The sequence below is a fragment of the Brassica rapa genome, chromosome A10 (genome assembly GCF_000309985.2).
Source record: "Brassica rapa cultivar Chiifu-401-42 chromosome A10, CAAS_Brap_v3.01, whole genome shotgun sequence".
Lineage (NCBI taxonomy): Eukaryota > Viridiplantae > Streptophyta > Magnoliopsida > Brassicales > Brassicaceae > Brassica > Brassica rapa.
This window is the reverse complement of record NC_024804.2, coordinates 5,076,153-5,148,241: the sequence shown is the minus strand read 5'-3', so window position 1 is coordinate 5,148,241 and position 72,089 is coordinate 5,076,153. Positions and strand designations below refer to the sequence as shown.

The following is a 72,089-nucleotide window of genomic DNA, read 5'->3' as shown; positions in this document are numbered from 1 at the left end:
GCAGCTCTTGGTGAGTGTTTGCTAATTTTGTTGTGGATTGCTCCAGGGCAAGATGCTTGGTTATGAAAGCGCGTTTGTTCTCTTTCATCTTGATGAAGTTCTTTGATCGATGCAGAGCATCTTGAAGGGAGATCGTCAGGTTGCATAGAATTACTCTCGAAATTTGGAGTTGATCCACAGTGAGTTTATCAAAGAATGCCTCAAGATGAAGTTCTTTGATCGATGCAGAGCTTCTTGAAGGGAGATCGTCGGGTGTGCATAGAGGTACTCTCAGAATTTGGTGTTGATCCACAGTGAGTTTATCAAAGCGTCGACAGCCATGTGATCCGAGACATGAACCTTGCACACTACTTGCTTGAACTTCTCCATGACGTCTTGGAGGCTCTTGGTGGACGGTTGGGACAACCTCCATAGGTCGGTTGACGACGCTCCTTGACGAGTGAACATGATGTAATGTTTGAGGAAATGTGCGGATAAGTCGTGAAAATTGTCGATAGAATTCTATGGAAGCCGAGGGAACCATGTCAAGGCTGGCCCAGAGAGACTTTCGAGGAAGAGGTGGCAAAAGCCTGCATCTTTTTCCTCTTCGGAGAAGTGGTTTTGACCCATAGCTATGTTAAAAGCGGTCAAGCGATCGATAGGGTCTGCATCACTAAAGTAAGGTGGGATACGGAGTTTGTTGGTCGATCGGACCATGGCATCGGTTATCCTCTTGGTGAAGAGGTTTCTCTGTGTGGCGGCAAGGACGCATTCGATATCTGGTGCTTACATCATGACTTGATGGATCTTGGCATGGATATCCTGCAAGGAGAGACGTAGATCGGCAATCTGGCGGCTGGTGAGAAAGTCTGAGCTGTTGGTTGTTTGCACGGTGTCAGTGTTCGTAGGGTTTGCTTCATTTGTTGGTTGTCCGACCCCATGATTAGGGTTTGTGGTGGCGAACAGCCTTCCCCTTGCTGTTTCTGTTTCGTTACCCTCGCCGTCTAGGGTTCCAAGGGCGGCAGCGAGTGTGGCCAAGCGGTCTTTCGTCGCGTTGTTGGCTTTGTCCTGCTAGACGAAACGCGCCATGACTGCTTATAGCATCTTGGTCACGTTCTGTGTAATGGAGATCGGTGTAGAGGCGACCGAAGGTTGTCCACCGTCGGTCGGTGTAATACCCAGTTTTAAAAAAAAATCCTAATTTGGGTTTTATGGAATTTCTCAGGGAAGCTGAAGACTTGGGAAATTTTTATCCTCAGGGTTAAGGTTAGTCTGGAGTCTATTAAAAATATTCAGCTCATCAGATCGGGAGCAAAAAAATATTCAGGATTGATCGTCGGACGAAAATTCACCAGAAGAGCCGAAAAATTGTGCAAATCAACCGAGAAGCTTGAGGTGGCTTGATCTAAGGGATCAGGACATGGTGTCAACCATTTAACCTGCTTAGTGTAAACACAAGAAGGAGATGTAGACGTGCATGAAGCATTTCCATACAGATCGACACACAGAAGCACGAGGTGTCACACTACCTGCGATCTGCGCATGCGAAACGACATGCAGAGGCCCGTGTGTCGCGATGCATGAACACCAGACATGCTGAAGGGCAAGTGGACGTGGAGGTATCTTCTGGCATGGCTAGAGAGCATGCAGCAGGTCATGTGGACTCCCATGTGTCGCCATGCATGCGACCGGACGCATGTAGGACGACACATAGGCGATCGGGTGGCTCATTCTTATTGGCCGACAACTTCTATATGTATCCAGCTACCCTGGTTCACTTTTACTCATTCAGACACACCAAGTACAAAGGAAAACGTGGCTAGAGAGAGAGAGAAAAAAGAAGCGAGGTGCTTTAGAAGTATAGACATTTCCGAAAACCGATAAACTGCCGGAAAGTTTCGAAGGACGTCCAGAAGTGAAAGAATGTTCTTTCCGAGTTCTGATCAGTCCAGACCAGTTCATTCAAGACATTGAGGTTGAGTTTTGGGATTTAACATCACGGTACCAAGACGAAGATTTGGAGGGGATAAAAGGGTTTGGTCAACATCCGGAATCAAAAGAGTCGAGCCACATCGCTTAATCACTGTGAATCACAGTTAATTGTTTGTTAACGAGTTTTTAATGCAGGTTCCTGACATCGAAGACGGTTTCCGAACTAGGATAGCCGGACCGGTCTAGGTGTCAGTTTGTGGATCCGTGGCTTGAGACGATGTCTGGGCTAAGTGGATAGCAAGACTAGTCTAAGCAACCAGATTATTGTGATTGTGTGATTATTATATGTTGTTATAGTGTGTACCTCGTGTTGGTACTGTTGTGTGAGAACCTCGTGGTGGTTCTAGTTGTAGTTTGTAGGTCATTGCTTCTTCAAATGGTACCACTAAGCCGGTCGTGGTCCGGAAAGTGGTGGGCTCGGTTGAACTTGGCTTGATCACCAAGGCCGAGTGTCACACGTGGATGTGACAGCCCCCGGCGAGTCCGATAGAGGACCGGGGCACGGCAGTTCCGATTGAGGACCGTGACCGGTCGATTCCCAAGCGTCTACGCCTGTGTGGTGTAATAGTGAAGGAATTGTCGGTGTCCCTTATGTGGAGGAAGAATGATTTTGTTGGGCCCTAAGAGTATATATATGTTTGATTGATGCGACACCATAAAGAGTGTTTTGATTTAATATGGTTTAATGGTTTATTGCTTAAATCGGTCTTGCTATATGATCTTGAATGTTGCTTGTTGAACTACCCGTCTTGCTTGTGTTTGGGGTTAGGTTTAGAATGACGGGTAGTTGTATATGCTAGATAGGAAACTCTGGCTCACTGAGTGAAACTAGTTCACTCACTCCTCACATCCTTTTGCAGGTGACCAGTAGAAAGGACCATAGCTCTCGCAGAACTATAGGAGCTGGTGTAGATTTGACATCTTTTGCTAAAGACTCGTTTTCAAGATATATAAATATATGTTATACTTTCGACTGTGTCCATGGACCATATGAATAATATTTTGGGCTTGTGAACTTCATGTTTTATATATATGGAATAATGTATGTTTATATTCGTGACGTGTTGAATCTGATATTAGGTTAGTCCAACCTAACACAACTCTATGATTTGGTACGGGTTGCAAAGCTTTAGGCCAAAGATTAGAGGAAACGAGTTTTGAATGGATATTCTGGATTACAGAATTATGTTTGTGACTTGGAAAGTCTATTCTCAACCCGTCGTAACACTTTCGGACTTGGCAGAGGAAGGTCGTTTGGGCATGTTCTTGTTTGATTGTTGTCCGGCTGACTGACCGATGTCTAAAACGGTTCGGGGGTGTTACAGTCGGGGTGTCGTCGGGATTCATACTGACTTCGTGAACGTTACTTTGTAAGGTCCCACGGTGGGCGCCAACTGTTGAATCCGAGTTTGGTTAGGTCGACTAATAGGAAACTAAACTCGATTGTGGGTTCTTCGGAGACGTTTTATTGATCAGTATGTGATAACAAACATGATTACAAGGAAATTAAGGAAAAGAAAGAAGGTCGGGGCTTTGTTGAAAGCGCCGACAAGAGTACAAAGAGGCTGGATTGGTCGTCCAACCCTAAATCTTACCATCATTTTTAGTCTCTGTTTTTGGATCCCTTCTTTGTTCCTTTGACTTCTCCTTTTATAGCCACGATATGCTCTCAATTTGGACTAAAGTTCATTCGCCCTAAAAGCCCAAGCCCGAGACCACGTTTAATGGGCCTCTAAGCCAGATAAAAATCCCTTCGAGCCGAAGCCGATCGAACGAGCCCATGGTTTCTTTGCTGAGTCGATCGATCGACGTCTTCAGTCGAATTCTAAGTCGGCTTGACCAACTTCGGTCGGGCTTAATGGCAGATATAGGCCAAGTCCGGTTATTAGATGGACCTTGTGGAGGGATATGAAATTTCTCTCCAACAGACGGGGTCGCCAGCTGGCGACCCCTTCCTGTTGCAAGACCAGGTCGCCATCTGGTGACCGGTTTTTATAAAATTTGTTTTCGACTGGAGAGCACATACTACGATTTATCAAACACCATGCACTCTCGTTTCACTCCCGTAGCTCCTTCCTATGAACTATGACCGCAATGTCCCTTGTTTCGTCTCGATTGGAGTTACCGTTGAAACTTTACAGCTAAAACCGCGAAGACTTGTTTTCTCGTATAAGTTTGAATCGATAGTATGAAACAGCGACGGTTGACTTAAAACACCAGATGCCTCGATTATACGATTGGATTAAACCTTTCTACGAAACCGGTGTCGTATCGAAGGCATTGTTTCAAAGAAATCATAAAATGCTTAAAGCCGAAAGAAGGTCCAAAGAGGTCTAAAACACGGCTAAAAGCTCACTTGCAGTTTCAGAAGAGAATAGGCCCAAGATCACTATGACGGTTTCTTTCATGTTCGCAGAAGAAGATAAGTGTTAATTTCAGGTGATAAATGTCAAGTTTTGAGGATAATTACGAAAATCGAAGAAAAATTGAATATTTTCGCAAGATGATAAACTCGACCTAGCGGCAGAAAAGGAAGACACAAACCGACCTTGGGATGAGTATATAAGGAGTGCAGAGACGAGAGGCACAAGAGAGAATTTTTACACAGAAAAACTTAGCATTTAGAGCAATAAACAACTTTCCGTTTTTGTTATCGAGTTGCGACTCAACTAGGTTTTTGCAGTTTTAGGTTGTTAAAACTAGGGAACTCGCCGGCAGCTCCTACAGCCAAGGCTCTTACCTCGTTGTAATGTTCATATGCAAATTCGGAATAACACATTTTTTGCTTTATTTTTTGATTATAATTTATTTCGTTTGTTTATTTTATGTCTCTGATTGATTGATTGGTGTGTGGTTTAGCATTTATCTGAGATTTTTAGAAAGTTAGAGTTTTCCTAACTTTCTTAATTTAATTAAATTTTGTCTTGCTGGATTCATCGAGTATCCACATTTCTTTGCAGTTTTCTGATGTCTGATATTCAATTACTCAATAGTGAATCAACTGTACACAGGACAAAAAATGAATAACAAGTTACGACTTAAGTGAACAAATATATATATCCTTATTGATTTACAATGGATATTTGTTATTGTTTCATCGTCTCCAAAGATGAATCCACCAAACTCCATAATCGTTTACTCAGACATGCAGAGAGAACGCACCCCAACACTTTCTTGTAAGGTCGCTCGCTGTTGAATGTCAGCTGCTAAAAGTTTCCTTTCCACGTCAACTCGAGCATTAGATTTCTTCTTCAACAAGAATTAGCCTGAGAAAGGTAATTTATCATCACCACGATCTACAGCGTTCCTCCATAGTCTATACCGAACTCCAAGCTTGTCATAAGCAACAGGTAAGTTCCATATATTTGCACCATTCAACATCCTTTCTTGCTGTCCCAAAACCAACCGTAGATCTTCATTTAAGACCTGCAAAAAACAGATAAAAAAACATCAGATTATATCATATATCATCAAGATGATCGATATTCATTCATTTATTTCTTCCTTTTTTTACCTGCTCAGCGAAATGTCTCCAGAGATGTTCCATGAATGGAAGATTCTTCAATATTGGAGCAAAGTCTAGTGACATTCGGTATAGAAGTCTTGTCTTGTTTCTTGAAGAAGGTAAACAAACATGGAGTTGATGAAGATGTGTTGCACACTGCTCAGTGCTCTTTCCTTCTAGCTTCCCAGGTTTTGAGATTCCTATTGTCGATAACACGATACAAGGTGGTTTAAACTCCATATCGATTGGATACGGATCCCAGTATCCTTGAAGACCTGAAGATGGTGTTAAGAACTTTACCAGGCTGCAAGAAAACAGAGAAAAGGTTTAAAAACAGAGACTCATCATGTCAATACTGAAACAGCGGAATGAGTTTTAGAAAACAAACCTTGGGACACTCCAGCCTTTTGCAAAAGTAGATGTGTGAGTGAATGGAGCATGCGCAAGATCCAAGAGATTATCTAGTAGCAACCCGTGTTCCACCGGTAGGTCCATTACAAGCTGAGATTATGTTAGAGAACAAATAAGAAAATGTTGACGATTCATCATATGAGAAATGATTAATTAGAGATACCTCGGCATGGATTACAAACCCTGATGGAGGTTGTAAACAAGGAAGTGTAGGTGAAGGTGGCTCATCACCGGGCCAAACCCAGACCATACCGTCTTGTTCAAGACAAGGTATCGATTTTATCTTCACATTCAGTAGCTTTGTAGATGGCATCTTCGTACACTTTCCATCAGTTGAGTATTCCCATCCTAAAATATCACACTTGATAAGATGCTCTAAATAAAATGGTTTAAAAATCAACAAAACACAGAGAATGAGTTCCTAACCGTGGTAAGGGCATTGGATACGACCATTGTTCACCGAGCCGAGATCAAGAGGACACGCTCTATGTGCACATGTGTTCCGTACACATCCTGGTTTCCCATCTTCTCCTCTAAAGATGACCCATGGTTGCTCAAAGCAGTCAATTGGTACCTTAAGACACAATATCATTTTTACTATATATATATATATTTTTTTTTGTAATAACAGGAAAAGACAAGAAAGAACATTTTTATACATACCATCGTGTCATGCTTAAGATCTGCAGTGAAAGCAACGGGATACCAAAAGTTCTTCAAGTGTGGACTATACGGCTGAACCGGACCAGAAACATTCAAGCTTTTCCCACCAATGTTTGTCTTTTCCCTGTCTAAGTCCTGGACAGAGGTTGAATACGAAGGTCTGTCTGATTCTGTCGCAACTCTATCTGGTAACAACCTATCATTAACCAATTCTTCCATGTGAGCTAACTTCTCTAAAGCAGTTGAAACCCTTGCTTCTGATATATGAACCTGTTTTAGATTTTGACTAAGAGTTAGAACAAGTTTGACAGCGAGCACCAATTAAAAAAAAAGGATTAATAAGAACCTGTTGGTGTGCTTTCGCTAGTTCCTCCTGCAATCCAGCTAGTTCTTTCTTCACAGTACCAATAGACTTGTACTCACGAGCTAGAGGATTCAGTACATCAACGACCTGAGAGATACAATAAGTTAACTAACATGCTTCGACAACGTAGATGATAGATACTGTGGTGAGAAACAAACCTTGTCGTGAAGGAGCATGATGGTAAGAAGATCTTGACGAGCACGCCAATCCAAATATTGGATATCGAACCTAGCAACTTCAAGAGCTTGGTTTACATCCATGAACTTGCCTTTATAAGGAGGAGTTTTCGATCTGGGATCCTCCACATCAAACAAATGCCCCCATTGACTCTTCTTCTCAACTAATCCACTATCTTCCCCAAACACAGCAAAAACCCTGAACTCTCCTTTCACTCCCTGAAATAACGAACAACAATCACTCAAAAATGAAACCTTTTCTATGCCACAACAAAACCCAAAACCTCAAAAACAGATGCCAAGTAAAGTTACCTTCTTTCTGGTGAGTTGAGATGATCTAGTCTTACAGAAGGATATGGGTAGAGATAAAGCAGAAGAAGTAAACACGGCGGCGTTCATGCTGTCGTCACCGGAAGGAAGGAGAGAAAGAGAGGAAGAAGGAAGACAATAGACGAAGAGATTAGAGAAAAGGATTTTACTTTTTATTAATTAGAATTTTTGAGGATTTTTTTGTTGATAAGAGAAGCGAGTTCTTCGCGATCTGAGCAAACCTCCGGAATCATGACACGTGTACAAACGTTGCCAATGAAGATGTGCATGTGGCAGTACTATCATCCACATGATATGAAGATGGATTTGCTAGGATTGATTCTCCAAGATATCTTTTGCTATCTTTGGTTTTGCGAATTCTTACTGTTTTTTTGTCATTTTCCTTCTTTGGTTTTCCATCACTAGTTTCTTTTGGTCAAAAACATTCGTCTTTACAAAATTGGGACAAAGCATTTGAACTGAATATACATTTGGGAGCGGGAGAATTCGTTCAGTAATCTTTTCCCCATTTGCTACTTGGTTCAAACTTTAGACTATGGCATTTCAAAAAAATTATTTACGAGGATGATAAACAAAAAAAATTTGAAGAAAATAAGAAAAATATATTCAAAATTGTTGTAGTACAAAAAATACAACCAACAGAATTATAAATAGATTTAGGATCGGGTTTGTATAGACATACAAAAAATAAATAGTATTTTCAAAAAAATTTAAGAGGTCAATTCAAGTGAAAGTTGTAAGAACTGAAAGGAAAAAATAGAAAATAAACAGTTTTTAGCATTGATAACTTTGAAGTCTACTATATTATTTTTTTTGGTAAAAATATAAAATATTATTACCAAACTTTTAAATTTTTGACAAAATTACATAGGATAATGAAAAGTAGAAAAACAAGAAATAAATCTAAACACACTCTTGTCTAGTCAAAAGAAGGCTGGCATAACTAACCAATACCACCATCCAAAAGTTCAGCTAAGGTATGCATAAAAGGAAGAGCCATGTTAAACCATTTACTACGGTAGCGTTTTTTTGATATAGTCTACTATATTATAATATATAAATTTATTACGGTAGACTTTTTAAAAAAATAATCTACTGTGCAAGAATTTATTTTGGATCAATTTATCTATTCTATGAATAGTAAACCGGATTTATTTTTATATTTAATGTAATTATTTTTAGTGATTTTAACCAAAACCAGTTTGCATCAACACGTTTAAAAATCAATACCACTAAACATTAGACATTTTGACGTCTCTTTTATTTTTTTTTTAATATTACAAGTTTGTTACTTCTCATGTTCTAAAACGTGGGTATCTAACCGACTGGGCATTCAACGGAGATTATTGCAGAAATTTTGGCCAAATCGGTTCAATTAATTATAGATCAATTACTCAGCTAAAAACCCGATTAATCGCATAAAAATCAAACCAAAACCCGATTTAAATCAAAAATATTGGGTTTGATTGAGAAGAGCTTGGGCTATAAAACAGCCCCAATTGGTTGAAGCCGACTATAGGTCATGCTGCACTTTCTGAAATTACGTGGTTAAGACCATTTCCTTATGATCTTGTTTTTCCCAATTTGAACTATTCATCTTTGTTGTGATAGTTAGGAAGCAATACTCATTGCAGAAAATTATATTTTACATGAACGAACAGACTATATAGAAGCCGAATTTCATGTAATTGTGATGTTATTCAAGATGGAATAATTCAAATATTGACTTATTCTTATGTTCTTCATCACCCATTCCATTGTTGGCACTAACCCCTTCCTTTTTATGTTTTGAACCTTTTTTTAATAATATAATTGTATAAATTATCTTCCCAAAATAGACGTCGGAACAGTACAAAAAAACACCGGCCGGCTAAGTTACAATACGACAACAACTAAAATCAAACAACAACAATAGATCTATCAAGATCTGAGCAGAGAGGGTAAAGGGTAAAGGGTAGTGGGAAAGAAGACTAGAAACCAAGGTTCCTTCTCCGGTAGGCACAGTGTGATACACCCAAGATCGAGCATCGACCGGCTCGGGTCATGGACACGGCCTAAGGTGGCGATCTTGTCAACCAGCTCGACCGAACCGAGGTTTTACCATCATATCGTGCTGAACATACTGCTCGCGTCATCCCATCTGATTATTCCATTCATACCGACCATGTTTTCCCATCGGATTGTGCTGATCACACCGTCCGTACCGTCCCATCCGATCACCCCGACCGTACCGCACATGCTGTCCACCGTATCGACCCACGTCCGGAAAGGAGCTCAGTCTGGAACCACGAACAAGAGATGGAATTGATGGACCCACATCACTCCTTTCCTGACCTCCTCGTCAAGATACTACTGACAGTCGAGCAAGAATCCACTTGGGACGCGAATAATCCAAAGATGGCTGCAGATTCTCCCTTATGGCCCTTTTGGTGCGCCCCGCCTGTCCTGAAGGCTGTACTGACGTCCTTGCTTCAGTGACTGATCCTATGATGGACTTTTCTCTTTCATATTTCACTAAGGCATGGAAACTTAGCTGTCCCAAGACTTATCTCACGACAGTACACATCTTGGTCAAGCGGATCATCCGAAAGTTCAGTCCGTTCGTGTGGAACGTCCGGCGGGTGTGTGGATCATCCCGTGTGTGTCCTTATCCTTCCCACCATAGACCAGCACGACCAAAATGAACCTGGACAATAACCTTAGGGTTATCTTGACTGGTCTTCATCATATTCCGCGCCTTTGACTCATTTAATATCTTTCAGTCTTTGTTTCTATTTTCAGTGCCTTGTTTTTAGCACATTCTTTTTTGGATTTCTACAACTTGTAATCCTATAAATGGGCCTATGAGCCACGAAATAAAGCAACATTTTTCCTCTTTTATTGAGTTTATCTCCTTTGTTCTTTGTAGAACACTTATTGTTTCTTGGTATGGTTAGCTCCAAGTAAACTTCTCTATTTCATTGGAGTTGTACGTCATATCAAGCAACATATAGAAACCCTTCTTTTGTTGGACTTGTGCATCATATCAATCAAAAACTGAAGTTTGGTAGTATCAAGATACATTCCGCCCCTCTTGTGTCACCGTTCAATCCATCAGTTCTCCATTTTGGCGAGTTCATATCCCTTAAGTCCGATTGAGTGATCATTCCCTAATTTTAGGGCGTATCAAGTGGTATCAGAGCCACTCAACCTTAGCTATCGCCATTCTTCAATAAAAAAAAAGAAAAAAAAGGATCTCTATCAAAAAAAAGAGAAAGAAACAAAAGTTTAATTTATTTGGCTAGGTGGTTGAAGAGAAATCTTGATAGCTGAGGAGAAATCCAGCCTTGGAGTGGTTAATACGGATTTCAAAACCAATTCTCTATTCTTCCTATCTTGTGTTCATCTCTTGTTTGCTTGAAGAAGCCATTGGGTTACTTGATTTGTTATCTTAGAACTTTGAGATGAGACTCTTGTGTGACCACTAAACTTCCGAGATAAACACTTGTGTGGGAGAGATTAAAAACTTGAGAGTGTGAGGATTATTTTTATCTCTTAACCTTTTATGTTGAGAATTTTCAGGTTAAGATGTTTGAAGTTGATCAAAAAAGGCTTTTCAGTCAGTTTGAAGTTCTGGAGTTTTGTGAAAGCCCTCAAGGACGTCAGTAAGATCCAAAAGAATAACACAACCACACGTGCACCTGTAGCTAAACCATCCTTATTCATTAATGAAAAACCCAATGGTAAATCTGATGAGTATGATGAAGAGCTGATTGAAAGTTTGATGTCTTGTGAGGATAATTGTGATCTTCCTTTTCCAGAACCTGATTTCATGTTTGATAAAGAACAGACTATTGCAGAACTAACCTTTATGCAATTGGAGCATCCGAGTAGTCTTGTTCTATTTTCACATGATTTTGAAGAAAAAGCCAATCGACTACCCACATCAAGGACCTCTTCTTGGCACCAGGAGACCCATGGACGTTGATCTATATCACATCTTTGATGAGGAAGATGATCACTTTGGACGAACTTGGAAGAGGAAGCACCAATCATAACGTCCATCAACATGGAGAATCATCTTTGTTTTGATCCTGACACAACTCGTACGCGTTTGTCCAAAGAGCACTGTAAGGAAATTTGTATCAACAGTTCTCTGCCTGATCTGTTTGATAAAGTCAGTTCCAATGACATAAAACGTTCTGGTCTTGATCATCTTGAAAAGTCGTTTGAGCTTGATTTGCAACAACTAGTTTTTTGCTCTAGAAAATCGTTTGAATCATTTGTCTTTAAAGAAAATACCTTTAGTCTCAGTTCTTATGGACATGAACTGATAACTGGAATTTTGTTTACATCCTCATATGCTTTGGACGATTTTATGGTTAGCACATTGCTGGAACAGAATTCACATAGAGCTGAAACCGAATTTTGTGGTGATTATGTTTTGAAACCTGTCCATTCTTATTTTGAATCTGATCTTGAACTAAAACATTTGTGTCCTGAATCTGATCAAGTTAGGCACACTTTGGAAATGTTCTATGGTAGTTCATGCCTTGAAAACATTCTGATTTACAACACCTTCTTTGATAATAATGCTGAGCCTTGGATAAGAAATTCTCAGTTTGATCTTAATCTTTTGTGTTCTAAATCTGAGAAACTTGTGCATGTTTTGAGATTGTTCTTTGGGAACTATACAATCACGTGCCTTGAAACCCTTCTGGTCATTAATTATAATTTTGATGTGAATTTTGAAAGGCTGAAAAATGTGCTACTTGTTCTTCGGAAAGAGACTTTGATTTCTGATTTGAACAAGTACATGTCTTTCACATATGACCATGGTATTTTAATGTTTGATTTAAGTGTCCAGGGTAAATAGGTTCAGTCTCAGGAAAGTGAAAACATAGACCATGCTCATCAGCCTGAGATTTGGAGATGCATGTACTCAAGGGATGGAGCAGTTCATGGTTGTAGGCGTGATAATCACATAAGTTCCCAACAGCCTAAAAAGCTTGATGATCGGTTCAGTAGCAACAAGGTGTATGATGACTGCGAGGGAACCATTGAACCAATGGCAAATCCTCAGCCAATTCTTTGTGAAAACCAAAAGCACTGTAAGGATCATGAGTTGATTGTCTCTGCTCATCATGAAAATATTTTGAAACCGAGAATTTCTAAGCAACTCCAGATCTTTACTTGGTTGATAAACGTTTTGCTTAAATCTTTTCATGATTTGATTTCATTGAGCTGTGCATTGAAAGAAATTTGGAATGAAAAAAAAAGTGTGAACTGAAATTGCTTAGGCCAGAGAATCAATTTGATTTCGTTCATGTTGAGAAGTTTTCGAAATTGGCACTCTCTCACTCTTTTCCTAACATTTTCTCAGCTTTGCTTGAATTTAAAATAAGTAAAGCAATTTTTGGCACTCAGTTTACTTGCTTGAAGTTTACACATGTGCTTGATGATTGTCCTAAAAGCTTGAATTGAATCCTGTTTGTGACGTCTTAAGGATAGAGAAACCCTTTGTTTATTCCTTTCGCAGATTTGATGTGGTTTCTCTAGTTTTTTGGAAAGCGCATGATATACATGATCAACTTCAGATGGAAGAAATCAGAGGAGGTCGGCACAACACTTGTGTTCCTGGAACATGGAACTCGAAGTATGATATACCTTGGATTTGACCCATTTTTATCCATGGTATATAAGTATTTACTATATATATCTATGTTTTCTACTCTTCTAGGTATGTTTTCAGGTTCAGGTGCATTTCGGAGTAAAGCTATGACTTTGGAGCATTTTGGAGCTTAAAAGACATTTCACCCGAGCGGACCACTTAGAGGTCGACGAGAGGAAGAATTATCGATCGATGCGCATCAGTGCTGACGATCGATATCAGGAAATGCCTCGACAGATGAAGATTAATATCGATCGATGTACACAAGTACCGTCGATCGATGTCGAGACACCAGACGCGACATTTTGGATTCAGCAGACTTAAAAACCAAGGCCAAGCCAAATTACCAAAATGCCCTGACGAGTTTTTAACCTAGTAGAATATATAATGCCTAGTGTTTTTGACGGCAAAAAGAACAGAGCTTTTTCTAGACCTAGTTTTGTTACAAGTTTCATTTGGGAGAGAAGATAACTTGTGATTGGAACTCCTTGTTTCTATTTCTTTTCATCTATTCTATGAGTTTCTATTTATCTATTGATATGAATTGCTTTGCTATGTCTGAGTAGTTCAACTGTTAGATCCAGGGTTCAGATAGGTTTGTGGGATTAGCCCCAAACTATAGATCTGCCTTGTTGTGATATTCATGATAGATTTGTATTCATTGCTTGTTTTAGCTTTGCTAACTAGAACTTGATCATAGGATTGCATATTCAAGCACCCTTGTTATCCCATCCTGACATCTATCTATCATATTAGGATTGCTAGAGAGGGCTAACCGCCAATTTAGAATCTTAGTAGGGCATTTCATACTCGCGCATAGGCCTGGCTAGAACCCGTCGATCGATGTCCTCAACTGACAATCGATCGACGTTGGCAAAGGTGTATCGGTCGACGTCTTAATAGACTATCGATCGACACTCTCTTGTTGTCTGCATACTAACTGGTGAGACACGAGATCTAGTCTGTTAACCAGTGGTACATGCGACAGCTGATCACTGAGTTAAGCGAATGAGCTCTAATATATCATGCATGCAACAGTTAGGCATCTATAGGTATTATAATCTCCAACACCTGAATAGTGGTCCTGCATCTAATATCATTTCCAACCAAGTTACATTTATATTTACTAGCTTGTTACTATTGCTATTCCATTTAAACATTTACAACCTTTAGCATTAATAAACACTAGATTTAATTGTTTTTTAACTCCTTGTGGATTCGATCCCTAAGTACTACATCTGAACCTCTTTTGATGAGAGTAACACTCCTTTGGGTAATTTGAGTGGTATCAAATTTAGCACTGTTGCCGGGGAGCTTTGATCGCCATTAGATTTAGTTTTATTAATTCTTTTTAGTTTCTTTACCCCCTTTCTAATAATCTTTTTCTTGTCTTTTCAGGTGCATGCCCAGCGGTACCAGAAGCAACAAGGAGAAAGACTTGCTGTTCTCAGACGATCCTGCTCATTTGGAACGCACCATCCGTAGAGGTCAACGTTCCACATCGCTTGACGCAACCACTTCGTCGTCGATCGATACGCACAACCAACCGTCAACCGACAACAGACCGTCATCGTCGATCGATCCCAATCGTTCGACAACGATCGATACTATACCGCGCACGTCGATCGATACCGTGTCGTCAAAAATGGTAAACATTATTATTCTAACTCAGGACGAGAACGGAAACCTGTATGACCATGCCGGTCATCTGCGTAATGCAACAGGTCAGAAAATAGATGCTCAGGGAACTGTAATCCCTGATGCTACAGGAGCTGCTCAACCTGTAGATTAGGACGCTCGATCGAAACCACTGGCCGACTACAATCGCCCAGATGAGTACTATTCCAACAGATCTGCTATTCGACTTCCGGAGATCCAGAAGCAGAATTTTGAGCTGAAGCCTCAATACTACACTCTCGTGACGCAGATACCCTACTCTGGGTTACCGCACGAGCATCCTATGGACCATTTGAAACGGTTCAAGGATCTAATCGTTGCTATTCGGATGGAAGGAGTCCCCGAAGATTACCTGCTGTGCAAACTCTTCAGATACACGCTGAATGGAGAAGCGATGCACTGGCTTAGGCAGCAACCCACAAGATCTTTAACATCCTGGAGCGACATCAAGAATGCTTTCTTACGAAACTTCTTCGATGAGGCGCGCGCTGAAGAACTTCGGAACAAAATTTCCACATTCTCGCAGAAGGCTGGAGAGTCCTTCAAAGATGCGTGGATTAGATTTAGGTTTTTCCAGCGAGACTGTCCACACCACGGATTTAACGAAGTGCAACTAATAAGCACTTTCTTCCGAGGTCTCGCCTTACAGTATCAAATGGCCCTTGATACGGCGAGTGAAGGAAACTTCACTACTCGGAATCCGTTGGAAGCTGTGAGACTTATCGAAAACCTTGCTAACAGCAGCTGCACCAAAAACACTGACTCTGAACGGAAGAAGTCTGTAGCCTCTATCGGGAAGGAACAGATGGACGAAGTAAGAGCTAATTAGATGTGGTGCACGAGCTTCTTAGGAAGCAAGTCTGTTCAGCTGAAAGAGAAGTAGCAGATACGGAAGGAGAAGAAAACGTGAATTACATCGGAGGTACCGGATTCCAGAAATTTGGAAACCAAGGCGGAAACAGAAACTTCTTTGGAAATGGCCAAAGAAGTAACCAAAATTCACAATTTCAAAAACCGTTCCAACAACAGCAAGAGCTACTCGAACTCTTACTACCAAAATCTACCACCCCAGACTCAGGAAAGCAAAATCGAAGAGATGCTTGATCGAGTACTGTTGGGACAACAATAAATCACCGTGGATTTCAACGGTAAGATAGACTCTGCCTACAACAATCTGAACACCAAAATCGAGACCTTAGGGACTCAGGTGAGAAAACTTAAAACCCAAGTAATTCAGACGGGCGAGACTATAAAGAGGCAACAAGCTTTCGCTAGAGAGGCAGGAGCCGACAAAGGAAAACACCACGTAAATGCCATCATAGATGATGATTTCTGGCAAGTGGTGAGAAATGAAAAGCTCGAGGAAGGAGATTTCGAAATCGAAAGCTCCATGAGTCTTGGCGGATCCCAATGGTGTCGACCGATGTCGATGAACTCGCATTGATCGACAGACCATGATGAAGATCGTTGGACGGATTACTCCAGTCATCGATCGACGTCGTCTGCCAAATCGACTGAATGCAATGCGGTTCGAATTCTAACTCATGAAGAATTCGCAGCTAAGCATCCTCACCCACCCTCCCCTTTCTATGATAAAATCGTTCGGTCGGTGGAGCCAACCATCGATTGACAGAGTGAGTCCGACGTCGATCGTCACAACACACCTCCCATCGATCGACAGGCACCTCTGACATACCGTGTGCGGTTACCCTCAATCTATGAAGATTACATCAACGCACTCAGACCACCACCTAAACCATTAGCAAACCCACCCGAACCAAAACCCAACCCTTTAAATAGTTCGCCAGAATCAGTTCAAGAAGAACAAGAATCTGAAGGGAGGAGGTTAAGGAAGAGAAAAAAGAAGATTCCTAAAAACCTTAAGAGGGAAGCTAACGATAAGGAGATGGATGGTTTTACTAAACGAGTCCTCAGAATCTCAATCGAAAAACCTTTTGATGAAGCTTACTTCACACACCGGTTGTGGATGTTCTTCAGAGAAACAAAGGTAACCGAGGAGGACATTAGGAAAATGTTTAATCAAGTTAGAGAGAAGATGAAACACAGGATCACATTGACGAAGAAGAGTGATCCTGGAAAGTTTGCAATACCATGCGTAGTCAAGGATGTTGAATTTCCCCATTCAATGTGTGACACAGGAGCATCAGTTAGTATCCTCCCTAGGATCATGGCAGACCAGCTTGGTTTGACCATCGAACCCTCAACAGAATCCTTCACCTTCGTGGATCTTTCAGAGAAACGATCAGGAGGTATCATAAGAGATCTGGAGGTACAGATTGGTAATGCCCTTGTCCCTGTAGACTTTCATGTCCTAGACATCGAGCTTAACTGGAACTCTTCACTTCTGCTTGGAAGATCTTTCCTATCTACAGTAGGAGCCGTATGTGACATGAACAAGAACAAATTGTGTCTAACGCTCATAGACCCAAACATCCACTACGACCCCATCCGACCTAAGAGAAAGGTCATTAATTCTGTGGATTATGGGAAAGAACTCGGCTACATTGGCGCATGCCATTGTGGAGCAGAGTATGAATCGGAGTACGAAACAGAGTACTCGGAATCGATCGACACCCCAACCTTTCCATCGATTGATTCCAATGTGTCAACGGTGACCGATGACCGCAACAACACGTCACTCGGCGTAATGCACTCAGTTGACCATTTCTCTTCACCAAATCATTGTTACCAACATTTTGCCTTCCAACCTCCAAGCAAGAGAGGACATGATGATTATTCCATAGGCAGTTGGGTAGACAGTGGTTTCCATGAAAGTTTTGCAGTTGACACTGTAATTACTTCACCTAATGAGGAACATACCGAGGAATACGATGAGGATTACTGGAAAGAAAGTGCAATAGAAATGTCTTTGCAGGATGAAAGACTTGAAACACATAAGTTCACCAACACGTTTCCAACATCGTTCGACGCTGTGCACTCCACATCGGTCGATACCAACCCTCGTCCAGCAAAACAACAACTCACATCGATCGACACCCATAAAGGAACATCGATCGATATTCGCGCCGCAACGAAAATTCAGGAGCAGGAGAATATTCATTCCCCAACTAGGTTTATAGATACCTATATCAATCGTTTTGCACCTCCGAAACCACCTACACACATCAGAGCAAACACACAAGCAAAAAAGATGAACACTCTTCCTTCTACATCAATAGAAAAATCCATGAAGAGCAATCATCTCAAGAACAAAAGTTCTGCAGAAATTATACTGCCATCGATCGATGTAACTGTATCTACATCGATCGATACTACTCTAAACCTTAATCTTTCTATTTCTAAATTGAATGATTATGCAAACATTGATTACGGTTTTCTAACACCTGATAAATTTGGTATTTTCAGGGACCCAGATGGCAACGCACGTGCAATGGATGGAAGGATTTTACAAGTGTCCAGAGAGGACATAGCAGACATCTTTCAAGTAGCCAATGGACCTGACAACCTATTCTCACAGCAACGTGGCACTCCAGGCGTCATTCAAACAGATCCTAACAACCACGCAGGAGTCGCCACAACAGAGATCAACCCAGATCTATCACGCCAACCAAAAGGGCAAGCATCGATCGACGGTACAACAGAGACATCGATCGACAGGGTAACACCAACGTCGATCGATAGGGATGAACCGACGTCGATCGACAGACGGTATGAATGTGGGAACCGCGCTTTCGACATGTACGGAGCCAGAAAGTTCACTTGGGAACAAAGGGACGAGTATGGAGTCTATAGAGATGAGCATGGACACGCACGAGGCGTAGCTGGTGAGATTATATCTGTCACAAAGGACAACATCAGGAAAATACTGGAAAGAGCATCTCTTTTTGAGGAGAGCCACATCTGTCTTCCAGAACATGCCACTTCCATCACACTCACAAGACTAGCACCAGAACTCTACACCAAAGAAGAAATCGATGAGATGGTGTTTGGTATTTGTGGAGAGGAGCTCAAAACTGGGAGAGGAGCTCAAAACATTGGTAGAAAACACACATCAGCCTTTGGATAGAGGCTACAATGAGCTTTTCAGATGTATGGCAGAAATGAAGACAAAATTGAGAGTTTACGTCAGCAACTTGAGAAGGAAGCTACGACCTCAGCATCGATCGACGCACCACATGCAACATCGATCGACGTCAGTCTTCCTACAGCTCAGATCCCTGAAGAACCACAATGTTCAACACAACACAGGGATGAATGAAAAGTCTGATACATCGACACAAGGATAAACGACGTTTACTGCCCTCTCAACCTCTGCTGATGTGTAAGGAAGTAACTCCACAGGTTTCTTGCCATCGATCCAAGGCCCTCGTAGTCTGTCGATCGATGCTGATTTTGCCTGCAAAAAACTTTGATTAGTAATGTTCTCAATATCCTTTTGGGCATGAAGTAATTAACTAGACAATTTGCTTAAACCTATCATGACTGATGATATAAAACAGTCATGCATATCCTCGTAAGTCTTCAGCCTCTCATTCATGGCTGAGACTTTAGCGTCGAACGATGTAAAGGTACACATATCGATCGATGTGCCTGGTTGTTGGTCCTTCTTGCGAATGGTGTCCTTGAATCGGATTCTTCAGACAGGTCTGGAAGGTAACGCCTGGTTTAGATTATTTATCACATTTTCTCTCTCTAAATTTCGACCCTAGATTAGTTAGTGAGTATTAAAATAAAAAATAAAATAAAATAATAATAAAAATATAAATAAGATCTATTGTTTAATTAGGATGAGACTGAACAGGACTTGGTGGCTAAAACCATTAAGGCCTGATTCATAAAGACTCAAATAAAAGAGTTCGAAACGGGACTTGGAGGCGGCAATCTTCAAGGCTCGCTTTCGCAAAGAACTCTTGGATATAGGTCAAAAAGAAGTGAACAGAACTTGGTGGCAACCACCATTAAGTTTTGATTCATGGAAGCCTGTCTAATCTTGGTCACTGATCCTGCAATGGAAGCAGACTTTGACTCAAGAGAGAAATAGAGAGAGAGAGAGAAACTAGGAACTAACTTTTACCTGCAGCTCCAGATACCTGTCTGAAATCCTTGCATCTTGTGATCGATACTCCCAAGGTAAAACATTCACTTTATATTTATGCTAAGAAATGAAATCAGTAGAGGGGATGTCAGACGTGAATTGATGAGTTGTGTTATGTTAGAAATGGTTGCTAAGCTAAGATATTGCATAGTGTGCTTTTGTGATTAGGACTTTTTAAATGTGGTTGCAAAAAATTTGAGGAAAGATTTCTATGTTTTAAAATCTTAAATCCCTAAATATTTTCAAACCTCTTTCAGAGAGACTGCATGTATGTTTTGCTTGAGGACAAGCAAAAGGGTAAGTCTGGGGGAGTTGATATACCTTGGATTTGACCCATTTTTATCCATGGTATATAAGTATTTTACTATATATATATCTATGTTTTCTACTCTTCTAGGTATGTTTTCAGGTTCAGGTGCATTTCAGAGTAAAACTATGACTTTGGAGCATTTTGTAGCTTAAAAGACATTTCACCCGAGCGGACTACTCAGAGGTCGACGAGAGGAAGAATAATCGATCGATGCGCAGCAGTGCTGACGATCGATATCAGGAAATGCCTCGACGGATGAAGATTAATATCGATCGATGTACACAAGTACCGTCGATCGATGTCGAGACACCAGACGCGACATTTTGGATTCAGCAGACTTAAAAACCAAGGCCAAGCCAAATTACCAAAATGCCCCGACGAGTTTTTAACCTAGTATAATATATATTGCCTAGTGTTTTTGACGGCAAAAAGAACAGAGTTTTTTCTAGACCTAGTTTTGTTACAAGTTTCATTTGGGAGAGAAGATCACTTTTGATTGGAACTCCTTGTTTCTATTTCTTTTCATCTATTCTATAAGTTTCTATTTATCTATAGATATAAATTGCTTTGCTATGTCTGAGTAGTTCAACTGTTAGATCCAGGGTTCAGATAGGTTTGTGGGATTAGCCCCAAACTATAGATCTGCCTTGTTGTGATATTCATGATAGATTTATATTCATTGCTTGTTTTAGCCTTGCTAACTAGAACTTGATCATAGGATTGCATATTCAAGCACCCTTGTTATCCCATCCTGACATCTATCTATCATATTAGGATTGCTAGAGAGGGCTAACCGCTAATTTAGAATCTTAGTAGGGCATTTCATACTCGCGCATAGGCCTGGCTAGAACCCGTCGATCGATGTCCTCAACTGACAATCGATCGACGTTGGCAAAGGTGTATCGGTCGACGTTTTAATAGACTATCGATCGACACTCTCTTGTTGTCTGCATACTAACCGGTGAGACACGAGATCTAGTCTGTTAACCAGTGGTACATGCGACAGCTGATCACTGAGTTAAGCGAATGAGCTCTAATATATCATGCATGCAACAGTTAGGCATCTATAGGTATTATAATCTCCAACACCTGAATAGTGGTCCTGCATCTAATATCATTTCCATCCAAGTTACATTTATATTTACTCGCTCGTTACTATTGCTATTCCATTTAAACATTTACAACCTTTAGAATTAATAAACACTAGATTTAATTGTTCCTTAGCTCCTTGTGGATTCGATCCCTAAGTACTACATCTGAACCTCTTTTGATGAGAGTAACACTCCTTATGGTAATTTGAGTGGTATCAAAGTACTTGAGGAAAACAACTTCAAAACTCCAAAGAAGTTTCTCTCCAAAATTTTCCTTCAATAAATTTTACATGATTTTCAAATCCTTTTTTTTCTGATTCATTTTCTTGTGATTCAGGTAAAATAGATTTTAGGTCAAATCTTTTTGAAGAGGGAGGGAATGATACAACCAAGATTGAGCATCGACCGGCTCGGGTCATGGACACGGCCCAAGGTGGTGATCTTGCCAACCAGCTCGACCCAAACGAGGTTTTACCATCAGATAATGCTGAACATGATGCCCACGTCATCCCATCTGATCATTCGATTCATACCGGCCATGTTTTCCCATCGGATCGTGCCGATCAGACCGTCCGTACCGTCCCATGCGATCACCCCGATCACCCGACCGTACCGCACGTGCCATCCACCGTATCGACCCATGGATGTTTGGAATGGAGCTCAGTCTGGAACCACGACCTAGAGATGGAATTGATCGACCCACATCACTCCTTTCCCGACCTTCTCGTCAAGATAAGACTGATAGTCGAGCCAGAATCCAATTGGGACACGAAGAATCCAAAGATGGCCGCAGATTCCCCCTTATGGCCCTGTTGGTGTGTCCCGCGTGTACCGAAGGCTGTACTGACGTCCTTGCTTCAGTGACTGATCCTATGATGGACTTTTCTCTTTCATATTTCAATAAGTCATGTAAACTTAGCTATCCCAAGACTTGTCTCACGACATTACACATCTTGGTCAAGCGGATCATCCGAAAGTTCAGTCCGTTCGTGTGGAACTTCTTGCGAATGTGTGGATCATCATGTGTGTCTCCTTATCTTCCCACCATAGACCAGCACGACTAGGATGAACCTGGACAGAAGCCTGAGGGTTATCTTGACTTGCCTTCATCAGATTCCGCGCATTTGACTCATTTAATATTTTCTAGTTTTTGTTTCTATTTTCAATGCCCTGTTTTGAGTACATTCTTCTTTGGATTTCTACAACTTGTAATCCTATAAATAGGGCCTATGAGCCACAAAATAAAGCAACGTTTTTCTCCTTTTATTGAGTTTATCTCCTTTGTTCTTTGTAGTACACTTCTTGTTTCTTGGTGTGCTTAGCTCCAAGTAATCTTCTCTATCTCGTTGGACTTGTGCGTCATATCAAACAACATATAGAAACCCTTCTATTCTTGGACTTGTGCATCATATCAAGCAACAACTGAAGTTTGGTAGTATCAAGAGACTTTCCGCCTCTCTTGTGTCACCGTTCAGTCCATCAGTTCGCCATTTTGGCGCGTTCATATCCCTTGAGTCTGATTAATTGATCCTTCCCTATTTAGGGCGTATCACAGTGACTGTCAAATCTGATGACCGATCTTCTCAGGGCGGGGTGTCCAAAACCAGCCCAAGGTCTGCCTCAAGTCACCGTCAGCGAAGTCACCCGCGGAGTCGTCCCGCAACCACCACGCGCAAGCTTCTAAAGAAGACAGTCTCCAAAACCTTCACCACCACATGAAACGAGATCCACCGTCGTGCAAGTCCGAGCACAAAATACTCCTCCACTCTCTAGGCGGTGAATAAGACGTCTCCAAACTGGAGATAGCACTTACATAGAGAACCGCCATCCCACAAGAAGCGACCTCCGACACCAAAGACCTTCTCTTCAATCGTAGACGAGATCCAGCTCCAATGACTGACAACTCGATTTCTAGTAGCTTCTCGCCGTCCTCAAAACAAGATGCCTCTACCGTACACTCGACAAGCCACCAAAGCAACGGATCTCTCTAAGGGGTCGACGCACCATGACCCTCCTGATTTGCATATAGAGAGAGAGAAAGAGAGAGAGAGAGAGAGAGAGAGAGAGAGAGAGAGAGAGAGAGAGAGAGAGAGAGAGAGAGAGAGAGAGAGAGAGAGAGAGAGAGAGAGAGAGAGAGAGAGAGAGAGAGAGAGAGAGAGAGAGAGAGAGAGAGAGAGAGAGAGAGAGAGAGAGAGAAATACCTCGCCGGATCTTGACATGCTCTATCTAGTTGCGCAATTTCAGAGTGGGGGAGGGTACCACAAACGTCATCGGAGCCGTCAGATGCTGTAATCCCTCCGCCCTTATGAGCGGCGATTTTTAGGTTTAGAGAGAAACTTTGGTAAGCGCGTGTATGTTACGTACCTCTCAAAGGCTTTCATTATGTTTTGGACTTTATGATTATGTCTTTGTAGTCTCTTTTTTTTTATGCTATCAAATTTTGATTTCAAAATGATTTTCTTTAAAACGAAAAAAAAAGTGGGAGAAAATTGTATTAGGTTAGATAAGTTTTCAACGTAAAATTAATTGGTGATAACTTGATTGATTCATTATACTATTTAACATCCATTCCAACTTATGATGTGAGATTTTGTTTTAAAATGTCCTTCGATATATTTTATCTTCGGCTATTAATCTCAGAATTTTGAAAATGATTGACGAGCCAACTTTAAGTTGGAAGTATTATGAACTGGGTTGAACTATAGAGATCAGATTATGATACCATAGTAAGTTAGATAATCTTGAAATATGAAATTAATTAATAATAAGAAGGGATGGAATTTGGGCTCTCCCGTCCCGTCCCGTCCCAAACCGCTGCGGGTTCGTCTTCTTTCGGTACACGGCGGGACTGTCCCGCGCGGGATGCGGTCCTGAAACTAGCTACCCAATCCCGTACCGCAAAATGTGTAGGCCTTCGCGGGCCGTCCCGCGGTACGTGACAGAAAAACATGATACTAGCTGTTTCAAGCTGCTTCTGCTTCTACGGTTGATGATTTTATAGATGATTAGCTGCTTCTGTGGTTTCCAGTATCTTCAGCCGCAAGAAACCACTTAAGGTGAAAACAACAGACATATGATTCTGTACAAGCGACTACTGAAGTTGGTGAGACATTAGCTGTTGTTAAGAGTAAACCTAAGCATAACTCACGTTAGAAGAAGAGTTTGTGGGGAAGCGCAAACATAATTCATACACAGCTCATGAGAAGACATACTCAACACAAGACAGTAACACACAATCACGAGACATGTCTTAACTTATCAATGAATCTAGATGCATAGCTCATTAAACTTGCAATGCCCAAAAAAATTTAAAACTTGCAATCTATTCTCAAACAGTCAAACGGCATGTTCAACATCACTCCAACAGCTCGAGACAAAACATATTCATACAGAGAACACACACAAAAACAAATCATATCAGAGACAATTCCTCAGCTAAAACAAAAACTAACTACAATGTTCCATTTAACTAAAATGTGGATCTAATTCAATTACCTTTGGGACTCAATCGGACACAAAGTGCAGCACGGCTTAGTCTAAGAATAACAAGAATTGGTATCCGTTCACCTCCTTCCATGCTCCACACGTACCTTTAGGAATATCAAACTCAGTTTTAACGAATAGTCAGAACAGTAAACCAGTTTCTCATATCATTATTTGAAGTACAAGGTTTGCAAGGTTTCTCATATCTTATTCATTCATACCACAGCTTGGTTGGTTCATGCTGAGAATTCGACCAACCATAAGTATTACCAAAATTTGGCTAATTTGTGGTGATGGTCTATAACCTTTTCTAAGGTTTAATGAATAACCATTTAACCTATCTTAGGCTGGTTAGTATAAAACACAAGGAATTTAAAATTTCTCTATGGACTTATTTGAATTGTTCTTATAGAACTCTTCACTTGCTTACATGTAGTAATTTAATTCAGTCCATGAACAGCTTTAGGAAAATGCTGTTCAAGAGAACTTCTTTTCTCATCTTTTGATTATGAGCTCAATACCGTTTGGTAAACCTTTTGGTACCAATAATATTATCATCATCATCCAGTGAGTCATATATAGCATACTACATCTTTTGAATTTCTTCCAGACATCATATGTAGTGAAATATGTAGTAGTATCCACCACATTGGATTATATAAACCTTTCCCGGTCTGTCTCACGATTTATCCTTCTTTCAAGATTTATATATTCACTGGGCATCATATGGCGTTTACATATTCATGGCCAATACAATATGCCTTTTATATATCACTTTAAACCCCACGTTTCTTTCATTATTCATTATGTACTCTTGTGTGGGTTTATGATCCTCAATACATATATTTGTATTCATCTACTACATACTTGCGCATTTTTTTATGAATGTATGTGTCGACACACTTATATATATATATATATAGTTCCTTTTAGTTCCAGACATGGTATAAATCAATTTGAGATTTCATTATCTAGGACCTTAATAACCCTTATAACTTGGCATCCCAAGCTATATGGTATGGTACCTAGTTGTTCAGCTGGCCAGCCTTATATCTCAATGTCTGGAATGGTTTCCTTTAATAAAACTCGGATTTTATCTTATGCACCTTTCTTTCTTTCCGAGGTTCCTTAGAATTTATGGAACTTTATTTGGAACATTTATTTGGTCTATCTTATATAGACTTTGTAGCAACTTGGTTGTGTCTTTAAGACATCAAAACCGTGTGGTGCTAAGCTGGGATGACATAGTCATTCTTTCTCTTGGGTCAATGTGTCTGGCATTTTATTTTGCTATAATTGTAGCATATGGACGTCTATAAATTACTTTCTAGTCCGAGGATCTTTGCCAAGACATTGATGGTTGATACCAGATGGTAGATACCATTCTTTATCATTCTTTATACCAGCTTATTACTTTTCTCCTTTCATTGTTGGATATTCGGATTCATAAACCTTATGTAATCCTTGTTCTTTGGCCTATAATTAGATCACCCATTTTGGCTCAAGGTTTCTTTTAAACTTATGGAGAAAGTATATTCATAATATATATCCAACATATATTCCCAATCCTCTTTATGAGATTCTAAGATCACATGATCTTAGATGGCACATATATTTGTGGTGGATTCTTTCATAATATCTTAAGATGATATATGTCTGGACTCATGACCCGTATCAGTCTGAGGTGGGAATATCTATGATCACTTATATGGCCTGATATAATTACTATGGCCTGATGCAGGTTCATTTTTTTATAACTCATGGTGTCCCCAAGCATATGGACTTTTAGAATTTGAACCTTATAGGTAATGGTCTTTATATCAAATTCAACCAATATGTAATATGGTTGTGGACCATGTTTCACGGATTTTAGTATGGTCATGTATCATGGGATTTATCCTCACTCCCCCCTCATGAACATACTCTAATTTGTGGTACTTGGGACAATAAATTCCCTTGTGCATAGATATATTGCACACTCGTGAGATCTTATGGGATAACATTTGTGCCGTTTTAAATATTTGCATCATAATCCTAATGGCTAAGTATGGTAATGCCATCTAAGTGATAAATTTCGTGGGTTAATCAAACATGATTGCCCTGGCCATTTGCCTAATATCATATTGATCACTAGATCAATAGAGAATGTAGTCTCGACCACTTAGGCGATTTTAATTTAGGTACTCTTATTCCCTTTTGTCCATTGTTGGAAACCATTTTCTCTTCTTAATTCAATGGACCTTATAGGGTGAATATAATGCCATTTAGGCAAAGCCTTGGTCGAGCTTCTTTTCCTTTCTTTCAAGGAATGTCCAGTTGAGTTCAAGAGTATTTTATAACTGAGCCTGGATGGCAGAGCATGTCGTGCCATTTGTCAAAGGCTTCTTTGAACTCTTTGGAAAAGTGAGTTGGGGTATTAATCCTCAATCATACTTATCTTGGCACAATAAAAGCATATGGATATAGTTTCTTATCAAACAACAGTTTGAATAAGATAATGATCATGAACTCAAAGCAATTCATTTTATTAATGAAGTCGTGTATAAAGCAACGTATCAAAGCAATTCATGAAACATAAACTCAGGAAACATGAAAATGAGAATGTCAAAAGACAATTATATAATATGGCCTTCACAATGCATGTGTTGCCATATGGCGCTCAACTTCAGCTTCATCAGCTATAGGAGGCCTCATCTTATTATTCTTTAGCTCAATGTATCTTTTCTGAAGCTTGTCAAATCTGTTGATGGTATCTTTGATTTTCTGCTTTCTTTGTTCAGAAGCCAAAAGATATGACAAAAGGTCATTATAAGTGGTGAACTTCTTAGCCGTGTGTAACAACAGCACATCCTTTGGATGGAATGTGGAGTAGGTCTTATAAAATAAAGAATAATGTGTTATCTTTTCACCGCATAGTTCAAGACTATAAGCAATATCCATCAGAGCAGAATTATATTTGTCCACGGATTCAAAATCCTGGAATCTGAAGATCTCCCATTCATGGTTGGCTTTTTGCCACGATACCGGTTTGAACCTTTTCCTTAACTGTAACCAAAGGTCACAAGGATCCTCAACATGGAGATACAGGTCTCTTAGTTCCTCAGTGAGATGATAACGAATAATCGTTATAGCTCTATGCCTTTCACTGTCAATGATATCATTGTACTCATTGATGCATTGTCCGAGTCCTCTGGATCTCAGGGCAACAAGAGTATTCTTTACCCATTCTAGGTAATTATCTCCAGAGAGATTTAGGGCAGAGTAATCTGAGTGTTCAAATCTGGACATCTGAATATTTAACGAGTAATTCAAGCACTCAGAATTCTATGTAAGCAATAGAATAAATCAATATATATGATTTCAATAAGGCTTTCCTCCAAATCATATAATCTATTTGCTTAAGCAATCTTAGTATGAGAATAATCAATTGATCATTCCATCTAGTAATCTTTTTAATTATAATTCAAATTGGATTGATTATATATATAGGGTATTAAGGCCCTTTAGAATTTGAATAAGGATCAATCATCATTTTATTAAATGAGATCAAGCAAGATGGATGATATCAAGCAAATGCATGGATCAAAAAATAGCTGAATGCATGTTCAGAACTAAGAATTGGACTTAAACAATCTATATGTGATTCCTAATGCATGAGGATATTTGGTTTTCACAGATCATAAAGCAAAAACCGATTCCTTCCCCCTCTTACAGGGTAAACCAAGACAAGAAAATTTTATAATTTTCAGGATATGTCTAGAACAAATTCAATTAGATTTTCAATCAATCGGTTTCAAAGCTGGTTTATGTTTTCAATTAAACAAACATGCTTAACTTTAAAAATAACCGATTTAATCTAATTAGATGCAAGCAATATGAACCAATTTAGATTTTATTTTAAATGCCCCATGATTAGAATGATCTATTATATGTATGCATGCTCAGTTTTAATAAAACTATATGATAAGCGGATGCATGGAAATGATCAGTTCATGATATGTGTATGATCTAACAATTTACTAATCCATGTTTGATCTAATAGATGCTATCAGGTATGTATATATGATCAGTATATAATTTAATCATCACAAAATCAGTTTTCAAGGTTGGTTTTTAGATCAAGATAAATTTATATCATTTGTTCAAACTATAATGAACCGATTTCAAGGCCGGTTTAGATTTAGATAAATTTTGACAAACAACTATGTGATCAAATGATTTCAACTTAGTATTTATTTTAGCCTATGTCATAACTATTTAAATCAAGACTATAGGTTATAATATTTTGATAAATACTACCTAGTCAAAGATATGCATTTAAAACAATCATAAAAATTTTAAATTTTGATCAGTTACAATATAAAACATCAATGGTCAAAGATATGCATTGATTAGGATTTCAGTTTTGATATCTTTGGGTTTGACTGAAAGATTATGGCTGAAAAGATTGTGGCCGCAAAAGGTCATGGCCGGAAAAAATCATGGCCGAATTTGGATTTAGGGGTTCAGCCGATTATTGCTTAGAGTTTAGGGGATTGATTAAAATCAAGCAAAAATGATTTAGGGAATTGATATGTATAATGGCCATCAAGATACATATCTGGTTATAAAACAAACAAGGGGGCACATCGAATGGGATTAAGATTTTGATGGCCAGCTTATTCATCCGGCTATACAGCCGGTAATACAGCCAAACAAAGATTATGGGTTTCAATCTTTTAGTCAATCCGGATTTAAGGCCGGATCAAAATAGGAGAAAGGAGAACCGATTTTAAGGTTTGCTAGCTAAAAGGGGTTTATGATTTTCTCTAATATCTTTTATAATTTTAAATAGTTCTTAGAAACAAGATTCATATAGATCTTAGATTATTAATAAGTTTTATAAGTTTTTTTTAGAGATTCTTAGATCTTTAGAGATTCAAATAATTTTAGAATCAAGATTCATATAGATCTTAGATTCAAGATTAATATTTGTGATCATTTTAGATCTATAGATTTTTATAAGTTTTATGATACAAATAGATCTAATAATCAGGATTCAGATATGTGGTGTTCTTAGATTTTATGGATAGATTAGTTTACCTTTTAGAAAACACCAAATTGATCTGAATGGACCACCGTGAGAGAGAACTGATCCGCAGATGAGCTGGTTGAGAGAGAGGTGGAGGAGCTGGCCGGAAAACCGTGAGAGGGATAGACTTGGCCGGCGGAGCAAGGCTGAGGGCCGGAAGAGATGGCCGGAAAAGAGATGATCGCCGGCGGATGGGATTGCTCAGGTGGAGAGAGTCTCGTGCTGATAACGTGTTAAGATTTGAGAGAAGATTTGTGAAAATGTGTTGTATATTTCTTATTGCTTACACCACTATATATAGTGGTTCATATAAGGTGGAGTCAAAAGGAGAATTGATTACAAAGATACTCTACATAATGACATGGTCAAACTCATAAAGACTAAGGTTGAATGGATAATGACATGGTCAAACTCATAAAGACTAAGGTTGGAAGACCCATCCAACTTTAGTCTTTATGAGTTTGACCATGTCATTATGTAGAGTATCTTTGTAATCAATTCTCTCTTTGACTCCACTTTGTATGAACCATTATATATATAGTGGTGTAAGCAATAAAAAAATATACAACACATTCTCACAAATCTTCTCTCAAATCTTAACAATAACCAATTTTTAGCCGATTAAATCCGATTTATTTAACTAATTAGGCAGAAGTTGAGCCTTTTGTAGAAGCCCAGTTGTTGCAAGATTTGTCTCTACCCACATGTAGCTATTTATACAGGTCTTCAAGTCACGTTCTCTTTGTATTTAGTCGATGTGGGACTTTGGCTAAAGTGTTTTTAAAATTTTTCTTTCTTAATATAAAAAAAGGATGGGCGTGAGAATAGAAACCAGGACCTGCCACAACATACTCAATGCCATAACTAGACCGAAAGACATCTTGGTGGTTATACACATTATCTAATATATATACATATATTTATCTATACTATTATTTGCGAAGTAAGTTTTTGGAATCGAGCTCTCACGTTAAAAGTTAGAGTGGTTAATATCGTTTATATCCTTAATGAATAAAATCTATAACTAAATTAAAAAATAAAAACGAAATTTTAATTTATTTAATTAGATAATTGATTAAAATTAATAATAGAAAGAATTATCCAAAATCTGAAAATATAATTTTAAAAAGAGATAATTTCTGTATATATTGTATTGTTATCTAAAAAAGTCTTTTAGTAAAAAGTTAAAAACATAAATTATATAACTAATATTAATCAAATCTAATTCTTAATTATATAATTAAAAATAGAATATTGAGTTAACCAAAATCTAAAATATAATTAAAAAAAGATAATTTCTATATTGATTAAAATTAATAATCGTAAGAGTTATCCAAAATCTGAAAATATAACTTAAAAAGATAATTTTTGTATATATTGAAATGTTATATGAAAAAGTATTTTAGTAAAAAGTTAAAAACATGAATTATATAACTAAATATTAATCAAATAAAATTCTTAATTATATAATTAAAAATAGAATATTGAATTAACCAAAATCTAAAAATATAATTAAAAATAAGATAATATATATATATATATATATATATATATATATATATATATTGTAGTGTTATCTGAAAAAGTATTATAGTAAAAAGTTAAAAACGTAAATTATATAATTAAATATTAATCAAATAATTTTTTTATTAAAATTATGAATATAGTGTACAAAGAACTTTTCAAATTTATGAAAATGTTTAAACCCGCATCGCGGGCACAACACCTAGTAATAAATAATTACAAAAACTAATCCCCTATTAATCTCCGTATAATTCCCGATTTATTGATTAGGCGCTAAACCCACACCGAGCGCCCGATTAGCGTCTAGCGAGTTCTTAAACAAGGGTTTTTTCTAACTTTTTGGGCTACTAGTTTACTCTTACTAACTGGCCCATCTTCTTTCTAGCTCCTGCGATCAGGATTTGGCTCCTCCCCCTAGCTCTTCGTCTCTTTGAAACTTAGAGGAGAGCCATGTAAGTTCTACCGTCGTCCGTTTTCTCATCATTTATTGCTTTCCCACTATTCATCCCACTCTCTCTCTGAATTAAACATCATCAAAGGTAGCCGCTTGAGACTTTTCACTATAAAACGGTCCGTTCTCTGCGATGAATAACCACAGTTATACGGGATCCCTAATATGCTTTTCCTGAATGAGAAGGTAACTCCGGCTAGCTCTGTCTTTGTTTTTTATAGATTCTTACAATAGATTACGAGTCCTCTCTTGGAATTCGATTACGTTTTCTCCCCACGAAGACCAGGTCTTTGGTTTTATCTTCTATCTAACTCATATGGAGTTTGCGTCTCCGACGACGTAACACTTTTACTTTTCCGCCATGGACCACCATATGTGCACCTTCGACGACGTTATAATTATATTTCAGTTAAGTGATTGCTCTTAATGACTTCATTCAATCCAAGCAGCTCACTATTTCTCACCCATTCATCTTCTCTGCCTTCATTAGAAAATTTATTCAGTATATGTATTCACCCGTAGGGCTTCTTAGCCACAGCTCATCATTTTGCAGTCTATCTTTCTAACCATTAAATCATTAGTTCTAGATTTTTTTTTTTTTTGGATTTCAGTCCTAGGTTCTCATGTCCTGCAAATTCCAATTGTTTGTTATATTCCTGTGAAAAAATTAGACTGTTGATTGTTTTGAACAAAAGCTTCGCAAATAAAGTTTCAATCTTTATCCTTTTTCTCTCCTTAATACTATCGATATGGATTTTTCTCCAAATTGGTAAAATGATGCTAAGTGGTCACGGTAGCGGTTGATGCATCTTTTTCTGTTTTATTAACACTTTGTTTAGACTTCATGATGATTTGTTTTGGGACTTGAGGAAAGAATCGTTCACATGTGCCGATGTGCGTGACTGCCCAAAATTATGTTATGTATCTAAGCATACATAGAATATTTTCCCCTCAAAGCTTGGTTTGTTTCCGTCACATCACAAACTTCCTGTCCCATTTCTTCGTTGAACAACTCTTCTATCTAAGTCATATGGATCTCACGTCTCTATCTACTTTGAGAGTCATAGATTGATATATATTAGATTAACTTTGTATCTCATCCTCTAGAATGAAGTTACCTTATACAGTGATACTTGTCTTCTCTTCATTTTTGGTCTCAGTTTCTTTTTATGTGAATCGACTTGATATATTTTCCTTTACACATGTAGATTGGTTTTCTGATAGGTGCTTGAAGATATAGCTCTGGTGTATTGAATTCTCTTTATGCAAGATTTACTCTCTTAAAAGGATAGCAGGTAAGATTAATTATTTAGATTAAAAACGCTGCGTTTTGACTGAGGCGATATTTTGGTGATTCTGAGTGCGATTTCGAAATCAAGGTTTCCGATGGATTCGGCTGTTTCGCTGGGCTCATCTGAACCTCCGGAGAGTGATCGGAAGGAGCAGGATGTGAGGGATGGGTTTGTGGAAGGTTCTGAAGAAGCAAAAGGGGTGATGGTGGTAGATCTGAAGAAAGGGAATCCAAGCTGGGTTTCAGTGGCGCAGGATAAGAGAAGTTTGAAGAAATACGAGGTTGAGATAACATCGACGAATGGTAAGCACAAGGTGGTGATTCCGGAAGATATTCTTTCTGATTCGACTCCTTTATGGGAAGATTTTGTTGTTGGGAAATTTTTGGATATTGCGCCTCATATAGCCAGGGTTCATATGGTGGTGAACAAGATATGGAGTTATGGAGAAGCTAAGGCTAAGATTGAGGTGTATGATGTCAATGCTAATACGATGAGATTCAAGATAACAAGTCAGAAAGCTCGGGAGAAAGTTATAAAAAGGGGTATGTGGAATATAGCTTGAGTACCAATGGTGGTGAAGAAATGGACTCCAAAAACTGAGGAAGAAAAACAAGAGGAAGAAGCTATACCGATGTGGGTTCATCTGAGAAAGGTTCCACTCCATATGTTTTCATGGGAGGCATTAAGTTTTATGACTAGTGCTGTGGGATTTCCGGTGCGTCTTCATCCAGAGACCATTGCGTGTTCAAATTTTGAAGAAGCAAAGGTCTTTGTGAATGTTGATGTATCAAAGAGCTTGCCTAAGGAGATAGATTTTACTTTGGAGGGGAAGGAATTTACAGCAGAGTTCTACTATCCGTGGTTACCGTCTAGATGTAACTGCTGTGAGAAATGGGGACACACAGAGAAGGTTTGTGTAATGAAGAAGAGAGGAAAACAGCAAGGGGAAAGTGAAGTAAGAGAAGGTAACATAAATATTGGAGGAGCAGGAGGGAGTGTTGAGAAAGCAGGGGAAAAGGATGATGAGTCACAGGACCGGGAAGGAAGGACATTGAGAAGGGAAAGTATTGAGACATCAGAAAATAAAGTAGTGAAAGAAGATACAATAAGTAAAGAGGATAATAGTAATACTTGGGCGCTGGTGTCTCCGGATAAGATTGGAAGGGTTCAATCAACTCCACAAAGAGAACCAGGTGGAGTTCAGATTTCAGCTTCGAAGTATTCTGTGTTAAGTCTTGATGAAGCAGAGGAAGGTGAAATTTTACAACTGGAGGGGCATGAGGGAGGAAAACAAGCAAGAGAGAAAATCGAGAATATTGAGGTATTGGAGAGTGATCTATTAGAAGATGAGATATTAAGATCCAAAGAGAAAGATAAGTCAGTAATGTCAAAAGGGGGGAAGAGAGTTCAGAAGACTAAAGCTCCAGAGGTTCATCCAAAGGGGAAAAGGTCTTCTAGATGCAATCTCTAAAATGGCGAGTTTTTTCTGGAATGTGTGCGGCTTTAACAAATCTTTGAAACATTCCGTTGTTGGTGATTGGCTAAGCAATAAAGAGATGAAGTTTGGATGTATATTGGAAACTAGAGTGAAGGAAAGGAAAGCAGAGAAGATATTGAGTTATGTATTCAAGGGTTGGTCTTCTATTACTAACTATGAAGATAGTAGTGGAGGAAGAATCTGGCTTATTTGAAGAGATGATGTAAGACGGATCAACTAGTTACCTGTCTAGTGGAGTTGCAAGGGGAGGAGGGTTTTTACTACACATGTATATATGCGAGTAATCAGATGGAAGAAAGAAGAGTGTTATGGGAAGATCTTGCTCAACATCATAACTCTCCCAGTTTCAAAAGTAAAGCTTGGATGATTATGGGAGATTTTAACGAGATACTAGAAGGTTCGGAGAGTTCAAATTTCGTAACTACGGGGAGAATTCCGAGTGGTATGAGAGAGTTTTAGGAAGTGGTATTACAATGCCAACTTACGGATATGGCGTATCAAGGGCCACGCTTTACGTGGTGTAATAAAAGAGAAGAAGGAGTCATCTGCAGAAAGTTGGATAGAGTACTGATTAATGAAGAAGCTTTACATCGTTTCAGGTCTGCATATGCGGTATTTGAGCCGGGTGGTTGCTCAGACCACATGAGGTGTAAGGTTCATCTTTATCCACCAGTTGAGAAGATTAGGAAGCCTTTTAAGTATGTTAATGCGTTAGGAAACATTCCTGGATTTCTTTCAATGGTTCAAGGTTACTGGGATTCGACAGAGGTCTTGTTTCATTCAACCTCGGCAGTGTTCAGATTCTCAAAAAAACTGAAAGGATTAAAACCGTTGATTTGTGAGATGGGAAGAGAGAAGATTGGTAATCTAACCAAAAGAACTAAGGAGGCTTTGGAGGTTCTCTGTATCAAGCAGGGTGCTACTTTAGTATCTCCCAGTGATGTTGCTATTCAAGAAGAGGCTGAGGCATATGGAGAATGGCTGCAGGTGGCGAGTCTTGAAGAAGATTTTTTGAAACAGAAAGCTAAATTGCATTGGTTAGACGTGGGGGACCAGAATAACAAGACGTTCCACAGAGCAATTAAATCTAGAGAAGCTCAGAACATGATTAGAGAAATCAGGTGTTCAAATGGGAGAGTTGTTTCTACACATCTGGAGATAAAACAGGAAGCAGAAAATTTCTTTTCGGAATTCCTTAACCAAAAACCTGAGAGCTATGAAGGAGCTTCAGAGGAAGACCTGCAAGAGTTGCTTACATTTAGATGTACATCAGAGGATTGTCGACTGTTAGAAGCTGATGTATCTGAAGAAGAATTCCGCAGGGTTCTCTTTGCTATGCCAAACAACAAATCTCCGGGGCCAGACGGTTATCCATGCGAGTTTTTCAAAACAACATCGTCAGTGTTATCCAGAGATTTCGCTACTGCAGTCCAATCAGTCTTCAGGTTTGGATTCTTACCTAAAGGAGTTAACTCAACTATCCTTGCACTCATTCCTTAAAAGGTTGACTCGCTGGAGATGAGAGATTATCAACCGATAGCGTGCTGCAATGTTCTTTATAAGGTTGTTTCGAAGATTTTGGCTAACAGATTGAAGCGGCTACTCCCAAGAATCATCTCGGAGAATCAATCTGCGTTTGTGGAAGGCAGACTTCTAATGGAGAATGTTCTATTGGCGTCAGAGTTAGTGAAAGATTATCATAAAGAGACGGTTTCTCCAAGATGTCTGATGAAAATAGACATTGCTAAAGCGTTTGATTCCGTGCAATGGGAGTTTGTGTTGAGGAGTTTGAGTGCACTGGGGTTTCCTGAGAAGTTTATCCATATGATCAAGCTATGCATCACAAGCCCGTCTTTCTCTGTGCAAGTGAATGGGGACCTTGCTGGCTATTTTCAGAGTTCGAGAGGGCTGCGTCAAGGGTGTTTTCTGTCCCCTTATCTTTTTGTCTTATGTATGAATGTGCTATCGAGGAGATTTGATAGAGCGGTGGCAGAAAGGAAGTTTAAATTTCATCCGGGATGTCAAAGTCTCTCTCTCACACACCTTTGCTTTGCTGATGATCTGATGGTTTTTGTGGAAGGCTCTAAAAGATCCATAGAAGGAGCTCTCTCTGTCTTTGATGCATTTCAAACGTGGTCGGGGTTACGGATAAGCTTAGAGAAATCCACGATTTATATGGCGGGAGTTCAGGAGGATGAGAAAAGAAGTATATTAAGGAATTTTCCTTTTGCTGAAGGAGAGTTACCTGTGAGGTACTTAGGTCTACCTCTTATGACTAAGGCGATGAGAAGTCAAGACTATACTCCGCTACTGGAAAAGATCAGAAACAAGGTTAGCTCCTGGACTTGTAGATTCTTATCCTATGCGGGGAGATTGCTTTTGATAAAATCTGAGCTGTTGAGTATAGTGAACTTCTGGATATCAGTCTTTAGACTCCCAAGTAATTGTATTAAGGAGGTGGAGAAAATCTGTGCAGCGTTTCTATGGACGGGCCCTAGACTTAAATCAACGGGAGCAAAAATTGTGTGGGATGAGCTTTGTAATGTTAAGAGTGAGGGAGGTTTGGGGATTCGGAAATTGAAAGAAGTTAACAAAGTGTATGGGCTGAAACTGATATGGAGGATGCTTTCGGGAGACTCCTTATGGGGGAAATGGATTAGGGTAAATCTTCTGAAAGGAAAGAGCTTTTGGGAAGTAAAGTCTAATGTGCAAAATGGATCATGGATGTGGCGGAAGATGTTGGAACTAAGAGAGGTCGCGAAGCTGTTCTATATGAAAGAAGTGGGGAATGGGAGACATACATCTTTCTGGTTTGACAAATGGTCTGAGAAAGGTCCTCTGTTTGACATACTGGGTGATCGTGTAGTTATAGATATGGGAGTAAGAAGAGAAGCGACCTTGGAGGAGGTGGTTCTTAATACCAGAAGAAGAAGAAGGCATCGTACGGAGCAGCTGAAAGACATTGAGACTGAGATGAGTGATATTGTGAGGAGTTTTGATGAAGAGAGAGGATTTATGTTTGTGGAAAAGGAAATCTGGATACGCTAAGAGTTTCTCAACATTTGAAACATGGCAGCAGCTGCGAGAATGTAAATCTCAATGTTTATGGGCTAAAGGTGTTTGGATCTCTCAAGCTACTCCAAAATATGCGTTTATGATGTGGCTGGCTGCTCGTAATAGAATGTCAACACTGGACAGAGTAGCTTTATGGTGTCAAGGGCTTGACACTACTTGTGTTCTCTGTAAAAGTGCTGCAGAATCAAGAGATCATCTATTATTTGAGTGTTCCTTTTCAACTCAGGTTTGGAAATACATAGCTAAAGGTGTCTTACGAAGCTCCTATACTAATGTCTGGTCAGAAATGTTGGCTTTAGCTGTGGATGAGAAAAGGGAGAAGATGAGTAAGTTCTGTTTGAGATATGCCCTTCATGCTACATTGTATGCAGTGTGGGGAGAGAGAAACAAGATAAAACATGGAGATAAACCGTTGCCCCTTCTAGCGCTCAATCGAATGGTAGAGAAAGGAATTCGAAACAAGATAAGCGTGATGAGGGGAAAGAGAATCAAAGGAATGGAGAAGCTAATGCAGTTTTGGTTCCAAACTAGAATGTAAATAGCTTACATATAATAGTTGGGTACAATAGATTTACTCAAAGGATGCACTAGTTGTATAAAGGCTTTTCAAATGAATAAATTTAACATTCATTCGAAAAAAAAGAATTATTTAGATTTCAAGTATTCTTAGTTGTTAAATATTTTAACTGTTTTTTTTACGTTGTAGCTTTAAAGACATTTTTTGATGGTCGTTGAATTTTTAAGATGAAGGGTTTTTCAATTTTCAGACAAAGGTCATGCTGTTGGAAACTCGGTATAGAGTTGCAAAGATGAGTCTAAGCCTCAAAACTGTTCTGAATAGAAGTGGGAAGATGCAGAGCCAAGGTCCCAGAAAATAGGAAGAAGATAACAATGTCTGTGAGCTGTTCTAGGATACAAGAACCAGTGAGGACTTGGCAAAATAAAATGATGGAAACCATTCTTGTGGAGTTCTGATTGAGACTGGAAAGAAGCTACGATTTTATAACATCAAAGCTAATAGTTGTTCTCCTGAGATAGTTTTCTGGCGTTTTATATGGACAAGCATTTTATAAGGAGAACACTTATCATGTTGTGAAAGGACATGTGTCGATGCAGGTGTGACAGTCCGAGAGAAGTTCAATATTCGTTGAGAAAGATTGTGTGTATTGTGCCTTTTCTGGGATTTATAATATAAAGCTAACATATTCTTTGATTATTTTATTTCATTTAATTATGTAATCTATATATGTTTAACAAAGTTCTTGATGTTATTATGTAATAAAAACTGAGAAGGGAACGTTTGATGAGATATGAGTAATAAGCTTTTATTCAATACAAATCCAACACAAAAGTTACAGGATAGATTCACTATCGATGAAAAGAAAAGCAAATTTCAATGAACATGTATATCGGTTTTGGTTCATCTTGATATCTAGATTATTAATGGTTACATTATATTTAAGTTTTTTTTCATTTAGTTACCGTTTGGCTCATATTAATTTTTTGATTAAATTATTTGATATAAAGTGGTATGTAACCAAAGTAAAAAAAAAAACTTCCAACAAATAATTTGTTATTAAACAGTTTGGCTCATACTTTGAAGTATCATGTTTTATTAGTTTATAAATACTAATTTTCAAAAATATATTAAAAATCAGAGAAAAAATTTCAACATATAATTTTGTTATTAACTAGAGTTCGTCAAAAGCTATATAATAATTAGCAAAACATAATCAGTAAAACATTAACTGACTTTTCATTCAAAATATAATTATTCTCTCATACAAATATATATTCTAAAACATCATTTGCTGTTAAATTAAAATATACTAATTATTATTTTTGATATTATTGAAACTATTTATATAGTACTTAAAATTAGGTTTAATTATTTTATCAAATTTCTCTATTATACTTTTATTGATTTAGTTTGTACGTGGATTAATTTATTATCATGTAAAAAAAATAAACTTGAGAGTTCTTGAAATAAATAAATTTTTATTAGTTTAAACTTCAGTCTTTCTTTTCTTTAAGCCTTTTTTTTTTTTTTTTGACGTCGAAAGTCATTCTATTACTCAAGCTAGAGGTGGTCTAGGTAACCAGACCGGAATAGAACAACCAATAAAAAGTAACTCCCTATGGAAGGATCTCGCAGTTTTAGCTAAAAAGTCTGAAGTCTGATTGCGCGCTCTTGGTACATGAATGATGCTGAATTCCGGGAAGCATATTTGAAGCGTCTCTATCCTCTCCAGTTCCGTCGCAAAGCTTGGCCAAGCATGAGGTTCTTTTAACATTGCGATCAGGTCCTTGCAGTCTGTCCCAAAACTCTGGCATGTCGAGTGTTGGAGCATATTCTCCATTGCCCACCGCAGTGCTTCAAGTTCCGAATGCAGGGCTGATTCGCGTCTAGTGATATTTCTTGTCCCCATAAGCTGTATGTTGCTCCCATTGTCCATCCACACCCATCCACATCCACTGAAGTGATCAGTAGATGTCCATGATCCATCTAGCAAGCAAATATTCCCCAAGCTTAAGACTTGGGGTTCCTCAGTGTTGCTTTCCTGTATCACTAGTTGTGGCACTTCATTCGCATCAAACCAGGCTTGGCATTCACTTTCTGCATATCTAACCAGCTCTAATGAGTCTCTGTCTATACCTCTAAAGAATTTAAGTCAAAGTAAAAGAAAATAGAAGAAAATGCCATTACATTTTTCTGAATCACTTCTGTTATTTTTGTATTATGTATACAAAATGATGAATGTTAATGTTATTTTTAATTCAAACCAAAAAACGTTTACTGAAAAAACAATATGTTCTCAAAAACTCTGTTTATTATTTGTTAGTTTATGATATTGCTTTTTATTTAGAATAGTTTATATAATGTTTCATAAAATTTAAAAAATTTCAAATAAAATAATTTTTAGTATACCATAGGGTGGGCCAACCACTAGTAATCAAATAAGCTCATCACATGTATTAACTTATTTAATTTATTATCCGCCAAAATAACGACTTTATGTCTGTTGAGAGATGCAATAACACTAATCACTTAGGTGGTTGTGAAACTATATATAATCTGAAAATTCAAGTAAAAACAAGAGGATTTAAGAATTACAACAGTTTAAGCTGTCCATGTCCTTTTGTCTCAACATGAAGATGGGCTCACAAACCACAAATTTTAAGTACATAAAGAGTTTACCTTTCTTCACCATCATCAGTAATGAACTTTCCATTACCAGGATTAATGGCAGCAAAGAAGAAGAAAGCAACGTTTAAGAGGACGAGGGGTTCAATATCTTGAATTGGAATACCAGTCTCAATGTTGAGTTGAGCCAAGGCTCCTTTCCCGGTTATAATCTCTCCTATCAATGAAAATGCTATTCCCAACTGTGCCAATCTTCCTACGAACAACTCGTTTGCCTTCGTGAACCCAAACAATGGACCTTCACACAATTAAACAACAAACATTTACAGATTAGACCTCACAACTCTTAAGTAATATCATATGTGTATCTTAGGGTATAGTCGTATAGATAAATCAACATAAAAGTAAATTCAGACACTATCCCTGATTCAAACACCAATTACGGATATTTATGCTTTAGTTTATCCTTGGTAAATTAGACTAAGGACTAATCTAATTTTGGGCATAGCACTAAGGGTCTCTATTACTACTAGATAGACCCATCCAGTTATATTTGGCACATTAGTTGTTCAGACCAATGGCATTTGCAACAAACAGAGAAAGGGAATCTTGAGAAAAGAGACCTTGTTCTTTAAGACCGAGAGCAGATCGGACGCCTTTGCCGGGAGGAATGACGGCTTTCTCAAGTCCGGTGGGAGGATCGTCGACGAATTTTCCTCTGTCCCCAAGAGCTCCGATAGCACCCAACAGAGTGAACAATATGAAGAAGAGAAGTAATGGTTCTGCTTCGTAAATCGGTATCCCTGTCTCCAGATTCAACTGTGCTAATATACCTTTCCCTGTTAACGCCTCACCCAGCAACGATGCCTATTCATAAAACTCAACATTCATAGGCTTCTTCTTGTAACGACAGTATGTGCGTCTCATAGAAAAAGAGAGTAGACTTACAGCGAAACCGATCATAGCAACACGACCCACAAAGAGCTCGTTCTGCTTCGTGAAACCTATCCCACCAGATGTTCCGAAGATACCGTCTTCAACCTTTGGCTTCACCTTCTCAACCTAAAATGTTGAAAAAAAAATCTCAACATAACCAACCATCTAGACACAAGAGGCGGTTCTTGTGTTGCAAGTAAAAAGGGTCTCTGAAAACCTTTTTGGGAGCAGCTTTGGTTTTGGGTTTGAAGATGGCAAGAGGTACTAATGATGGTCTTCGAGATGGTAGAACAACATGAGAGTTTCCCGAGAGGAAGAAATGGTGAACTTTGGGCTGAGCGAGAGGGTTCTTGTTCCTTAAGAATTGGTTCGCAGAAACTCCCGAAGTAAGCAGCATGGTTTGAGCCATTTTGTATTTTGTGTGGTGTGCTGCTTGCAGCGTTTGAGGATGAGAGAAAGGATCAGTGAAGTGTTGTGGTGTGAAACTAAAGAGATTAAGAGATATCAAGGAAATCTGTTGACGGGCTTACAGTCCATCCACGTCTCCCAATTTCTTTAGTCTTTGTGAAGATAATGTTCTGTGAAGAAAATAAATAATTATTTATTTTTTTAACGCAAATAATTGTTTCTTTTTTATAGGATATTTATTTATTTTTTAACGCTAATTTATTATGATATTACAATTATTATATTAGAAAGATTACATAGACGATTCGACAACCGACAATACTACCTGTCTTATGAAGACCTACGCCTAACTACATCACCTGAGCCGTCCTATAAAGATCCACGCCTGGCCAAATTTACTTGCACCATGTTGAAGATCCCTTGTAAGTTTTTTTTTCCGTAGTCTGCATAATTGTTTAATAAACCGCTTTCTCCGGAACTTGAAACCTGGATTTCTTGTAATCTGCAATAAATTGCATAGTCTGGGATTCGAATCTCAGACCTGGGTGTAGAAGCCTTTAAACCTTAACCAGTAGAATATTGATTTGGCTTTTGTATGTACAAAATTCAGCTCATTTTCTTGAGTTTATGCCAACGTTCGAAAGCGTTATGGGTCCGGTAACCTCGAGCCTAGCACCTAACAAAAAAATCGTGGATTAGACGAGTTTAATTGAAACCTAGTTTTAAGACTTTATATTATTTTGTTAGATAAATATTAAATATTTTAAAAGCAAACGTAACGTTGGTGATAGAGAAGTGGTTAGTTGTCTTTATATTCTTATAATAAACCTGAGTTCAAGCCCAGACATTATATTTTTATTTGTTTTTAACATAAAAATTTAATCAGTGGTAGAATAAACATTGTGTAATCATCTTCTTCAATCTATGGTAGAACAAACATTGTGTAATCATCTTCTTTCTCATGTGTGTATGTTCCAAACCCTAACATGGTGGCCACCTCTCTTTTTCTTTTTTCTTTTTTTCATTGTTTTCTTCCACTATATTTATAGCTAAAATTGATAAAGCCACTAGAAAACTTTTGGTTTTAAGTATAAACAAGTTTCTGACCTGTCTTTAAAAGGGCGGGTGTATTTTTGTTTTACTTTTTTTTGTGAAATTTATTTTTTGTATTTGTGTTTTTTAGTCGTAGTTGTGTTTTTGTATAATATTTCTCTTAAATGATTAATAAAATATTTTAATAATTATATTAAAATAGTTGGACCACACCTATATAAATAGGTCATGTTCCTATTTTAGTAGAAGGGCGGGTATGGTTTTATTTTACATTTTTTAGCAATTTAATTTTTGTATTTGTGTTTTAGTCATATTTGTGTTTTTTTGTATAATATTTCTCTTAACGGATTAATAAAATTTTTTAATGATTGTATTAAAATAGTTGGACCACACCTATATCAATAGGTCATGTTCCTATTTTAATAGAATAGATGAACAAAATCTTGAGTTTTTTTTAAAGATCGCTGAGTTTTTGTCCTATTGGTACCAAATCATGGCGGTTGGGGGCCGACGAACGATTTTTCGGCGAGTAAGCTGTTTTAGGCGCCGCATTTTTGAACAGGGATTTAAGCCATCTCATACTCAGTAGTTAGATTTTTCAAGGCTTGACACGCGATTGTTTTAAAAGTTTTTTGGTGTTGATTTGTCTACTATTTACATGGCTTATTTTATCTATTGGCTGACCATTGATTTTTATCAAAAATTTCATATTGTAAAGCCGTTTTTTTTTATTACTCACTACAAGAAAAATGGCTTTAGTTAGCGGCCAAAAAACTCTATCTAACGATACGATAGCGGTTTATGAAGTGATGTATCATCGCCCGTGATAGTAGGTAAGACACATTAGATAGCGGTTTTTGTACTGCTATTTTATTATCATATACAATAGCGTTTGTATGTTTGCAATTACATATTTTTTAGTAGCATATAATTTTTGTTATTATTTATATTATTATAAAAAAACAAAAATACAATTCGAAAAATACAATTAAATAATATAATTTATTAATTTTCATTTACAAAATAACTGAATTTGGTTTATAAATTAAAATCGTTTTACAAAATTAACTAAATTAAAAAAAAACTAAACCTAAAAAAATTCCACAGTTCACACCTAAACCTAATTTGGTTGTTCTCCAACGAGCCGCCATGGGACTTTTGACGGAAAGCAAAGCAGTCTTCAGCGAGGACGTGATGTAGGGTTGTCGCAGAGGAGGACCCATCTCCGGCTAGTTGTTGAGGAGAGGAGCAGAGGAAGCGTATTTGAGAGGAGGAGAGGCCGCACACAGAGGAAGAGAGACTTGTAGCAGAGCGGTCACAAAGTAGAGGAGCAGAGTTGTCACGAAGCAGGGGGGAGGCGTCACTTCTTCACGGAACAGAGGAGGAGGCGTTACGGTTAAGTCTTAGCCACCACAGAACTAAAAGATAGAGAGATAATAGAGTAGATGGGATGCTCCTCCTCTGTCGTTGAGGGAGACATATCAGAAGATAGCGACAGCAGAGATGTAGAGCTCGCGACAGGTCGAGATCCGTGACGGGAAGACGTTGGCAAGCTTGAGCAGAGGTGGAGAAGAGATGCGATATAGAGAAGAATATGAGAGGTTGGCGGCAGATGGAAACAAAAGAGACAAGAGAGAGAGAGAGAGAGGAAGACACACATATTGACTTTGATGAGATTGTAGAGAAGAAAAAAGATGTGCATAGAGAGATGATGTCATAGTAGTGAAGAAGACAAAGATTAAAAAATTGTTTCAGATCTGAAATTAAAAAAGAATAAAAGAAATTAAAAAGAATACTGAATTGTGGTCTGATTGTATAAAAAAGAGGCGAGAGAGAGGAAGAAACACAGATGAATGAATCTGAACCATTGAATAAATTAAATCAATGGTCTACACTTTGTAATCCACACACTTTTTGTTTCAGCCAATGAAAAAATAGAAGGAGGATTACTATGGAAGAGTTGTTAACACAAATGGTCATTTTATGTGTTTTATTTACCCTGGAGAGTACATTGTGCTACACAGACACTTTTATGTGGTTGAAGACCAAATTATCCTCTGAAAAGCAAAACAAGGATTGGTATTTAAGTAAAACGATGTTCAATGCTAGTTAGGTTGAGAAAAGGCTGGTTACAGATTTTGAATTTTGAATAAAGCAGCGATTAGTTGGTGGACCCCATAGGATGTTAAATCCAATTGATAAATTATTTCTTGAGCCCGTAAAAGGCAAATAATTTTTTTTTTATCTGTAAAAAATTAAAAGTGACAGTTTCTGCGAGAGAGAATGACGGAGAAAAAAAAGACAAATGACGAAATCAAAATCGACGGCGGCCCATGTATGCATGCGTAATCGACGATGACGACGAAGAAGAAGCGCTCAGGAAAGGAGAAAGCAAAAGGTGAGTTTATTTGTGGTTTTCCAATTGGCTCAAATTTAGGGTTTCTATGTAAGATTGTTCTTGGATTTGACGAGTTTCTTGTCACGGTACAGAGGTAGCGACGACGGTTGAGGAAGAGGTGAATGATAGGATACCAACCCGTTTGTTTGCGGCGGTCTGGTTTCCGAGTAGGAGGCTTAACTGCTACTCATCGTTGGAGTACCTTCTGCTGGTGAGGGGTGTGCTTGAAGGTAGTGAAGAGGCAGAGAGGTTAAAGATGGTATGTAATCGAGGACGAGGCAGCAACAAAGAAGGCGGAGGTGTTAGAGGCTGAGTATGATATTCAGGTAACTAGTTGTACACATGTACGAACGTTTTAGGTTGTACATGCTACATGTGATGTACATGTGTACACTACGAACTTATGTGTACATGTGTACTATATGAACGTATGTGTACATGTTTACTTTGCATATTATGCTTGTATAGTTTGCAATAGAGCTGTGTATTGATTTTGCTTTGATTTGCCGTGTTTCTATATTTGCAGCTGACTGTGCAACCTATGATGGAGTGTGGGGAGGAGAAGGAGGATGGTTGGGAAAAATTTAACAGTGAGAAATTTTGATCGTCAATAAGGCTGGACACAGATTTTTAATATCTATGCGATGTAGACAGATGTTAAGGTTACATTTATTTTTGATGTTTAACTATGCACTGAAGGTCTAAGTGAATTTTTTAAGTGGGTGTGCGGATATAAAGATGTACAATTGAATCTCATAAATATGTTCGTAAAGTAGAATATTGATGTACAGTAGAATATTGATTTGGCTTTTGTATGTACAAAATTCAGCTCATTTTCTTGAGTTTATGCCAACGTTCGAAAGCGTTATGGGTCCGGTAACCTCGAGCCTAGCACCTAACAAAAAAATCGTGGATTAGACGAGTTTAATTGAAACCTAGTTTTAAGACTTTATATTATTTTGTTAGATAAATATTAAATATTTTAAAAGCAAACGTAACGTTGGTGATAGAGAAGTGGTTAGTTGTCTTTATATTCTTATAATAAACCTGAGTTCAAGCCCAGACATTATATTTTTATTTGTTTTTAACATAAAAATTTAATCAGTGGTAGAATAAACATTGTGTAATCATCTTCTTCAATCTATGGTAGAACAAACATTGTGTAATCATCTTCTTTCTCATGTGTGTATGTTCCAAACCCTAACATGGTGGCCACCTCTCTTTTTCTTTTTTCTTTTTTTCATTGTTTTCTTCCACTATATTTATAGCTAAAATTGATAAAGCCACTAGAAAACTTTTGGTTTTAAGTATAAACAAGTTTCTGACCTGTCTTTAAAAGGGCGGGTGTATTTTTGTTTTACTTTTTTTTGTGAAATTTATTTTTTGTATTTGTGTTTTTTAGTCGTAGTTGTGTTTTTGTATAATATTTCTCTTAAATGATTAATAAAATATTTTAATAATTATATTAAAATAGTTGGACCACACCTATATAAATAGGTCATGTTCCTATTTTAGTAGAAGGGCGGGTATGGTTTTATTTTACATTTTTTAGCAATTTAATTTTTGTATTTGTGTTTTAGTCATATTTGTGTTTTTTTGTATAATATTTCTCTTAACGGATTAATAAAATTTTTTAATGATTGTATTAAAATAGTTGGACCACACCTATATCAATAGGTCATGTTCCTATTTTAATAGAATAGATGAACAAAATCTTGAGTTTTTTTTAAAGATCGCTGAGTTTTTGTCCTATTGGTACCAAATCATGGCGGTTGGGGGCCGACGAACGATTTTTCGGCGAGTAAGCTGTTTTAGGCGCCGCATTTTTGAACAGGGATTTAAGCCATCTCATACTCAGTAGTTAGATTTTTCAAGGCTTGACACGCGATTGTTTTAAAAGTTTTTTGGTGTTGATTTGTCTACTATTTACATGGCTTATTTTATCTATTGGCTGACCATTGATTTTTATCAAAAATTTCATATTGTAAAGCCGTTTTTTTTTATTACTCACTACAAGAAAAATGGCTTTAGTTAGCGGCCAAAAAACTCTATCTAACGATACGATAGCGGTTTATGAAGTGATGTATCATCGCCCGTGATAGTAGGTAAGACACATTAGATAGCGGTTTTTGTACTGCTATTTTATTATCATATACAATAGCGTTTGTATGTTTGCAATTACATATTTTTAGTAGCATATAATTTTTGTTATTATTTATATTATTATAAAAAAACAAAAATACAATTCGAAAAATACAATTAAATAATATAATTTATTAATTTTCATTTACAAAATAACTGAATTTGGTTTATAAATTAAAATCGTTTTACAAAATTAACTAAATTTAAAAAAAACTAAACCTAAAAAAATTCCACAGTTCACACCTAAACCTAATTTGGTTGTTCTCCAACGAGCCGCCATGGGACTTTTGACGGAAAGCAAAGCAGTCTTCAGCGAGGACGTGATGTAGGGTTGTCGCAGAGGAGGACCCATCTCCGGCTAGTTGTTGAGGAGAGGAGCAGAGGAAGCGTATTTGAGAGGAGGAGAGGCCGCACACAGAGGAAGAGAGACTTGTAGCAGAGCGGTCACAAAGTAGAGGAGCAGAGTTGTCACGAAGCAGGGGGGAGGCGTCACTTCTTCACGGAACAGAGGAGGAGGCGTTACGGTTAAGTCTTAGCCACCACAGAACTAAAAGATAGAGAGATAATAGAGTAGATGGGATGCTCCTCCTCTGTCGTTGAGGGAGACATATCAGAAGATAGCGACAGCAGAGATGTAGAGCTCGCGACAGGTCGAGATCCGTGACGGGAAGACGTTGGCAAGCTTGAGCAGAGGTGGAGAAGAGATGCGATATAGAGAAGAATATGAGAGGTTGGCGGCAGATGGAAACAAAAGAGACAAGAGAGAGAGAGAGAGAGGAAGACACACATATTGACTTTGATGAGATTGTAGAGAAGAAAAAAGATGTGCATAGAGAGATGATGTCATAGTAGTGAAGAAGACAAAGATTAAAAAATTGTTTCAGATCTGAAATTAAAAAAGAATAAAAGAAATTAAAAAGAATACTGAATTGTGGTCTGATTGTATAAAAAAGAGGCGAGAGAGAGGAAGAAACACAGATGAATGAATCTGAACCATTGAATAAATTAAATCAATGGTCTACACTTTGTAATCCACACACTTTTTGTTTCAGCCAATGAAAAAATAGAAGGAGGATTACTATGGAAGAGTTGTTAACACAAATGGTCATTTTATGTGTTTTATTTACCCTGGAGAGTACATTGTGCTACACAGACACTTTTATGTGGTTGAAGACCAAATTATCCTCTGAAAAGCAAAACAAGGATTGGTATTTAAGTAAAACGATGTTCAATGCTAGTTAGGTTGAGAAAAGGCTGGTTACAGATTTTGAATTTTGAATAAAGCAGCGATTAGTTGGTGGACCCCATAGGATGTTAAATCCAATTGATAAATTATTTCTTGAGCCCGTAAAAGGCAAATAATTTTTTTTTTATCTGTAAAAAATTAAAAGTGACAGTTTCTGCGAGAGAGAATGACGGAGAAAAAAAAGACAAATGACGGCCTATGTATGCATGCGTAATCGACGATGACGACGAAGAAGAAGCGCTCAGGAAAGGAGAAAGCAAAAGGTGAGTTTATTTGTGGTTTTCCAATTGGCTCAAATTTAGGGTTTCTATGTAAGATTGTTCTTGGATTTGACGAGTTTCTTGTCACGGTACAGAGGTAGCGACGACGGTTGAGGAAGAGGTGAATGATAGGATACCAACCCGTTTGTTTGCGGCGGTCTGGTTTCCGAGTAGGAGGCTTAACTGCTACTCATCGTTGGAGTACCTTCTGCTGGTGAGGGGTGTGCTTGAAGGTAGTGAAGAGGCAGAGAGGTTAAAGATGGTATGTAATCGAGGACGAGGCAGCAACAAAGAAGGCGGAGGTGTTAGAGGCTGAGTATGATATTCAGGTAACTAGTTGTACACATGTACGAACGTTTTAGGTTGTACATGCTACATGTGATGTACATGTGTACACTACGAACTTATGTGTACATGTGTACTATATGAACGTATGTGTACATGTTTACTTTGCATATTATGCTTGTATAGTTTGCAATAGAGCTGTGTATTGATTTTGCTTTGATTTGCCGTGTTTCTATATTTGCAGCTGACTGTGCAACCTATGATGGAGTGTGGGGAGGAGAAGGAGGATGGTTGGGAAAAATTTAACAGTGAGAAATTTTGATCGTCAATAAGGCTGGACACAGATTTTTAATATCTATGCGATGTAGACAGATGTTAAGGTTACATTTATTTTTGATGTTTAACTATGCACTGAAGGTCTAAGTGAATTTTTTAAGTGGGTGTGCGGATATAAAGATGTACAATTAAATGTAACATCGATACGTCGTGGGTCAGTGACACTGAGAACACTGGAGCTTCTTGGCTCCTTCGTAATAGTTCAGGGGAGCCTCTGGTGCATAGCCGACGATCCTTCTCTGCCATTTCTAATAAGCTTGAGGCAGAGCTCTTAAGTTTTTCATGGGCTATAGATTGTCTCTCAGACTTACGTTTTGGTCAAGTTGTCTTTGAATCATCATCTTACCTTGCGGGTGAAGCGATCCTCAGACCTGAAATGTTCCTTGGTTTTCAAGACCTGTTGGCTCATATCCGTGATAAACTGAGTGGCTTTAGATTGTGGAACATCTCATATGCACATCTCCAAGGCAATAGATGCGCCCATGAAATAGCTCTAAGTGTCACTAGGGATCAGCGGTATCAATCATACATAGCTCGTGGTGGACCATTTTGGCTACGATCGCTGATTGAAGAGGATGCAAAGGACGACACATGAAGTCTCTTAATGGATAAGACCTTATCCATGACTGGTCTGGTCTCCTTCTTCACCCTCCCCTCTGTCTGTGGTGTCACGTTTCTATTTCCTTTGCTTGTTTCTGGTTCCTATTGGTTCCCTTGATTTATTTGCTTGTGTTTTGTTTGTTTTCAAACTGGTTTGGACTGAGGTCTATCTCGTCCCCCCCTTTTTTTATTTGAATGAAAGTTACTAAGAGTTAAAAAAAAAAAAGTATGAGAAAATAACTGGTTGTACATGTGTACAAGAAACAAAAAATGTACAAGTGGACAAAGGTAAATAGTAGAAATGACATAATAGAGTGTACGTGTGGTGAAATAAATTAAGTGAAATTTACAAACACATGATTCATGGCATTAAAGTGTGTGCAACAAAAATGTGATAGTTTTTTTTCATATTCATAGGCATGTAAACTATTGGTGAGTTGCTGGCTGTACATGTGTACAGATTTACAAAGTTAATGGCCATGAATAAATTAAGTGAAATTGGGGAAAACATAATGATGTAGAATGAAAGTATATTTGCAAACTGAAACAGAGCATTCTTCGCAAAGGCTGGGGTGTTCAGATGGAAAACCAACAAATAAAAAAAAATGTGTTTAAGAAATATGTACATAATCAATTTGATGTATACACTTGTTATCCAAAATAGTAATATCAAAAAATTGAAATGTAGAAATCATTTCGAAATGCATAGCATTTCAAAAGTATTACAAGCAGCTCAATAATGAACATATTTATATGTACACTTGTTTACCGAAATTGACATGTACACTTTACTATGGTGTAATATTCAATTAGACACCCACCAATTTATAACATGCATTTACAAGTAAAACGATCAAATGGTGAATATGTGTACACAAAATAATTACTATATCCATATATACAAAGATTCTATGTACAACGATTCACAAACATATATTGTACATCAGATCGGTAAATTTATCACATTTGCAAGAACATGAGCTGAAGAAACCACATTTGATATAAGCTTGAATCCACAAGACTTATAACACTAGATACTTTGAGATTTAAATCTTGATTCCACAAACTATTCTAACTCGCAAAACAAAACTCTCAAAGACAATACATTGAAAACATAAGCTTTTTGATTGATGGTTGGAAGATGAATGAGAAATACAAAGGTTCTTAGCTTTCTTAGGCTATCAGAACTGACCTCCAATGGTCTAGACTGACAAAACAGAGGAAAATATTATTTAGAAACAAATAATCTTCTCCCATTGATGAGTTTAGCCGTTAGGCTTTAATTGGAGATTCTCCTTGAAGCAAATAATCATATCCCATTTATGAGCAAGGTATTCTTAACCCTTTCGATGGAAGACGTTGGCGACGATGGTTGCAGCATGAGACTTGGTTTGAGAATCGGTATTGAGGTTGTATAGATGAGTGATGCTTCGATGAGTGTAGTAGAAATTTGGGACTTATTTGCCAGCGGATTCGAACTGTGTAGTAAGCCATGTTTTCACCTCTGAGATTTGGCAGCTGCAGTCTAAAGAAAAAAAAGGTAACAAGAACTAGGGAGATGATGATTTTGCTTAATACAATGGAAATAATCTTGGTCGTAGATAGTAAAAGCACATCAGTTAATCTAATGGCTTTGAATATTGGTAGATATAAGTCTAATCAAGAGCTGGGAAAATAGATCTTGACCGTTGGAACTGGAGACAGATCAATGGTGGCAGTGAAAACCCACCACTTATCTGTTTTGTAAGGAAAATAGACTTTTATGATTGAACTAATAAATAACTAATTAAGTTAAGAATGAGTGGGAGTGGTTATGGAAAGTGTGTAGAAGAATGTGTCTTATAGTGTAATAAAGAAGATGAAATGTGTCCTAGAGCGTAAATGGTTTTTTTTAAGCAAAATGAGGATTACTAGTTATTGTTATTTTTATTGTAGTTTTAATATTATATGGAGATAAATAATTTAAGAAATTGCAAATATTAAGTTTCAGAGATTAGTTTAAACTTTTCGAATAATCTTTTTAGTATTGAGATTTCTTTTTAATTAATTGAAAGTTATATTAAGAGTTTGGAATTTAGAATAAAAAAAGGTACGAGTATAGAGTTAGAGGGTAAAGGTTTTGGGGTATTGATTTTTTATGTTTTGAGATTAATTTTTGAAAAAAAAATAATTTTTGGGTTTATAACTAAGAATATAAGTTAATTTTATGATTTCATGCTGAAATATTAGAGTTTAAAGTTTGTATTTAGAATTTAGGGTTTAAAACTTATTTAGGGTTTAGGGATTCAAAAAGTCAAAGATAACATTTTTAGTTATGTTTTGCTATTAAACGTAAGTGTGACATATAAAACCATATGATATCATAGTGTTTTCAAATATATCACTCTATCGTAGCATTTCAAAATATACAAACGCTATCTAAAACAAACAGGTATGTCAACCATATCACAATCAGAAAAAAAAACGCTATAATGCTGTGCTATTAAAACACAAATTTCTTGTACTGACGGGTGTATCCGATCAAAATCTGGTAGAAAAAAAAATCTATTGTTCTTGGATTGAATACAAAATGTGTGTTTCTCTGAATTTGGTTGATCAGATTTGGAAAATGGATCAAATCTGACATATCTTGTTGGCTTATGTATTTCATCTGCCAAAATATTGTCTTTTTACAACTTAATTCTTCTGTTCAAAATCAAATGGAACATTGTGGCTTATGAATTTTTTACAAGATCTCATCCTTTATATCTTTATCGTCTGGAACACTCACTTTAATCGGGAATAGACATGTGTAACCAGTTTACTTGTTCCAAAGCTTCCCATCCATGGCTGTCTTATCTAATGGATGTGGTACACAAGTGTAACTCATCCTTTCCAATCAATCATGTCGCTCTAGTGGAAATCTTGATACAAACCTCTGGTAGTAAGTATCATGTCAATACTTAGAAAACCACAAACCGTAAGCACTATTAGTGACCTCCAACCATTGATCACCTTATTAGTCTCTCAGACGTCGTCGTTACGTCTATTGAAGGCATCGGCAACTTGGTTTACCTTTCCTGGGAGGTAGACAGATTTTTAATTGTAGTCCGCTAACATTTACCCATCTGCATTGCTTCAAAGTCAGGTCTCCATTGGGTGAAGTTATACTTTAATCCTCTGTTGTCCGAGAACATTTGCACTTTCTCGTAATATATATGTGACCTCCAAATCTTAAATGCAACATCATGTGTTTGATAATTGACCTCATGTGTCCTCAATTTCCTTGATGCATAAGTAAGCATTTGTCTCTTCTGTATAAGCACACATCCTAGCCCCGTCCCAAAAGCGTCCGGGTAGACCATATAGGATACACCTGGCCTTGGTAACACTAGTACTGGTGCATGGGTTAGATGTTTTCTCAGTCTTGCAGAGCTCTCTTAGCACATTTTCTTGACCATACACACATTGCATCCCTTCATGTCATTATAGTCATAGGTCTAGCCGTACTTTTTTTTAACATTGGATTTTATTAAGCCATATAGGCAATCAAAGTTGTGAAGTTTCAGCAACGCTCAAACTCAAAAAGAAAAATGATGAAAATAACAGGAACATAACCCAAAAGGGACAAAAAAAATACAAGCCAGGATGCTTGTAGAGGTTTGAAACACATCGGTTAAGAAAACCAGAATATGTGTTTCTTAGGTAGAGGGGACAGATGATCCTTGTGCATCTATTTCCAGTTGATGTTGAAGCCAAGCCAGGCCATCCTCGGATATGTAAGACTGATATCTGTGGTTTGATGTCACGCTCTCTGCAATCTTCATAGCACTAACGTTTCTTGATGGTACCACATAGTCTAGGCTCCATGCTTGCATCTGTTGCAGCTTTGTGATGAAGTCCCGAGCAATGTGGGGGTGATTATCATCTACACTACGGTAAAACTGAAGCTGTTCCCGCGCTAGACGAAAGGAGGATTCAAATATGATCTTCTCAAAGCGTGTAGTCTTTAGACAATCTACTGCCCATAAAGTTGCCAGAAGTTCAGCTTCCTTTTGGTCGTGAACTGAAGAGTGAGATCGTCTGCTATGCATAATGACCTTTCCTTTCGTATCACGTAATCTCCATGCAGGTCCGCAATTTGTTCTACCATTGACCCACGAAGACCCGATGTTACATTTGAGAACACCTGTGGGAGGTGAAATCCAAAGAGCACCTGTGCTAGTTTTTACCCTCATGGTCGGAGTAGACTCAGCTGTTGGAAAGTTCACTTCAAACCATATGGCTGCGTCTTCCTCTGCTTTCTTGAGAATATCTGATGGCGCTATCTTGGTTCTTTCAAACACCATATTATTCCCAGCCTTCCACAAGTGCCATATAATCCAGGGGAAACCCCGTTTAAGGTTCAAGGAGAAATCTTTCCTTCTGAGACATGCAGCCAGGTAGTGGAGGTTCAAGAAAACCGAGTTGGAGGATAAGCCTGTCTAAGGAAGGGGTAGCTTTGCCTCTCAGACACCCTGAGCCACCAGGCATGAGAAAAGCATGTGGCATATTGTTTCTCTATGATCTCCACATAACTTGCATTTAGGATCGACTTGAATACTTCGTGATCTCAATTGGTCCGATACTGCTACAGCTACAGACAGAGTTCTCCAGATAAAGTGTATGATCTGAGGGGACGTGGGAAGTTTCCAGATATTATTCAAGAGATTTCGTTTAATAGGAGGAAGCTTGTTAGACATTGGAGCTTCAGAGCATCTTAACGATTCTAGGAGTCTATACCCACTTCGAGTCGAGTATACTCCATCTTTTGTAAATCCCCATCGCCATAGATCTTGATTATGTTGTATCATTTTCACCGCGAGGATGAGGTTCGCATCGTCCTCTACAAAGAGGCTTCTCACCTTTTGTACATCCCAAAACTCAGTGTTTGGAAATAGGAGCTCGTCAACACATAACGTGAGATCAACATCAGCATCTGGAAGGTACGTCGCTGGTCTAGGTAGAGGATCAATGATCCAGTTATCTGTCCAAACCTTTGTTTCTTTTCCATCACCAAGCTTCATGACCATTCCTTTTGTGATTAACTCTCTTCCATGGATAATGCTTCTTCATGCGTAAGAAGGTCTTGAGCCAAGTCCACACTCCATAAACGATCATGTCCTCCAATATTTGCTCTTTAGGACCCGAGAGACCAGAGAGTTTGGGTTCTGCAGTATGCGCCAAGCCTGTTTGGCTAGAAGGGATTGGTTGAAACTGCTGATATCATGGAAACCCAGACTGCCTTCATCTTTTCTTCTGCATAGTCTTTGCCAAGAAACCCATGCGATTTTCCTCCTGTTAGCTCCACTGCTCCACCAAAACTCCACCATGGCACTAGTAAGCTTATCACATACCCTTACTTACAAGTCCTTGCATATAATTCTTGTAGGAACTAGCCAAAACTACACCTACTTAACTTAGTGAGCAAATTCTCCTCACATAACCTCTTCAATCTACACCAAAGTTCCCACCATGCTCATCTTGTGGAATAGACTAATGCGTCTTCAATGATCCTTAACACACACTTATCCCAGTGATCTTAGAACCATCATTCATCCACTTCATAGAGGCATGTTATGCATCAATCAATTTAAAGAGGCATTTTTACAATCTAATAATGTCATTACAAGTCCATGATATTTTCTTCCAAATATATCTCTTTGATATCGAAATTTGATGATAGTCTAGTGCTCGAACTATCTCAGAGGACCCTAAAGCTTTTTGCTAGTTTTCTAACCACTCGACTCAATCCTCCCTAAACCATGCAAGGTCAAAAACTCATATACGTCTTATTTGCAACATGACATGTGCTCCTCCAAGATGTACTACTTGGTCGGATGAGTCTTTATCAACCAAGTTCTCTAACTGTTTCTTCAGTTAAATAATCTATGTGGTGATAATTTGATAGGGTTCCTTAACTTGGTGTGGTCACAGGTTCCACTCTATGGCATATGCACCATCTCAGTTCTGTGAGGGTCCTTGTACTTGCTTGAATACGTCCACGTACTCAGCTACTACGAGAATGGTATCCAGTCTCGAAGCTTCCACTTCCAAGTATGCATTGTTTCTCTTTCCCACTTGACTCTTCTGACTGCAACATCTAGATAGTAGAAATATATATCCTAATCTTTATTCCACTAATGATTATTTTTCCCTCCTATCGAGGAATCTGAACACATGCCCTGACACAATTCAAGTGTATGGCGCTTGGTCTCCGGTATGTCTCTAAAATCACGTCATATCCACTAAAACCTAACATTCTCAAGTTCCTGGCTAAGTCCTGATGATAGCATCGCTAACACACTGCCACATCCCTTAATTAGCACTGACACATCACTGAACGTTGATACGCTTCTCATCACTGACGTACCTCTAGATGCTGACACACCTCTGAACACTGATACCCTTCCAAACAGTGATCCACCATGTAACCACTTTTTTCTTTTGCCGCTCCGCCGTATTTATCCAGTCAAACCTCTTGTATAACATCTCTTTCCACAAACTCATTGAAATCCCGGTACAAAATAGGGTATTGATAGCATAATATGATAGCATTGTTTTCAAAATTGCTATGAAATATAAATTTCTGATTTTGGTTTCTACTAATAGTACTTAATTAATGCTATTTCGTGCTATTTAAATCCCTAAACACTAAACATGTTAAAATTGTTTTCAAAACTGCTATGAAAGATAAATTTCTGATTTTGGTTTCTATTCATAGCACTTAATTAATGCCATTTCGTGGATATTTGAATCCCTAAACACTAAACATGCTTCTTAACCCTAAATTCCTTACACAACCCTAAAACTCAGATCTTTTCTTATTTTAACTTTAAATCTTAAACATTAACTAGAAAAAAAAACTAATTTTTTCAAACTTTACCTCTAAACCTATATCAAACTTTTTATCATAATGCTACAATTTAAACTTTAAACTCTAAGCATAAACCATATACCGCCAAATTATAAATTTAAACATAAAATGTTATATTATAAAACTTAAACACTAAATATTCAACATAGCAAATACAATCTTTAAAAAAAAATTGAATTTTACTCTAAACCCAGAATTCAATACTCCAAACATTATATCATAACAATAGACTTTAAATCTAAATCTAATATTTTCGAAATCTAGTAAAAATATAATATAATCAAAATATAATTTAAAGTATGTACATATGTACTTTACATAAATCAATCTTTAGTTTTTCTTCTTCTCTCTTCTCGTTGGTCAGTTTTTCAATACTTGGATTGCAATTCCTGGCCCTTGATTATTTCTGATCAGATGGCCTAAAATCAATCTATTCCCTTCTCTCTATTTCCTCTCTCAATCACCAGTAGAAATCAGTCACGAGTGACTCTTCGGCGTTGGTGCAAGTGTTGCAAAGAATTAAAAACAAAACAAAAAGCTTAAACCAAGCCATGAGTTCTCATTAGCTGATGCTATGGGGGTGGGGGTTGGGGATACCTCTTTCTTAGTTTTGACAGATTTTCCTCAACTTTATGTAATTCTTTGTTCACACCCTTCATTTTCTTTTCTTTAGAGTTTACACTTTACACATAAATTTGCCTTCTCTCTATTTGATTTATGGATAATTTGTCAAAAACAACTCATGTTTTCATTTTAAATATAAACGTGTACCACATATTCAATCAATTGCAAAAAAACCTAAAATTGTGGTAAAATTACTATTAACCTTTATAACCAAACAAAAAATCAGAAATGTATTTTACGATTTTGTCTTTCGAAAGTCTACATAAAATAGAAAAAATCTACATATATGTAGACCAACTAAGAATTCTTCTACGTAGACTTATTTTGTAGTCTACATCGTAATTTGATCTAATAATTTAATTTTTAAAAATGCATAAAAATAAAATTAATCATCAATATAAAAATTAATATGAATTATGTAAATCTTATATAATTGGAAAAAGTAAAAGAATATATACTGATTTTTTAACCATGAGTTAGACAATGTTTATGGTTTAGATTTTGAATTGAGATTTTTTGTTGTACTAACTTAAATTTGCATATTAATGTTGAGTAGTTTATATTTTGTATATATTGATACTTGATACATTAATTGAAACTTTTTTGATTATCAAGCAAACATTTAGGTTTTGAGATATGTTGTTTAGGGTATAGCAGACGTACAATAAAGTCTACTTCAGTATAGATGTCTTTTCAGTATACTTTAACTGGGGTTTTTAAAAAAGAAAATCATTATTTTAAAATTAAATTTAGTTCGTTATGAATAAAAATGTGAAATCATATATTACAACTATTAAAAATTTAAAGAAAGAAATTTAGTAAATCATATATTAAAACTAGACAACAAAGGAAAATGAAAAAAAGAAAAATCGTTGTAGACTTACAAAGAAGTCTACTCACCAGTAGCAGTTTAACCCAACCAGATTTAACCAAGTTAATTTTAACCTAATCAAACATAAACCAAACTTTTTGAACCTAATGTGAATTCATATATTAAAATTATTAGAAGAATAAAGAACGAAACATTTAATTTTTTTTTATTTGTTTTTATAAAATCAATAAAGAATAAAAAAATCTAGTTGACTAATTTGTAATCTACCAAACCGGAAAAAATGAGATTACAAAAATCAAAATAATTTTTTTTTTTAATTTTAGTGTTTGTATGAATAAATTAAAATTATAATCTTCAAACCAATATTTAAAAGCTGCAATATCATATATTAAATTTTTTTAAAACAATTAAGAATAAACAACAATAATAAAATTATCATAGTAGACTTCCAGAAAAGTCTACTAAGTACACTTACAATAAAGTCTACTCCATAATTTTAATTTTAGTAGACTTCAAAAAAATTTCACAGTGTCGTAAATTTTAACCTAGTTAATTTTTTTCTCCCTATATAAGTGAAACTTACATAATCTCTCTCTAAAATGGATGCACAAATTTCTATAACTCTCTCTCCCTTCTCTCTAAAACTCTTTCGTTTATCTCTAAATTCTTTGAATGTGAAGAAAAACTTTTGTTTAATTTTTTTTTCTTATGCCTTTTTTCTGATATTATCTTGTTTACGTAGGTATTATCATTCATGGTTTTCATCTTCCCCTCTAAAAACTAAAATTTTAGATCTTAAATGTGTATTTTATGTTTATATTCAAATAAAGTTATAGATTCAAACTCTTTGCATTTACTTTGCTACTAATTTATCTTATAAATTCTATTTAAATTTTTCAGATTTAAAACTATTTTCACATTTCTAAAATTATAGATTTTTTTCAGATCTGAAATTTCTTTGATAGAATAGACTTATAATGAAGTCTGCTTATAAGTTAACCCCAAATTTTAAGCAGGCAAAAATATAACTTAAAATTTTTTGTCTTACATTTTATTTTAATACTTTTATCTTATTTTGCATGTATTTTCTTCCATGGTTTTTATCTCCTCCTCCCAAAAATGTAAGACTCACATCAATAGATTTTAAATGTGTGTTTTTTGTATTTATATTTAAATAAACAATATATAAACTCTATGTCTTTAATTTGTTACTATTTTTTCTTATAAATTATATTTTCTAAAGGTTTTTAGATTTAAAGTTATTTTCTTGTTTTTAATGTCTATATTTCCAGATATAAAAAATTTTACATAGAGTAGACTTCAAAGGAAGTCTACTTAAAAATTAAGATTAGTAGACTTCACTTTTAAGCAGACTTCATTAGAAGTCTACTCAAATATGAGTTTAACTTTTTCTTATATTTTTCATAATGTTATCTTATTTTGCAAGTATTCGTTTCCAAAATTCTCATATCATCTTTCTGAAAATGTAAGATTTATATCTATTCATTTTAAATCTATTTTTTGTGTTCACATTGAAGTAAATTTATAGATTCACACTCTATGTTTTTTCTTTGCTACTATGTTAAAAGAAAAATTGAAATATTTTCCATAATGAACTATATTCAAATTTTTGTTTTTTTTTGTAACAATTCAAATTTTCTAAATGTACATTTTTATATTTGAAAATTTTCTGTTAGTGTAGACTTCAAATGAAATCTACTTAAAAATTTAAGATAGTAGAATTCAATTAAATTCTACTAAACCATAAACTTTAAGTAGACTTCATAAGAAGTCTACTAAAATATGATGTAAATTTTTATATTATGTGTTTTTCATAATTTTATCTTATTTTGGAGGTACCATTCCAAGACTTCATTTGAGCCATCAACCTTATGAATAATCACACATTCTAAATTGTTTTAAAAAATTTCTTTGTAATAATGTATCATTATAAAATATTCATTTGTAAATAATTATTTCATGCATAATCTATAGATATTGTATTTGTTTTTAGTTGTTTTTTTGACTTGTATGATATTTTTAATTTTCTTAGTTATCAATTTTTTCAAAAGATACGCAAATATACCAAATAGTTAAAACCACCATAAGCTAAAACAATAACTAATACACATGTGAGAAGAAGAAAATAAATACAAAATTTCTAAGAAGTTTTAAGAGTAAAACTAATCACAAAAACTTTGCAATACGTCTCGAGTGTATACTTCAAACAATAAAACTACAGAAGCAGACTTCTAAGTGAGTCTACACTTATTAGTTAAAAACCTAATCAAACAAAAAAAAATTTAGTTCCATAATTATAACACATTAACTTTTAAAATTCATCCAAGACCATTAAGATTATTAACACACACTATAAAACAATTAAATCATGAAAAATGTGATGAATAATACACAAATGCACTTTTAATAGAATTTTTGACGTATACTTCAACAACAGTCTTACATTTGTAGACTTACAAAGACATCTAGACTTATAATCTAACAACATAGAGTCAAACCGAAAATTTGATTGTTTCATAATTATAACAAGTTATCTTTTGAAAATCATTCAAGACCATTAGGATTAACTAACACACACTGTCAAACAATAAAATTTTGCAAAAACTTAATGAATAATACACATATTCACTTTTAATAGATTTTTCTATGCAGACTCCATATTCGGTCTAAACTAGTAGACTTTCTTTTCAGTTTACATATGTAGACTGTCATATAGGTCTATTCTTTGGGTTAGTATTTTCATTTGCAAAATTCACGGGTTTCTATATTAAAAATAAGTTATGATTTTATACAAGTAGACTTTCTTTTCAAAAAACACAATAAAATGTTAGTTTTTGCAATTGACCAGAATTCACGCATAATTTGACTTTCAAAAGTAGACTTCATATGCAATCTACATTTTTTTTTCAAATAGGTTAGTTTTACAGTTTACCAAGTTTGACTTTCTACGAGTATATTAAAATGAACGTCTACTATGGGAACCAAAATTCACACCGTCGATTTCCGTAATCAAAAGAAAGTCAAGAAACCCTAATTTTCTCTGAGGTCCTAGATTCTCACCGAGAACCAACAACAAGTGACAAATAAATGCGGAAAATACGAAAAGACATCAAAACGAATATATAGAAAAATTATATCTTGTTTTGAATCCGCGTAAGAGCGTTGCGATCATTATAAAAGATTATAAAATTTTTGGCCGCAAGAGCTGTCAGCGAGTTACCTAGTTCTAGAGTCGCAGCTCGATACCAAAAGACGAAAAAGATACGAAAAATGTTTTGATTGACTTTGGACTGAACCTTATGAAAGGCTGCCTACGTACCACTTTTGAGGATCAAGCCGAATGTAGTTCAATTGAGAGAGTGGAACAAGAGATCGAACTGCATGTGCGAGTTCCTCTAGTAATCCAGTTCAAGTCATAGAAACAGAACATGTCGACAATAATGCATAAAGTTTCTAAGTGCAAAGAGTTCTAAAATTCTAAAGGAATCATCCTTGTGCTCCTTGTCTTGGATCTCCTTATATATGCCTCCAAGGTCGGCTATTTTTCCTTTTCTGCCCTTGATTCGAGTTTATCTTCTCGCGGAAATATTTCATTTTTCTCAATCTTTATGTTTATCCTTTTAAAATTGACATTTATCTTCTCCTGCGAATTATTGATAAACCGTCATAGTAGTTTCGGGCTTATTCTCGTCCAAAATCACAAGTGGGCTTTGAAACGTTTTATACCCTTTTTGTGCCGTTTTCGACTTTAGTGTTTTTACGACTTCTTCAAAAATTACTTTCGTAACGACGTCGGTTTTATGAAATAATTCAAACCAATCGTACAGCCGAGATAACTTATGGTATTAAGTTGAGTGTTATCGTTTTATATGATCGATTCAAATTTATACGAGAAAACCAGTCTACGATAATTTTATCATAAAGTTTCAACGGTAATTCCGAACAAGACGAAACAAGGGACATCTTGATCAAGGCCCGAAGGAGTAGCTAAGAGTGGATTAATCGGGACCGGTCCAGGTCGCCTGATGGTGAGTTGGATGAGGTTCATCCAACTTGCCATTAGGCGAGTTTGAGACGTGGTCGATCCAACTTGAGGTTGTCCGCATGTCAGCGAGTTACCTAGTTCTAGAGTCGCAGCTCGATACCAAAAGACGAAAAAGATACGAAAAATGTTTTGATTGACTTTGGACTGAACCTTATGAAAGGCTGCCTACGTACCACTTTTGAGGATCAAGCCGAATGTAGTTCAATTGAGAGAGTGGAACAAGAGATCGAACTGCATGTGCGAGTTCCTCTAGTAATCCAGTTCAAGTCATAGAAACAGAACATGTCGACAATAATGCATAAAGTTTCTAAGTGCAAAGAGTTCTAAAATTCTAAAGGAATCGTCCTTGTGCTCCTTGTCTTGGATCTCCTTATATATGCCTCCAAGGTCGGCTATTTTTCCTTTTCTGCCCTTGATTCGAGTTTATCTTCTCGCGGAAATATTTCATTTTTCTCAATCTTTATGTTTATCCTTTTAAAATTGACATTTATCTTCTCCTGCGAATTATTGATAAACCGTCATAGTAGTTTCGGGCTTATTCTCGTCCAAAATCACAAGTGGGCTTTTCAACGTTTTATACCCTTTTTGTGCCGTTTTCGACTTTAGTGTTTTTACGACTTCTTCAAAAATTACTTTCGTAACGACGTCGGTTTTATGAAATAATTCAAACCAATCGTACAGCCGAGATAACTTATGGTATTAAGTTGAGTGTTATCGTTTTATATGATCGATTCAAATTTATACGAGAAACCAGTCTACGATAATTTTATCATAAAGTTTCAACGGTAATTCCGAACAAGACGAAACAAGGGACATCTTGATCAAGGCCCGAAGGAGTAGCTAAGAGTGGATTAATTGGGACCGGTCCAGGTCGCCTGATGGTGAGTTGGATGAGGTTCATCCAACTTGCCATTAGGCGAGTTTGAGACGTGGTCGATCCAACTTGAGGTTGTCCGCATGCTGAAGCAGTCGTTGCTCGGTATTTTTTCTTATTAGGACTTTTCTGAAATTATATCGAGAAAGTTTCCATAAGAGATGCAATCTTGGACGTTGATTTCGAGATTATTATTTTTGACCCAATATCTACGAATGTGTAGACTTTACATGAAGTCTACTATTAAATCCGACGGGTTAGTTTTGCAATTAACCAAAATAAAATAGTAGACTTCATATGCAATCTAACCTTTTTTTAAGATTAGTAGACTGCATGTGAAGTCTAGACGTTTAATTAATTTTTGGTTAGTATTTAAACATTTTAGTCAAAAAAAAAGCCTATTGAACGAAGTCAAAGTTTTGGTCAAATGCAAAACTTACATTTTGTAGACTCTCCGATAAGTCTACAAAATGTAGATGTCTGATGAAGTCTACTATGAAAAGTCAAAAGTTTGGTCAAATGCAAAAGTAACCTCTTTTAGATAGAATTTTTAGTAAGTCTACTTAATTTTTGGTTTTTGTTTTCGAAGGTAGAGACATAGACTTTTAGGAAAGTCGGTGTTGCAAAAAAAAATAGTTTGGTCAATTATAAAACTAACATGTGCGTTGACAAGTAGACTGCATCGTAAGTCTACAATTATGCGTAGACATACAAAACAATCTATTATCGCGACACATATCTGAATAATGATGAAAATTATTTAAATTGTTATTTTTTCCGGTGTAAAGCTTGTTTCCACATTTTCCACCGTCCACACTCCAAATATTAGCAAAAAAACATTTTTGACGATTCACTACTGAAGAAACTCGTAAATATGATATTTGTGCCTATAAAACTAAAAGTTATGAGAGTTTTTCAGATGATAATTTGGGTATTTATGAATGAGCTTCCACTTAAAAATAAGTCTAGTGTAAATTTTATTTTCTTATGTTCTAGCGATTCAGTCACTCGTAAAACATACTAATTTCAGTCAAACGTATAAAACGATATAAAACTAAGAAATGATTTTTAAAATATTTCCGTTCATTTAGTTATAGTAAAAAAATTTAAACTTTGGCAAAAAAAAAATTCTTTAACGAAATGATGCGCCGAGAGACATATGGGCTATGGTTTTACTTGTGATACTAGGTAGTTGCCCGCGATTTCGCGGTTATAAGTATTTTATGAAAATTATATATTATGTTGATAATTTTATAATTTTGAATAATAATCATAACCATTAAAATAACATTTTTATTGGAAATAGTTTGAAAATAAAAAGTTTTGGTATTGTATAATCTTAGAAGATTATTGAGATATATTGTTAATTCTATAAATTTTATATAAATTTTCAAAAATTCTTTTTATGACATAAGTTTTGATTAATAAAAAAAACCAAAGATTAATGATCAAAAAGTTATTTTATAACACTTTCTATTTTGACATTAGTTACAAATAATTAATTAACAGTTATAGTAATACGTAAAGCACATGTATTTCAGCTAACACATAAAAAATTAAGTACGTAAAAGTATAAAATAATAAAGAATACAACCAAGAATATAACAAACAAGTTTTATTATTCTTCCCTGATGTTTTATATATGTATCTTTTCTTTTTTCCTATTTCAAAATAAGCATCAATTTTATTATAATCAAAACTATATCAATAAAGTCTTAACTCTAGTCATGTATTAATATATTGTTCTCTTTTTTTAGTTTATATTATAATAAACTTTTTTATTGATTAATATTATTTTAAAGAATTTATATTATAATTTTATTATAATCAGGGCTATAAGAATTATATTAATAGATTATATTAACTTTAGTCTCGTATTAGTATAATGTTCCAATTTTATATTATAATAAATATTTTCATTTATTAATAATATTTTAAAAGACATACTATATATTTTCTGTTTTTAAATATACAAATATTTTAATCATTTCTGAAATTAATAACTCAACTATATAATCAACATTTGTCAATGAAAAATGAATGAATGTTTTTAAAATTGTATATTTGACTGTTTTGCATTCATTGGACACATTTTAGAAAAAAACTTATATATATATAGTGAGTATAACAAAATATTATTAGGTTTAGGTTAATTAGTTTTCTTTAATCTATAATTTATTGTATCCACTATTAATATAAATATGTTAAAATTGTTTATATAATTATTTTTATCATACCATATGTATTTATTTAAATTTCTATAATGTAATCTATGATATTTAATTGTTTCTATAAATAAATTATGTTAATTCTTCTTTTTAGAAATGTTTAATTGTTTGTATGGTAATATAGATCAGGTAGTTTTAGGATTAGTTTCTTTTTTAAAATTTTAATTAAATAAATAAAAATTTAAATACCAACAGTCAATCAAATTAAAAGAACTATATCTAAACTTCACCTATAAATGATACCTAGGCAAAAATCACTTAAGCGACTTTCTCAATTAATATATAGTAGAATATTTCTTTCTACCTAACATCCCTTAACATCCCTATTAATAAGTAAATCAATGGCTAAGTACAGATTATCAAAAATAAATTTGAGTATTCACTATATCATTATAATTAAAGTGAACACAATTATATTGAATATGATTGCTTTCATCTTGTTCCCAAATAGAAAAAAAAGCCAAAATATTGTAATAGAGCAAAAAGAGGATAATAGTTGTAACAAAATGATTATACAAAAGATTCAAGACTTTGCGTTTTCTTTTTTTGTGAGGGGCGAAGGCTTTAAGCAACTTCTACTCAAGCCATCATCACCTTTAACCTTGGCGCTAGAACGCCTCCTGAAACTGATGACGTGTATGAGTCGGCCAATCCGTTTGCTCCACGTCAACAGTGGCCGTCGCATTAGCCGAGGAATAATCTCCTTCTTCGTGATATGTTGATATTGATGATCACATGAAGCCGTGGAATGTTCGAGCTGGTAACTTTCTTTTTCCTTTTCCCATGAAGTTGTTCCGTTGTTTTCGAAATTAATCGAAATGAATGAATCTATATAGACATTTGAACAAATTAGTTAAGCCACCTTGTAAGACTTGATCAATAATCTAAAATATTTGGTTGAAAAAACTATTAATAAATTTTATATTATCAGTATCTAATCCATGGACGGAGAATTTTAACATCCTATGTAAAGCAGTTAACACTCTAACAAGGATTTTATTTTATTTTTTAGTCTGTTTATACATACAGAATACTTTCAAAATAAATGAATATATGATATGAATAAAAGTTTAAATGATAAATTTAGAAAAGCCATGTTTTGATTAATTTGCTTTAGATATTAAAAAGGAATGGATCGGCCCTGTATATGAGTTAATGTTAAATAAATGGAACAAAAAATATATTACATTGTACCTTCTGGACTGATGATGGAGTTGGCTCGATGATCAGAATTGTGGTGTCGCAGTTGGAAGGAGCCAAGGAACGAGAAGAGTCTGATGTTTTTCTTCTTGGAAGATTTTTGGGAATAGATTTTCGGTTCTTGGATGGTATGGTAGGAAGGAGAAGGAGATGGAGCGTGTCTTCTCTGTAAATAAGCCAAGACTAGCAGCCTCTCGTTGAGACAGATAGGACACACACCTTCAACAAAATCTATTGGATGGATGTTACAAGAAGATGTTGAGCTTTGGTTCTGTCCTTTCATGACTTAGCAACGCGAGATGGAAAGAGGGAGGGAGAGAGCATTCGATGAGTGTGTTTGTTTAGAAACTTGGACCTGCATCTACTTAAGATGTTGAGAAGCACAATGTGTGTGTGGTGTCTGGATATATAGTTTAATGAGCTGTCACTGTATATCAGTGGAACGATTTAGAAATATTAGATAATAATCTGGTATTTAAATTGATTGATTCGACATATTGACATGATTGGTAATCATTACTATAGTTATTACTTATTAGGAAAGTAATAAAGAAAAACCTGTATGTGTCGTTAAATATTCTTCAAGTATATCTGGACTTCCATGTATGACAAACCCGTATGAATTTAGCTTTAAATAATTGAAAAAGTGCGAACTAAAAGTGTAGATGCTAACGGCGGATTTTGGCAGATTTTGATGAATAATTAGATATATTTTTGGTTGATTTAAAATCTGAAAATTGATAAAATCATTGAAAATATATTTTATAAAAAATAACAGAAATAGTAAATGGTATAATATATCGGTAGTGTACATAATAAATACATGTGATCGATATCTATTAATTTGATTGTTTTATTCGGGTCTGGGTTTGATTCATGATATTTTTTATTTAAATAATAAACTAACATTTTGTATTTGACGAATAGTTATATACTAGGTGTTTTGCCCGCACGTGCGGGCTTAATCGTTTAAAAATATTATTAGCTTATATTTTGTTAATTAAAATCAATATGATAACTTATTATTTATGTTTTTAGAAAAAAAAAAATCAAACATGAAATTATATATATATATATATATATGACTAAAAATTCATTAAAATATATATGTTTATTATTGTGTTGAAACTTTAAAAGAAAACATTCACATATTAGAAATATTTTCGAAAATATATTTATACAAAATGTTTTTAGATGATTAATCTTAATTATAAATTTTTTATATGTTATTTTCAAACTTTTATAACTGAAAAAATTATGATAACAACACAATATATAAGAATTATCTTATTTAGAAAATTTTTAATATTATTAAAATAAATTTGTTTTTAATTATAAATAAAATTCATTAAAATATATATGTTTATTATTGTGTTGAAATTTAAAAAAAACATTAATATATTAGAAACATTTTAGAAAATATCTTCATAAAAAATGTTTTTAGATGATTAATATTTAATAATTATATATTGTTTATATGTTATTTCCTAGCTTTTACAATTGAACAAATAAATTTTAAGATAACAACACAATATAGAAGAATTATTTAATTTTAATTTTTTTAATATTATTAATAAAAATTCGTTTTTAATTATAAATAAAATTTATTAAGGGTAATATTGACTTTAACCACTTATTATAAATTTTTTATATCTTATTTTTAAGTTTTATAATTGAAAATATGTTTTAAGATAACAACACAATATATAAGAATTATCTTATTTAAAAATATATCATTAATAAAAATTCCTTTTTAATTATATAATAAAATTCATTAAGGGTATCATCGACTTTGACCACTTTAACTTTTAACGTGAGAGCTCGATTAAGAAAATTTACTTCGCAAATAATAGTATAGATACACAACTGATCAATATAGTCATTTTAAAAATTCACACATATTTTAATATTATTAACTCAGCATATGTCTTTCTTCAAATTGGACTAATAAACTATACTAGAATTTGATCCGCACCTCCGCACGGATATTTGATTTAATTTTTGTTCAACGTAAACTCATAAAATACTAGATTTATAAAATAAATTTATATTTTTTTTTTATGTTTTGTAATTTACATGCAAAGTAAATATATTATTTTATAATATAGATGTTGGATAATAATTTTTTTATTTGTACATAATATTATATTTAAAAATTATAATTTGATGAAGTTTGATGTAATTGTACTTTTTAAATATTAACCTGTTGTTCTTTGTTAATTTATTTTAAAACTAGATCTTTTGTCCGCACATACGGGCTTAACCATTTTACAAATATATATTAGTTTTTAATTTATTAATTTAAAAATCAGCATGATAACTTATGATTTATGTTGTCAAAAAAATTAAATCAAACATTAAATTATATATATATATATATATATAAATATAGGACTTTTTGCAGAATTGACCTACAACTTATAGTCAAACACAAAACTAACCTCTTTTTTTTGAAAATTGGTTTTGCCCTATTCACCCCACAAGTTCATATAATTTACGAAAATGCCATCAATTTTTTTTTTTCGAAAATGACATTTTTACTCCCTCACCCTCATCATCTTCAAGTAATTACAAGATTGCCATTGTCATCAATACCACAACCACCATGAACAACCAATTTGAAGCTCTTAATGCTCCCAAAATCGATTTACCCTTCTTCTTTTTCCATTCTTGTGAACTAAACACAACATATATCTCACTTTCTCTCCACAATGAGCTAAAAAAACCCAAGATTTTGATTCTAAAATTTTTATGGTTCATAGATTCATAGAAGCTAACGATTCTGGGTGGGTTACTTTCGTTTGTGATTCTGTGTGCTTGGAGAAGCCTTATGTATGCTAAGGAACTTATCTCACCAATTTAAGGTATGACATCGAGTTTTTTTTCAGATATGTTCGTCAGACGACTTACTTGGGAAGTCGTCTGGCTGTAGACGACTTACCTGGAAGTCGTCTGGTCAACGCAGAGGTTATTTTTGCAATTGACTTTGAAATCTATAACCTGAGACGACTGAAAGTTAAGTCGTCTGTTTTTGTTTGGTTTCAAAAAAATTTCCAAAGAACCTAGACGACTTACATTTCAGTCGTCATAGGTTAGTTTTGCATTTGACTGGATAATTTCAGAAGTTTGACTTCCCCAGACGACTTACATTTCAGTCGTCTGGCGAAAATTAAAATAATAATATTTTTTTAAAAGTAAACGACTTACAATTAAGTAGTCATAGGTTAGTTTTGCAATTGAAAAAAAAAACTTCAAGATTTAATTATACACAGACGACTTATAATTCAGTCGTCCACGAGACGACTTACTTGTAAGTCGTCCACGAGACGACTTACTTGTAAGTAAGTCGTCCAGGATTTTTTTCCGAGATTCTGGTCAAACCTCGTAAATCCTGGACGACTTACATTTCAGTCGTCTCGTGGACGACTGAATTATAAGTCGTTTGTATATAATTAAATCTTGAAGTTTTTTTTTCAATTGCAAAACTAACCTATGACGACTTAACTGTAAGTCGTCTACTTTTAAAAAAATATTATTATATTAATTTTCACTAGACGACTGAAATGTAAGTCGTCCAGAAAAGTCAAACTTCTGAAATAATCCAGTCAAATGCAAAACTAACCTATGACGACTGAAATGTAAGTCGTCTAGCTTTTTTGGAGTTTTTTTTAACCAAACAATAGTAGACGACTTATTTTTCAGTCGTCAGAAATAACAGATTTCAAAGTCAATTGCAAAAATAACCTCTGCGTTGACCAGACGACGTATAGTTTAGTCATCTGGACAACTTAGATTGAAGTCGTCCGCGTCTTCTCTGCTATTTTTTAAGTCTTCTACGTTAGTTTTTGAATAACTTGTATTTTTAAGAATGATAAGTAACTTCAAGATATGTAAAACTCATATTTACAAAATATGTTCTCTCCCTTAGTTTTACTAAATTTGACTAAGTTTTTCAACGCAAACTTATAAAAATTATGATATTCTTTGACTAGTTACTATTGTTTGTTTCCATCTCTTAAGTATTATTGTTATAGACAATAATGATGATTATTGTTATGAGTTGGAAGAAGGGTTAAAATGCTTCTTAAAATGTTGTATCAATATGAAGCTACCAACATTCTTGTTTATTAAGATGAGAAAAAGGCCATTGGAGTTTATTATTGCATATGAGAGATCCAAAGAAAAGAAAAAGACTACTGAAGTCTATTATTTCATTGATTTGTAAATGTGTAAACACATTGTTAGCACATTTAATACATCTTGGAAAACATTATTACTGATTTTACAAAAAATTCACAACTAAAAGAGTAGACATGCAATTCACAAAACAGACCACAAACAAAACTATTATAGATCATTCCTCTACAAAGACAAGCTTGGACTCCACTTGATATGGAAGAAAACTTTGTTAGAAGACTTCCAGGAAGTCCAGACGACTTTTAAGAAGTCCAGACGACTTCCAGGAAGTTCAGACGACTTTGTCAGAAGACTTTTAGGAAGTTCAGACGACTTCCAGACGACTTTACAGGAAGTCCAGACGACTTTTAGGAAGTTCAGACGACTTCCACGAAGTCCAGACGACTTTGTCAGAAGACTTCCAAGAAGTCCAGACGACTTCCAGACGACTAACAGGTAAGTCGTCCCAGAAGTCTTCCAGATCTGAAAAACTTGCATATTAAATCCAGATCTGAAAAACCTGCATATCCAAAAACGTTCAAATGGCTTAAAAACAGAAAAAAATGAGTGGAAGATTAGATAAATCTACCTTTACAGAACACACAAAAATACATATCTAAAAATAATAGATCTACCTTTAAATTAGTGGAAGATGAGTACCATCTAATTAAAAACCTGAAAAAAATAGATTAGTAAGAAAGACATGAGACAAAATTGAAAAATTCATATAAAGTTTGGTGTTTTCAAGTCAAAGAGATTAGAGTGG

At 36.0% G+C, this 72,089-nt stretch overlaps 5 protein-coding genes, 1 long non-coding RNA gene and 1 other non-coding gene across 8 annotated transcripts; 1 reads left to right on the top strand and 6 right to left on the bottom strand.

Annotated features, from left to right (window-relative positions):
* Positions 1-4,936: 4,936 nt before the first annotated feature.
* Positions 4,937-7,662, bottom strand: LOC103847721 (chlorophyllide a oxygenase, chloroplastic). Of its 2 annotated transcripts, none has more exons than XM_009124806.3 (9): positions 7,403-7,662; positions 7,073-7,309; positions 6,897-7,001; positions 6,551-6,820; positions 6,314-6,461; positions 6,051-6,235; positions 5,865-5,977; positions 5,486-5,780; positions 4,937-5,397 (listed from the first exon to the last, which is right to left on the bottom strand). In XM_009124806.3, exons 1-9 carry the CDS (start codon positions 7,487-7,489, stop codon positions 5,233-5,235), a joined length of 1,605 nt encoding a protein of 534 aa, XP_009123054.1. In that variant the 5' UTR covers positions 7,490-7,662; the 3' UTR covers positions 4,937-5,232. The 2 variants fall into 2 exon arrangements, with proteins under 2 accessions (XP_009123054.1, XP_033137947.1); XM_033282056.1 differs by having other exon boundaries at positions 7,073-7,300; positions 7,403-7,590.
* A 7,579-nt stretch (positions 7,663-15,241) lies between these two features.
* Positions 15,242-15,347, bottom strand: LOC117129412. The gene has a single exon (XR_004453061.1). It is a non-coding gene; the product is annotated as a small nucleolar RNA R71 (small nucleolar RNA).
* Positions 15,348-27,339: 11,992 nt separating this feature from the next.
* LOC117129296 lies at positions 27,340-27,996 on the bottom strand. Its single transcript, XM_033282858.1, has one exon. It carries the CDS (start codon positions 27,994-27,996, stop codon positions 27,340-27,342), a length of 657 nt encoding a protein of 218 aa, XP_033138749.1.
* A 12,672-nt stretch (positions 27,997-40,668) lies between these two features.
* Positions 40,669-42,216, bottom strand: LOC103847722 (photosystem II 22 kDa protein, chloroplastic). The gene is made up of 4 exons (XM_009124807.3): positions 41,918-42,216; positions 41,713-41,826; positions 41,388-41,631; positions 40,669-41,062 (listed from the first exon to the last, which is right to left on the bottom strand). Exons 1-4 carry the CDS (start codon positions 42,107-42,109, stop codon positions 40,815-40,817), a joined length of 798 nt encoding a protein of 265 aa, XP_009123055.1. The 5' UTR covers positions 42,110-42,216; the 3' UTR covers positions 40,669-40,814.
* A 221-nt stretch (positions 42,217-42,437) lies between these two features.
* On the top strand, positions 42,438-52,949 carry LOC117128964. Its single transcript, XR_004452488.1, has 2 exons — positions 42,438-45,559; positions 45,652-52,949. It is a non-coding gene; the product is annotated as an uncharacterized LOC117128964 (long non-coding RNA).
* A 1,159-nt stretch (positions 52,950-54,108) lies between these two features.
* LOC103847745 lies at positions 54,109-54,756 on the bottom strand. Its single transcript, XM_009124831.1, has one exon. It carries the CDS (start codon positions 54,754-54,756, stop codon positions 54,109-54,111), a length of 648 nt encoding a protein of 215 aa, XP_009123079.1.
* Positions 54,757-63,817: 9,061 nt separating this feature from the next.
* LOC103847723 lies at positions 63,818-68,229 on the bottom strand. The gene is made up of 2 exons (XM_033282066.1): positions 67,142-68,229; positions 63,818-66,775 (listed from the first exon to the last, which is right to left on the bottom strand). Exons 1-2 carry the CDS (start codon positions 67,428-67,430, stop codon positions 66,471-66,473), a joined length of 594 nt encoding a protein of 197 aa, XP_033137957.1. The 5' UTR covers positions 67,431-68,229; the 3' UTR covers positions 63,818-66,470.
* Between the last annotated feature and the right edge of the window lie 3,860 nt (positions 68,230-72,089).

Excerpts from the sequence above, each read along its gene's own strand:
- LOC103847721 (XM_009124806.3), bottom strand. The coding sequence starts at position 7,489 with ATGAACGCCGCCGTGTTTACTTCTTCTGCTTTATCTCTACCCATATCC. Across the intron at positions 6,821-6,896 it reads TAGCGAAAGCACACCAACAG|GTTCATATATCAGAAGCAAG; the intron begins GTTCTTATTAAT and ends AATCTAAAACAG. Across the intron at positions 5,978-6,050 it reads GGTTTGTAATCCATGCCGAG|CTTGTAATGGACCTACCGGT; the intron begins GTATCTCTAATT and ends ACATAATCTCAG.
- LOC117129296 (XM_033282858.1), bottom strand. The coding sequence starts at position 27,996 with ATGTCCAGATTTGAACACTCAGATTACTCTGCCCTAAATCTCTCTGGA.
- LOC103847722 (XM_009124807.3), bottom strand. The coding sequence starts at position 42,109 with ATGGCTCAAACCATGCTGCTTACTTCGGGAGTTTCTGCGAACCAATTC. Across the intron at positions 41,827-41,917 it reads CCAAAGCTGCTCCCAAAAAG|GTTGAGAAGGTGAAGCCAAA; the intron begins GTTTTCAGAGAC and ends TCAACATTTTAG. Across the intron at positions 41,632-41,712 it reads TTGCTATGATCGGTTTCGCT|GCATCGTTGCTGGGTGAGGC; the intron begins GTAAGTCTACTC and ends TTTTATGAATAG.
- LOC103847745 (XM_009124831.1), bottom strand. The coding sequence starts at position 54,756 with ATGGTGTTTGAAAGAACCAAGATAGCGCCATCAGATATTCTCAAGAAA.
- LOC103847723 (XM_033282066.1), bottom strand. The coding sequence starts at position 67,430 with ATGAAAGGACAGAACCAAAGCTCAACATCTTCTTGTAACATCCATCCA. Across the intron at positions 66,776-67,141 it reads CTCCATCATCAGTCCAGAAG|ATTCATTCATTTCGATTAAT; the intron begins GTACAATGTAAT and ends ATGTCTATATAG.